Below are 72,089 nucleotides of genomic sequence, written 5' to 3' on the forward strand. Positions count from 1 at the left end.
TCCTGAAGCCAGTTCTTGCAAAAGGAAGCCTTTGAAGACTTTGAACATCTTGAAGCCTTCCAAGTTATTCATGGCTTCAGAAACAGCAGCAAGGAAGGGAGGCAGACAGCGACGTGGTGAAACGTCCAAAGATCTGTCTGATGAATTGGCAGAGATGTACAAAACTGATCCTGAAGAAAGCTATGGTCAGCGCAAGACACGAATCCAATGGATTCGAAGATATTGGGCAGAGCAATGGTTCCACTACCGCTTCGTCACTCAGGAATATGCGGAGAAGTGCGCCATCAAGAGACCGTGGGGAGACGTACTATACAAAAATCTCGTACCCAGGTCCAGAGTCGAAGCCATTGCTCAAGGCTTCTATCCATGCATGGTGAGAGGACCAAAGCCAGTTGAAGCACATCCGTCATCACTTCTCTGGTGCCGCGATGATAATCTCTTCAAGCGCAACTTTCAGTTTGCACAACAGTCAGCGAAGATAAACAAGAAGAAATTTGGGCTTGACTTCAACCCTGGTCCCTCCTCACCAAGGGCAGATGGCACACGCGACGCCGATCCCAATATCATCGGGCCGTATGCAAATCTTGCAGGCCTCATCACTCGCATCCTAGTCCAAGGGACTGCTGTGAATGACCCTCCAGCAGATACTGAGTCAGATGACGCCCCTGCTGCTCTGAAGCCAAAGCAGAAGAAGCCAAAAGCTCCAAAAGCTTCAAAGCTAGCCGCTTCTCCCAAAATCTCACGAGCGAAGCCATTGGCAACTGCACCTCCTGAAGCCAGTGTGCAGTCTGAAGACATATCACGAGTCTCCAAGCCCCAAGAAGCCAAGAAGCCTCAGCCACACACAGGCAAAGAGCTCACAGCTGCTGCCGTTCTGCGCTGCGAAAACATTGATCTATCAAGCGATGAAGATCTTGGAGATGACGCACTTGAGCAGCTCATCAAGAGCAAGGAGGAGGCTGAAATCTTCAACAATCTGCCTCTGTTTGATGTCGCCGTCATCCACAGCTTCATTGATGAATGGTTTGACACACCAGACATAAGCTTCGATGATCTGCAGCTACCCATAGGCCTCAGCGTTGCCTTTCAAGGTGCAATTGCTTCAGAACTTGCAATAGCCCAGCGAATTGTAGAACTGAAGCAGAAAATTGATTATGAAAAGGCTCAGTTCAAGAAGCACGTGGCCAAGCTCAGCGTGCAAGAAGTGAAAAACTTCAAGATCATGTTGCACGAGCTGAAAGAGAACTTTCTGAAGACGCGTGCTGAAGCTCAAGGCTCGCGAGAGCGCATGAAGACTTTGGCTGATCGCTGCGTGCAGGCCTACAATGAGGCATAGAAGCGCAAGGCACTTGGGCGTCCCGGCATTGACCCTAGGATGGCCGCGAAGAAGAAAAAGAAGGCTGCTGTGCCTGAACCTGAAGCGCCAAGGTCAGAAACTGCTCTGATTGTCTTCCCCGCTGCAACGACTGGCTCGAAGCCAAAGAGTCGATAAACCGCCTCACAGCTCAAGAAGACACGGACTGCAGAGGCTGAAGCTAAGAAGAGAAAACACTCTGAAGCCTCTCCTTCTGAACCCATCATCAAGAAGCGCAAGACCAAGAAATCTCGGGCTGCTCCCACAGAGCCCTTGACAGTTGAACCCCTCTCCGTCCGCTATCCTGACGCAGATCGTCAGTTGACCGTGCATGAACCCAAAGCTGAAGACATTCCAGCAGACGAACCCAACGCTGCTGAAGACATTGGTCTCCAAGACAATGTGCAAGGTGATGCAGCCCTTCCTCAGCTTGAGACAAGCGAACTGATCAGTATTGGTCGTCCATTGACGCCAATCACACAAGATACATCGTGGGCAGATCGCCCACAGGAGGAAGATGAGCCCCAACCCACTACAACTCCACCGGCGCCTACATTCCGTAGGCTTCGCAAAGGGCCAAGGGTTCAGGCTGCTGACGACATTCCGGCTGCATCAGCCGAAGAGCATGCAGAGATACCACAAGCTCCAACTCCCCCACACCAACAAGAAGCAGTTCTCCAGGAGAACGTGCCTGAGTCTGCAAATGTTGAGGCTGCCACAAACAACGCCGAAGCAAATGTGGAGCCCAACCCAACAATAGCTTCAGAAGACAATGAAGCTACTGCTCCTGAACATTCTGTGCCTGAGTCTGCTGCCGGACCACAATTCAACTATCATATTGCGTACAGACCCCAGGTCCAGAAGCCGATCCCACGACTGCCAAGGTTCCCAGGTCCTGCATCAGCTCCTGGTTCCTTCAACATCAACAGCTTCAGGGCAGATAACACGTTTTTCGACCGCTCCAAGAACCCTTATTCAAGGGAACGGATTGTATCAGATAGGTTCTGGAGCCATCAACAGTGCAGCTATTATTCATGCATCCTATACAACCAAGGCCGCATCTTTCCTCACAAGCGCCTTGAGGTTGAAGCTGTTGCTGGTCTGCCTGGTCTGGAAGAAGCACTGGATTGCTTCAAGCAAGTGGGTTTGCTGCCATTTATCACTGATGAAGAGCACTGGAACGAAGAGCTTCTGCTCCAGTTCTATGCCACTTTGCATATCAAAGGCTATAACAGAGATCCGAAGACATGGATTCTGGAGTGGATGACAGGCAATATCCATTATGAAGCCAATGCTTTCGACCTAATTGAGCTTACCGGCCTTCCCACTCCTGGCGAATTCTTTGAAGAAGGGTGCCAACTCCATGCTGAAGCAATAGAGAGCATATTTCAGCGTCCTGAGCCAGATATGAGTCAGATGCTCTCAATAATGAAGCCACTGCCTCCTAATGCACCCTATCCAACTAGGTTCTTCGTTGAAGACTTAGAGTACCTGCCCAGAACAATATATCACATCATAAGGCGGACTCTATGGCCTGTAAAGGGACACTCTTGATATGCAACAATTGATGGTGCAATGAAGACTCTCATCTTCTGCATTCTTCATGGCAAATGCTTCAATGCACAGGATCTCTTCATCCGTCACTTTGCAGCGTCTGCCTCAGAACTGTTTGGATTAAAGTTCTATGCTCCTTGGGTTATGAGGCTGATCAAGCTTCACTCTGCAATCTCCTATCAACCCTCAGCCCGCAACCATAGGATATTTTTGCCAGATGTGGACACATCTGCTGAAGCAATATATCCAGAGCCTGGCAAGCAACCATTAAGTCTTCAAAATGCAGAACACCAGAGCTTCACTCAAAATATTGAAGGTGTTGAAGCTCTCTCCCGAGTGTATCCAATGGCTGGCACCACACGTGCCCCTGCATCAACTGAAGCCACTGACAGCACAGCTGCCAAGAGACCCAAGAAGCACGCTCGAGCACTCAATGACCGAGAGCTTCTTGTGGCTCTTCACCAAAAGCAAGATAGGCATCACGACTGGCTCAAACGGCAGATGAGAAGCATCATGCAAGACGTCAATCGCATCAGAAATCTGGCAACCAAGAATGCGTTTGTCGCACACGAGACCTGTCGCCGCACTTGGAAAGGCCTCACCATGATGAGCAATGAAGCTGAACTGCAAGAGGATGGCTTCAGAGAGAGATTCCAATTTGACTCCACGCCTCCAAGAAGAGCTGCGATGCGAAGCACACCATCACTTGAAGAGTCAGAATTCTCTTCTTCTGCTGCCACCGTGTCTGCCCGGATTATTGAAGAAGACGACGACGCGACATCATCTCCACCTGCTTCAACACACGTCGAATCTGCACCAAGCTCATCTGCACCGCCACCAAACAACTCCACCGATCCTGCTGCGCCTGGAAACGCGTAGAAAACTCTATGTCTTCAAACCTTTTTGGTCATCACTGACAAAAGGGGGAGAAGCATGATGTTTATAGTCTTCAAGCGGGTCACTTTGGGAGGGTGCCTTTATATTTTGCTACATTTTGCTTCGTGCTTACAACTCCCGTTTTTGCTACATTTTGCTTCGTGCTTACAACTCCCGTTTTGCTACATTTGCTTCTTTGAGTTGTAACACTTAGCCTTGATGGCCGTCTGCTACCTGTTTGTCACTCCGTTATGCGAAGATAAATTCCGCATGTGCGACGATAAATTCCGCACTCATCTCTTACTGCAGACGTCCATTTTCCATCATGCATGTCATTATCTTCATATACTTTCACATGCATAGTGGATTGTCATCATAAGTTGAAGTGGATCTCCACAAGTACAACCTGCCATGTGCATTTGCATTCAAAAGGCAAATTACTTATATGCACATCTTCAGGGGGAGCCCTTGCAACTTATGAAGACAAATTCCTTTACTATTTCACAAATTATGTTCCCCGTTGAAAACTTCAACTAGCTTGTCATCAATCACCAAAAAGGGGGAGATTGTAAGTGCATCTAGTGCCACCCCTAGTTGGTTTTGGAGTATTGACGACAAACCTAGTTGAGGGACTAACGTGTTTGTGAGAATTGCAGGAAAACACAGGTAGAAGTCCCTCATTGATTCGGTTTTATTACCAGAGATGACCCCTAAAAATGTACGAAGACATTGAAGACAATGGTGGTTTATGAAGATATTCATATTGAAGACAATGACATGAGAAGACTCCCTATGAAGCTTATGGAACTCGAAGACTTAGATCCTTCGTAGTTTTATTTCATTTATGTTGTGTCATAGGAATCACCGTACTATTAAGTGGGGTCCAAGAGAACCAGTCAGAATGACTGAAGTGATGCCTAATTCAAATCCTATGTCTTCGAGCGAAGACTTTGAGAGAAAATCTTGTCCAGAGTCAGACAAGTCAGCTTTACTTGTAGCCCAAGTAAAGTTGCCGTGTGAGTTCAAAATTCGACCATTGGTACACGTGTCAGTTCCTTAGTGACCCAGGGTCATTTCGGACAGATCAGGTCGGGTTGCCAAGTGGCTATAAATAGTCCATCCCCCACAACCATAAACGGTTGGCTGCTCAGATTTCAGTGCACGGCTTTTGTCGTTTGAGAGCAACCCACCTCGAAGCCTTTGAGAGAAAAATTCCTAGTGAGGAGAAAAGCCGTAACCACCCAGAGCCAGAGTAAATTGGGCATCACTTAAGTCTTCGTGTCTGTGTGATTTGAAGACTTATTACACTTGAGGACTGTGCATCCTCCAGACGGTTAGGCGTCACGTTCTGAGCATCCAAGAGAAATTGTGGATTGCCGGTGAACGAAGTTTGTGAAGGTTTGGGAGTCTACCTTGAAGACTTACCAGAGTGATTGCGCGAGGTCTGTGTGACCTTAGCTCAAGGAGAAAACGGTGAGGACTGGGTGTCTTGGACTAAGTGTCCTTGACTGGGTGTCCGGGACTGTGTGTCCTTCGGTTTAAATACCTAGCCGCTCCAACCAGACGTACAGTTGTCACAGCAACTGGAACTGGTCCAACAAATCATTGTCTTCGACGTGTCACTGGTTTCATCTACACTTCCTTTTTACTTACAGTTATTCATTGTGAAGCCATTGCGTGCTTGCTTTATCTTTTGTCTTCACAACATGAATGTATGATCTGTTTGGCTTCATAACTTCTTCCTACCTGATCCTTATTACACTGAAGCTGGTTGTCATTGCGCTTTCACTCTATTGAATACATGACCATGGCTGGCCTAGTGTAATCTAACTTCCGCTGCATAGTAATAGGCATAATCTTCACTGTTTTTCTTCATAACTCTCACGTTTTGAAGACTTTCATAAAAATCGCCTATTCACCCCCCCTCTAGTCGATATAACGCACTTTCAGTATGTACCAGTAGCTACGTGTTTGATCTCTCTCTCTCTCTCGTGTTCTTGATTTGGCACGATCTTGATGTATCGCGAGATTTGCTATTATAGTTGGATCTTATGTTTCTCCTCCCCCTCTTCTCTCTTGTAATGAATTGAGTTTCCCCTTTGAAGTAATCTTATCGGATTGAGTCTTTAAAGATTTGAGAACACTTGATGTATGTCTTGTCGTGCGTATCTGTGGTGACAATGGGATATCACGTGCCACTTGATGTATGTTTTGGTGACCAACTTGCGGGTTCCGCCCATGAACCTATGCATAGGGGTTGGCATACGTTTTCATCGTGATTCTCCGGTAAGAACTTTGGGGCACTCTTTGAGGTCCTTTGTATTGGTTGAATAGATGAATCTGAGATTGTGTGACGCATATCGTATAATCATACCCACGGATACTTGAGGTGACATTGGTGTATCTAGGTGACATTAAGGTTTTGGTTGATTTGTTTCTTAAGGTGTTATTCTAGTACGAACTCTAGGGCTGTTTGTGACACTTGTAGGAATAGCCCAATGGATTGATAGGAAAGAATAACTTTGAGGTGGTTTCGTACCCTACCATAATCTCTTCGTTTGTTCTCCGCTATTAGTGACTTTGGAGTGACTCTTTCTTGCATGTTGAGGGATAGTTATGTGATCCAATTATGTTAGTATTGTTGAGGGAACTTACACTAGCGAAAGTATGAGCTCTAGGCCTTATTTCCACGCATTGCAATAACGTTTACGCTCACTTTTATCATTCGTTACCTTGCTGTTTTTATATTTTCAGATTACAAAAGCTATTATCTACTATCCATATTGCACTTGTATCACCATCTCTTCGCCGAACTAGTGCACCTATACAATTTACCATTGTATTGGGTGTGTTGGGGACACAAGAGACTCTTTGTTATTTGGTTACAGGGTTGCTTGAGAGAGACCATCTTCATCCTACGCCTCCTACGGATTGATAAACCTTAGGTCATCCACTTGAGGAAAATTTGCTACTATCCTACAAACCTCTGCACTTGGAGGCCCAACAACGTCTACAAGAAGAAGGTTGTGTAGTAGACATCAGCCGCCCGCCCGGCGTTCGTCCTGTTTTAGATATGGGTCGGCAGCGCACCCAATGGGCTGATCTATATGTGCCGGTGTGGCCGACCGGCCGCCCTATTTCAACAAATAGCTCATTTTTGCATTGAATTTGCATTTAAACATATAGTCAAATAACATAGTTTGAACTGAATAAAAATAGCATAGTTTTACAAGCTGAATAAAAATAAAAATGCCTCACATAGTTTTGCAAGCTGAATAAAAATAAAAATGCCTCACATAGTTTTGCAAGCCGAATAAAAGAAGATACATCTATTGATTGCCAACATGAGCCCACATATGCTGAACCAAATCATTTTGAAGTTGCACGTGAGTTTCCCAATCACACGTCATGATGACATTGGGTGAACTGTTCAAAAGTTGCCGCTCCTCCATGCTCAGGCACAACATTCTCACCCTGAAACTGAAACCCCTGATCGTACAGACGTTCCAAGCGCTCGTCTTCTACGATCATATTGTGCATGATCACCCAAACAGTCATCACCTCCCACAGTTTCTGCGTGCTTCAGGTATTAGCAGGATACCGAACGATGCCTGGTCGAGATTGCAAAACACCAAAGGCACGCTGAAGGAAATATGCCCTAGAGGCAATAATAAAGTTATCATTTATTTCCTTATATCATGATAAATGTTTATTATTCATGCTAGAATTGTATTAACCGGAAACATAATACATGTGTGAATACATAGACAAACAGATTGTCACTAGTATGCCTCTACTTGACTAGCTCGTTGATCAAAGATGGTTATGTTTCCTAACCATAGACATGAGTCGCCATTTGATTAACGGGATCACATCATTAGGAGAATGATGTGATTGACTTGACACATTCCGTTAGCTTAGCACTTGATCGTTTAGTTTGTTGCTATTGCTTTCTTCATGACTTATACATGTTCCTATGACTATGAGATTATGCAACTCTCGTTTATCGGAGGAACACTTTGTGTGCTACCAAACGTCACAACGTAACTGGGTGATTATAAAGGTGCTCTACAGGTGTCTCCGAAGGTACTTGTTGGGTTGGCGTATTTCGAGATTAGGATTTGTCACTCCGATTGTCAGAGAGGTATCTCTAGGCCCTCTCGGTAATGCACATCACTTAAGCCTTGCAAGAATTGCAACTAATGAGTTAGTTGCGGGATGATGCATTACGGAACGAGTAAAGAGACTTGCCGGTAACAAGATTGAACTAGGTATTGAGATATCGACGATCGAATCTCGGGCAAGTAACATACCGATGACAAAGGGAACAACGTATGTTGTTATGCGGTTTGACTGATAAAGATCTTCGTAGAATATGTGGGAGCCAATATGAACATCCAGGTTCCGCTATTGGTTATTGACCGGAGACGTGTCTCGGTCATGTCTACATAGTTCTCGAACCCGTAGGGTCCGCACGCTTAAAGTTCGATGATGGTTATATTATGAGTTTATGTGTTTTGATGTACCGAAGGTAGTTCGGAGTCCCGGATGAGATCGGGGACATGACAAGGAGTCTCGAAATGGTCGAGACGTAAAGATCGATATATTGGACGACTATATTCAGACATCGGAAAGGTTCCGAGTGATTCGGGTATTTATCGGAGTATCAAGGAGTTACGGGAATTCGCCAGGGAGTGTATGGGCCTTATTGGGTTTTAGGGGAAAGAGAGAGAGGCAGGCCACGCGCGCCCCCAAGGCCTAGTCCGAATTGGACTAGGGGGAAGGGCTGCGCCCCCTCCTTCCTTCTCTTCTCTTTTCCCTTTCCTTCTCTCCTACTCCTACTACTTGGAAGGGCTCCTAGTTCTACTAGGAAAGGGGGAATCCTACTCCCGGTGGGAGTAGGACTCCCCTAGGGCGCGCCATAGAGATGGCCGGCCCCTCCCCTCCTCCACTCCTTTATATACGTGGCCAGGGGGCACCCCATAGACACAACAATTGATCGTTTGATCTTTTTAGCCGTGTGCGGTGCCCCCCTCCACCATAGTCCACCTCGATAATACTGTAGCGGTGCTTAGGCGAAGCCTTGCGTCGGTAGAACATCATCATCGTCACCACGCCGTCGTGCTGACGAAACTCTCCCTCAACACTCGGCTGGATCGGAGTTCGAGGGACGTCATCGGGGCTGAACGTGTGCTGAACTCGGAGGTGTCGTGCGTTCGGTACTTGATCGGTCAGATCATGAAGACGTACAACTACATCAACCGCGTTGTGCTAACGCTTCCGCTTTCGGTCTACGAGGGTACGTGGATAACACTCTCCCCTCTCATTGCTATGCATCACCATGATCTTGCGTGTGCGTAGGATTTTTTTTTGAAACTACTACGTTCCCCAACACACGCTCGACATCCTTCCTAGCACTCTCTTGCTCTTGGGCAAATCTTTTCCTCTTCTCTCCGACAGGGTTGGGGATTGTCTTGACAATAGTGGTCCACTGAGGATAGATTCCGTCACCCAGGTAATATCCTTTGTCTTAGTTGTGGCAGTTGATAGTAAAGTTCACCGGTGGGCTGTTGCCTCGGCAAGCCTAGCAAACACCTGCTAGCGTTGAAGCACGTTGATATCATTGTGTGACCCAGCCATGCCAAAGAATGAGTGCCAGATCCATAGATCTTGAGATGCCACAACCTCTAGTATGACAGTGCAAGCCCTGACATGGCCCTTATACTGCCCTTGCCAAGCAGAAGGGCAGTTCTTCCACTCCCAGTGCATGCAGTCTATGCTGCCAAGCATCCCTGGGTTGCTGGCATTCATTGCCAACAAACGGGCTGTATCTTCAGGAGTCGGCTCTCTCAAGTTCTCAGGGCCAAACACAGCAATAACAGCCTTGCAGAACTTATACATGGAGTCTAGGCATGTAGACTCGCTCATACGGACGTACTCATCAATGAGATCACCAGGCACTCCGTATGCAAGCTTACGAATGGCGGCAATGCTTTTCTGGTAAGAGGAGAAACCAATCTTGCCAACGGCATCCTCTTTGCACTCAAAATAGTCATCATAGTCGACCACCCCCTCTCTAATACGGTTGACAAGATGCCTACTCATACGAAAACAGCGGCGGAATTTTTGATGTTTGAACAACAGATTTGTTGTATCAAATTAGTCCTTCCAATGAACGAAATGCCCGCTCTCTCGGCTGTGATTCAACGCTGAAAGGTGGCCCAGAATGGAGCCACGGAACAACGGTCGCTGGCTGTTGAGGTGGTGATGGACCAACACGACAGCCAATATCTCCTCCTTGTCATCGGACGACGAATCGTCAGAGTCGCAAAGGAAATTGTGAAAAAAGAACTCGTCGGCGGAGTCCATTTTGTACCTTGGCAAACTGTCGAACAACTTGCAGGCGTCGACGAAGGAGATGGCCGGCGAAGGGAGTCGCGGCGTGCACGGACCAACTAGCTGCCATGCCGGCGTCCGACGAGTGTGCCGACGAGGATCTGGTCGGGGCGGCGAGGCGGCTTCTTTGTCGCGGTCGTGGCTGTGTGGTGGGGGAGCGAGGGTGGGAAGCAGTTGGCTCCTCGGCGGCAAGACGGCGGTGGAGGGCAATGTGGGAGTTGGCGGCGTTGCTGGGCGGATGTTGCGGCGCCGACAGCTGGGAGAGTCGCCGGAAAAAATGGACGGCGGCGTCGGCGACGAAGGAGGCGGGCGAGGGTTGCTGTTGGATGGGGAAAGGCCAATGTGTCACCGACCAGCGGGCCCGGGGAGGAGGAGGCGAGCGCGCGCGTCCGTCTCGTGTCCGCGCTGACGCAAATCCAGCTAAAAAAGGGGCCGGCAATGGGTCACCCGCGGACGAAAAGCGGACGCGCGTTCGTTTGGGTCGGCGCGTTGGGCCAACTTTTTTGTCCGCCGATCCAAATAGACGCCAACGGACGAAATGGGTCACACCGTTGGAGTTGCTCTAATATTACCCTCATGTAAAATAAAAAGAGGAAATTTCTTTTTCTTTTTGCGGGAAAAAATAGGAAATTTCTAATAACATCTATCCCACTTTCATATATTTCATATTGATTTTTTTTTGCGGGTGACATGTCACATTGATTTTTTTGACATGTCATATTGATTTGAGTTTACAGAACCAATTTATAACTTTGTGGTTCATTACTTGGCCCTATTTTTTGATAAAAGATTCCTGTTGAAGAACCTTGCATCCAAATAACCCTTTTTGTTTTTGAGCCGGAATAAACCTTCCTTGGTAAGCCACCAAAAAAATTGCAATAAATGAAAAAAAAGAAACAAACATTCCCTTTTTATTTGTAAATAAGTAACTTGTACTACTCCTACTAGAAAGGAAGGGGTTGCGAGCTGATCCGATTTCTGCGGTCCGTCCATTTATCTCTTTCGTTGACAAAAGTTTTGACCGAACGAAGAGCAGGGCGCAGCAAAACTCTCGCATCGCAGCCGTCCATTCACCACCGATCCAACCGTCCATGCCCGCGCGCGCGGATCGACGGCCCCACACTGCTCCCTTCCCGCGCCGTTTAAATAGCCTCCCCAAACCCGTCGTCCAACACAATCCACTCCCGCCTTCTCAAATCCCCCATCGCGCCCAAATCTCTCCGCACCTCCAACCCCTGCCTCTAGCTGCAATGGACGCCTCCGCCACCGGCGCCGTCGCCAAGGCGAAGAAGTACGTGGTGGGGCGCAAGCTCGGCGGCGGCCCCAGGAAGAAGGCGGTGGCGCGCTCCGTCAAGGCCGGGCTGCAGTTCCCCGTCGGCCGCATCGGGCGCTTCCTCAAGAAGGGCCGCTACGCGCAGCGGGTCGGCATGGGCGCCCCCGTCTACCTCGCCTCCGTCCTCGAGTACCTCGCCGCCGAGCTTCTTGAGCTGGCCGGGAACGCCGCCAAGGACAACAAGAAGTCCCGCATCATCCCGCGCCACCTGCTGCTCGCCATCCGGAACGACCAGGAGCTTGGCAAGCTGCTCGCCGGCGTCACCATCGCGCACGGCGGCGTCCTGCCCAACATCAACCCCGTGCTGCTCCCCAAGAAGACGGCGGAGAAGGAGCCCAAGTCTCCCAAGAAGGCCGCCAAGTCCCCCAAGAAGGCTTAGTTGATTACTGTCTAGTGATTCCTGATAGTAGTAGTGTTCTGTTTGGATAATGATGTCGATGTAGCATATGTTCTGTTCTGCTGAGAAAAAAATGTCAGAAATCTGTCTGACTTGCAGTAAATTCATTATCTGTTATCTGTGTGTTCATGATTTTGCAGTGCTATCGAGTTTTACATTTGCGTGGTGGGACAAATTGTTGTATTTACCAGTCGTTTGAATCTGACAAATTCACCTGGTCTAGTTATTAGAAAAACTAGTAGAAGTCAGAGTTGCAAGCTGAAGAAGCTGAGGAGAGCATACTCAACCTGTATTTTACCTGTCACGTATCACGAGTTCAGGTTCAGACATTTGTGTATGTCGAGTACTACCAAATGCCAACGCTTCTGTTGAGTACATAGTTGGTTGTCGCCCAACCCAATATCACTACATTCTAGAACATGATAGTACTACATTATGTTGCCTGATGGCGGAATAAGTTCACTTGCACACTTCTGAAACAAATGCAGAGAAAACCCATCCTTGATAGCCTACAGTTGCTGTGATCATTGCTCTGTTTATATGCATTGCTTGTTTTTCTATCTAAACTGAAGACCTATTCTTGATGTATATGTATTGGCTAAACCGAACCACACTAATTATAAAAATCAGCAACTGATACACACATGATAGTTGCCAAATAGATAGCTCAAACTTCAGTAGTTTATATTCAGGGCTAGATAGAGGAGTTTGGTCCCAGGAAACAATCAGGTTATGCAGTGGATAATTAAGCAAGTTTGGCTGATGTCGCAAATGGTCATTGCATCCCTGTTTTAGTGTCCCGGTTATTCACACTTAAGGCATAAACCAATTTATGCCTGATAAGGGTCAGATGGATCCATTTTGAACAATTAAGATGGCAAATTCGGTGATCTTATTATGCTAGAAACAAGGTCCTATACAAGGACCAATAACCACAACAATTCAATTAAACATTCTAGAACCAAGATAACACCTCATTCTGCCGCATAAAACATAGACCATCTTGAGGGATTGTATGGAGAAGTGCAACTTACAGATTATAGGCAGGCACAATCAGACAATAAATAACAAGAAGAAGCTATATATTTTCTCATATATGTTCATCATTTGTATTTTCAGGGTGCAACTTAACAAATCATTATCTATTTCCAGTTGTGATAATTGATCAATGGATTACAAGCCGTGTGATTGTGATACTCCTATCTCCGTCTTAAAAGTAAATTCTTTGCTCTGTCGTCCATCTGTTCATGATTTTCAATCTCTAGACCTGTATTTTCCACTTGTTTGAATTTGATAAATTCACCTGGGCTGGTAAATAGAAAGACTAGTCAAAGCCAGCTGCAAGATTAACAAGTCAAGGAGAATCCCCTAACGGTAGTCATGTATGAGGTCAGATACACCGGAATTTAGGTTTAGACATTTGAATATATAAAGTACTATACCCAGCTTATGCTGGAATAACGGGTTATGTCACCCAAGATCACTACATTCTAGTATATGTACCATGTTGCTTGATGACTGAATAAGTTCAATTGCACATCTCCGAAAGAAAAGCAGAAAAACCCCATTATTGATAGCCTGAAGTTGTTGTGATCATAGCTCTGTATATATATGCCTTGATAGCCTGCAGTTGCTGTCATCATTGCTCTGTATATCTATGCCTTGTTTGCTCGCCTATCTAAAATTCTAAACTGAAGACCTGTTCCAGAACAAGTATTAGCTAAATTGAACCACACTAATTGTAAAAATCAGCAACTGACATCCACATGGCCATTGCCAAAAAAAAAAATAGTTCAAGCTTCAGGTTCAGGAGTATACAATCAGGTTTAGATGGGGGTGTTTGGTCACAGGAAACCTGTTGGGTAACGTAGTAATTTCAAAATTTTCCTACGCACACGCAAGATCATGGTGATGCATAGCAACGGAAGAGGAGAGTGTGATCTACGTACCCTTGTAGATCGACAGCGGAAGCGTTAGCACAACGCGGTTGATGTAGTCGTACGTCTTCACGGCCCGACCGATCAAGCACCGAAATTACGGCACCTCCGAGTTTTAGCACACGTTCAGCTCGATGACGATCCCCGGACTCCGATCCAGCAAAGTGTCGGGGTAGAGTTCCGTCAGCACGACGGCGTGGTGACGATCTTGATGTACTACCGTCGCAGGGCTTCGCCTAAGCACCGCTACAATATTATCGAGGATTATGGTGAAAGGGGGCACCGCACACGGCTAAGAATATGATCACGTGGATCAACTTGTGTCTAGGGGTGCCCCCTGCCCCCGTATATAAAGGAGCAAGGGGAGGAGGCCGGCCGGCCCCTATTGGCGCGCCAGGAGGAGTCCTCCTCCTAGTAGGAGTAGGACTCCTACTAGGAGGGGGAAGGAAGTGGGGAGGGAGAAGGAAAGGGGGGCGCCGCCCCCCTCTCCTAGTCCAATTCGGACCAGGGGGGGAGGAGGCACGCGGCCCACCCTGGCTGCCCCCCCTCTCTCTACTAAGGCCCATATGGCCCATTACTTCTCCCGGTAGGGTTCCGGTAACCCTCCGGCTCTCCGGTTTTCTCCGAAATCACCCGGAACACTTCCGGTGTCCGAATATAGCCGTCTAATATATCAATCTTTATGTCTCGACCATTTCAAGACTCCTCGTTATGTCCGTGATCACATCCGGGACTCCGAACTAACTTCGGTACATCAAAACTCATAAACTCATAATATAACTGTCATCGAAACCTTAAGCGTGCGGACCCTACGGGTTCGAGAACAATGTAGACATGACCGAGACACGTCTCCGATCAATAACCAATAGCGGAACCTGGATGCTCATATTGGCTCCTACATATTCTACGAAGATCTTTATCGGTCAGACCGCATAACAACATACGTTGTTCCCTTTGTCATCGGTATTTTACTTGCCCGAGATTCGATCGTCGATATCTCAATACCTAGTTCAATCTCGTTACCGGCAAGTCTCTTTACTCGTTTCGTAATACATCATCTCGCAACTAACTCATTAGTTGAAAAGCTTACAAGGCTTATGTGATGTGCATTACCGAGAGGGCCCAGAGATACCTCTCCGACAATCGGAGTGACAAATCCTAATCTCGAAATACGCCAACCCAACATGTACCTTTGAAGACACCTGTAGAGCTCCTTTATAATCACCCAGTTACGTTGTGACGTTTGGTAGCACCACAAAGTGTTCCTCCGGCAAACGGGAGTTGCATAATCTCATAGTCATAGGAACATGTATAAGTCATGAAGAAAGCAATAGCAACATACTAAACGATCGGGTGCTAAGCTAATGGAATGGGTCATGTCAATCACATCATTCTCCTAATAATGTGATCCCATTAATCAAATGACAACACATGTCTATGGTTAGGAAACATAACCATCTTTGATTAATGAGCTAGTCAAGTAGAGGCATACTAGTGACGTTTGGTTTGTCTATGTATTCACACAAGTATTATGTTTCCGGATAATACAATTCTAGCATGAATAATAAACATTTATCATGATATAAGGAAATAAAATAATAACATTATTATTGCCTCTAGGGCATATTTCCTTCAAAACCATCATGTTATGCAGTACAGTAGTAGATAACTAGGCTAATGGTTATCACATCCATGTTTTAGTGTGCCTGTCACTCACGCCAAGTGATAAACTAATTTATGCCTCATAAGACGGCCAATTTAGTGATCTTACTATGCTATAAACAAGGTCATGTACAAGGACCAAATAAGCATAAAAACATCATCAATTTGATTAAACATTTTAGAACCAAGATAAAACTCAATGCTTCAGGTTTAATCTTCGGGCTCTTAGACTAGGCCTTCACTTCACAACATAGGCCCTGGTCGGCAATTCTCGGCTCCATGCTCTGCGGACTCCTCCAGAAATGTTAGTTTTAGGATTCCAACTACTCCCTTCGTTATAAATATAAGATGTTTTGGATATTTTAATATGGACTACATACAAGCTGAAACGAGTAAACAAACATACAAAAAAGTGCATGGGGAGGGCGTTTTGGCTTTTTTTTTTTTCGAAAAGGGGACAGGCCCCGGCCTCTGCATCAGAACGATGCATACAGCCATAAGGGCGTTTTGGCTCTAGGTGCATTTGCTCTCACATAAACAGTAAATTCAATTTTATTCAAAAATATATATTCTTTTTTAATGCTTGAAAATGTCTTGTGTTGGGCGGAAACAATACCCGCCACTGTTGTTCCTAATACCAGTGACGGTCGCATAAAGTCACCCGCCACTACAATGTGCTATCAAATTTGCCCGGTAAGGAAAGACATCTTGTAGCGGGCGATGTAAATCACCCGCCACTTTACCCAATACCCGTGGCGGACGAAACAAAGAGCCCGCCACTGAAACATTTTGCCCACGGCTCAGGCAGGAAGAATTTACGAGTGGTGGATGGAGATTTTTGCCTAGAGCATGTACATGTGGCGGACAGCTTTTCTTACCCGCCACTACACTCTGGAGAGCTGTCCTCACATTGAGTTCAACGAGATTGCTTTTCAAAGTTTTAAACATTCTAGTGGCCTGGTGCTGTTCAATGGTAGTGTGTCATGCGGTGGCCTACGTCATCGCCTTAGGATTGACTGTTCGAATGCATTGTGGTCCAGTGGACACCACAACCACTGCCGGCGATGGTCGCTGACCTATAGGGGGTCTTCAGCCATGCTTAGGGGTTAGGGGCATTTAATATTTTTCTCGTTCCAACGCACATGCCTGTTTGCTAGTATATGATAAAAGAATAAAAAATATATGGGTGGCATTTCCTTGTCGTACTACGTGGCACTAATAACGTGGATATTTGCGGACGTCTGTTGGTTCGCACGCCCGCTAGTACTGTGAGTACAAACCTGCACCCGCGGGGACTTTGAAGAAAAAACTAAACCCTGCGTTCTTCTCTACCTCGATCTCTCTCTGAGATGCTCTCTCTCCCTCCCCCAACCCTCTCACCCCCCTGCATGCAGCCATTTCTGCCGCTGTTCTAGCCGTCCACACCATCCAATGTCTTCCCTGCCATCTCGATGCCCGACGCTGTCCCCGCCGTCCTAGCCGTGTCGCGCAGACAAAAGTTTTACTCTTACCACCAGGATACCATCATTTCTTTTGAACTAAATGCCTCTGCGATGGATCCATGTTCTATGTCCAATCCCAAATCAAGGATTACTCGCTCTTGATCTCCGTCATTATCATCCTCGTCCACCACGTCCCTGTCTCGATGCCGTCATTGCTGAGCTCCCCCCTCCTCCGCAGGTGAGATTCTTCCCCAATTTATTGTCCGATCCATTACAATGTATAGTGTAGGTGTTGGTGTTGTTAGTGTAGGTTTAATTTGTAGTGTAGTTTATACTGTAGTTTTTTTCCTGCGAGGTAGGTTTGTTTGCTACTTAGTTATAAAGAGAGAAAGAGTGAAGAGAGAGAGAGAGAAAGACAACTGAAGAGAGAGAAGAGAGGAGAGAGAGAAGCTAGATAGAAAGAAGAGAAGAGAGAAAGAAGAGAGATATGCATATGTTCATGTATATTTTGATATTATGTCAATATGTATATGTTCATGTGTATTTTGCAGGGAGGGACAAGAGAGAAGAGGGAAGAGTGAAGAAGGAAGAGAGTATAGTAGTTTTTGTTTAAATGAAATATATGTTCTTGATAAATACACAAATGTTTTTGTAAATGTGTGAACGCTTTATAAAATTACATGAATATCTTTTTTAAAATAAGTGAACATGAACGTTTCCAAAAATATATTACTCCCTCCATTCCAAATTAATTGACACAACCTCTATACAACATTGGGTCGGAGGGGGTAACACCTTTTAAAATTACATGATATTTTTAAAAGGCATGAATACCTTTTGAATTACATGAATATTTTCTAAAATACAGGAATAATTTTGGTAAAAAGTTTTCTAAATACATGAACACATTTCAAAACTACATGAACATTTTCTAAAATATCCGGGCACCTTTTGAAATTCGATGACTATTTTCAAAATAAGTGATCAGTTTTTATAAAAATACAAGGTTTATTAATTTTTTGATATGTAGAACTATTTTTTTACAATCTCGGATTTTTTACTTCTTGTAGAGTTAAAATATTACTATTTATTTATATTTGTAACACAGTTCCATTAAGTGAGAGAATTTTTAACACAGTTCCAAATATAGCACTTCTTTTTAACGGGCCGCATTGGTCGGCACTTCGCTCGGGACGGCCATCCGGGCTCGCGCTAAGCGCAATCACTCGTATTTTAGTGGCCATCCCACCGAACAACACATTTGGCCCATTACCAGTTTTCGTTATTTATAAAATCTCCGCCGTCTCCGCATCTTACTCTGACCATCAGCAATGAGTCCGGCATAGCCGCCGCCATCCCAATCCACGTCTCCGGCGACCATCCCACCATGTCCTCACCGTGGAGGCTTTCGTGGGTCGTGCTGAGGAAACACGTCCCGGTGTACAATGAGGACTAGAAAGAGCAGGAGGACGACATCCTCGCACGCGCGACCAAGGATTGGGGGGACATCAAGGATGGGCAAAAAGTTGTAGTAGCTCCCGGGGGTCGGGGCACCCGGTTATCCTATCCGTCTCACCTGGTTGAGATTCGCGCGGTCTTCTGCAAAATTGCAGAGCAGCCGCAGCGTCCGGTTACTTAATCAGTGCGTTTGACCGTTCTAATTGGGGTGCTACTAGGGACTAGTAGACTATAGGTAGTAGCGGTATCCTTGGGCAGCAGGAGCAGCCTACTGCTGAAAAGACTTGTCATAGGAGTATGTTATACTACTTAATACAGTATCAGGTAGCAGGCTACTGTTCCCGACAGCCGCGTCAGGATATGGGCACTAGCGTGCGTGTGAAAAGCCAGGAACAGTAGCGCTAGGTGGAACTCGGTAGAATGATCGAGCTAGCTGGAATTTGACGAATCAATGGTTATACTGCTGTACCTAACTAGAATTTGATGAATGAATGGTTAGCTGGATTAGCAGTCGGGTCTGAGCTCCAGCGGCGATGCATCAAGGCGGGAGTCTTTTGTCCGGCGTGCGGGCGTGAGGAAACTGTTCACCATCGTTTTTGGGGCTGCGCTCATTCAGTCATGTTCTGGAAGAAGCTACGCTTGGAAAAGGGAATTACGGTGGCGACCCCATCGTGTTACAACGGTTCCCAGGGCGTGCTATCAAGGTGGCTGATGGACTGGTTCGCGCAAGCAACAGCGGATGACAGGGCGATGATGGTACAGGCTGTGTATGGCTTGTGGCTGGCTCGCAACGAGACGAGAGATGGGAGTAAGATAAAGGAACCACATGAAATCATGAATTCTGTGGTGACTTTAGCAGAAGAATGGAAATCGGTCCATGCAAAGAGATTGGCAGAGAGCAGGCCAAAGAACATAATGAAGTGGGAACCCCCTGAAGAAGGTTGGATCAAGGCAAACTCGGACGGAGCGCTTATAAAGCAGGGTGGAAAAGGAGGCTCAGGTGTAGTTCTGCGTGACCATGCTGGTGCTTTCCGAGGGGCGGCGTGTCAGTTCTTCGGCGCCTCAGCGGATTCAGAGATGATGGAGATTAGAGCATGCAAGCGGGCCATTCAGATGGCGTTGGAGAGGAATGTACAAAAACTGCATCTGGAGCTGGACCATGCCGGCGTGGTGGCAATGTTGAATAACAAGGAACTGGAGCTCTCAGCGGCGGGGCCGTGTATTGAAGAGATCAAGGGTATGCTCAGAAGCTTTTCAGAAGTTAAAGTAACGTGGGTTAGTAGGAGTGCAAACTCTGCCGCCGATAGGTTAGCGAAATTAGGCTTGAGTGAAGAACTCAACAAAGTTTGGTTTTCTTTTCCTCCTGAAATTATTCTGGAGATTATTTCGGACGAAATTCCCAGCTATGCTTAAGTAATAAAGTGGCGGCTTTGATCCTAAAAAAAAAAAAGAATGGTTAACCTGCTGTACCTAATGACAGTCTACTGTACGTGGTGATGAAACCTAATTGAATGTGTTATGAATCTATCCATGCATGGACCGTCCCTAGTGGGAGCACAGTTATTTTGATCAGGGGAGTTGATGTAGACAAAATAGCAACAGTGACCGATATGATAGGTGAGACAGAATCCATATACTCCATCCGTTCCAAAATATAGCGCGTCCTCGTTTTTCGTGCTTCAACTTTGACCATAAATTTAACCAATGAGACCGGTTGCGGCGGCAACAAAAAAAATATATTTGAAAACTTCTTTTGAATACGAATTCACTTGTATAATTTTTGCTCCCGCCGCAGTCGGTCTCGTTAATTAAATTTATGGTCAAAGTTGAATCCCGAAATGCGTGGGCGCGCTACATTTTGGAACGGAGGGAGTAGTATAGGTTAAACAGTGACCTACACAGACCATTGCCATTTTAAAAGAATTTACCACTCCATCTCTTACTGATTACATAGTCTGCAAATTCATTCTTCATTGCAGGAGGCAAATTTGACAATTTTGACCTCGGGACGAAATCAATTCACGGAATGAACTGCCCGTGAAAGTATTTCACTCCCCTGACCTTTTTGTGTAGCATCCGCCATGCAGGCGCCACACCCTAGGGTGTAACGCCTAGCTCGGGGGTGTTGCATGCCAGTCCACCGTGGCGGCCCTGGGCCCCGCACCCAGCAGTGCAGCGCCTCGGAGCTAGGCGCCACACATGTAATGTGCAGCGCCTAGCGCTCGGGCGCTGCACTGTGACTTAGATCCAGCCGCGGCGGCCCTCTCTTCCCCCACCCACCCCATTGACAGTTACAGAACAGAATAGAAGAAGCCGCGGCGGCGGCCCTCTCCACTCCCCCTCTCAATCCCCTCTTCCAAATCCATCAGATCTGACGATTTGGTCCGTGGATTCCTTCACCAATCCATCCTAGAAGGTACCCTCCTCCGATCCTAATGTATGTTATTTTGAAGATTTTGAGAAACCTTGTTTGATTTGATTAGATTTGAATATTGCATGTATTATAATCTTGCATGTACCTAATTTAGCAACCCTAGTTTAGTACTCCCTCCGTTCCTAAATATAGGGTGTATAGTTTTTGGCACGAAAAATAAAGAACGCATGTGGAGGGAAAATTTCACAAGTTTTGAGCGAGATTACACCTGGCTAATTGGCATGAGAAAATAAAGAAGCTTGCCTAATATAAGGAAATGTGATCGAATCCCAAAAAAAATTATCCATACGAGTGGTGCAACTCAATACACCTTATATTTTGGGTTTTTCCTCAAAAATCTATACACCTTATATCAAGGAACGGAGGGAGTATATTTTATTGAAAAGATATGGTTTGGATACAAAGGTTGACATGTTTTTTTATATGGAAAAGAGATTTGTATTAAATCTTGCATGAAGTAGGCCTAGTTTAGTTTATTTGTGTTGAAATTATATTTGTATATTTGTATTGACAAGAATGCTTTGGATACATATGCTTTGAATTATGTATGTACTAGGCGTACTTTAGTTTATTTGTATTCAAAAGATAATCGTGTTGACAAGAAAGCTTTCTTTCAAAAATTTTAGGATGGTTTGGCTTCTCGATGATCACTGGGACAAACAACACCGGTCGTACGTTATGGCGGTGGAGCAGCGGGTAATAATGAAAGTGGCGGGTTTTATGAATTTCGTGTTTATTTCAAACACAAATGCCCCATATGTAATGTTATGATTTGTTTGTTTGTAGGAGCTTGCACCTCTGAAGCTTCGTTCTCACGGGGTCACCCTTGGGTGGATGCTCTATGATGAGCGATACACACCGTATGTAAGGGAGACATGACTTCTCCCTTTCATTCATATGGTCAGACGGTCGACGCCACCCAACAATACTCCAGCACTCATCGCGCTTATTGATCATTGGCGGCCGGAGACACATAGTTTCCATCTTCGGACCCGGGAGATGACCGTGACGCTCCAGGATATTGCTATGATCACCAATCTTCCTATCGATGAGAATCCTCTATGTATGAGTACCGATTCCGATGGGTGGTGCGCGCAGATGTATGCCCTTATCCGTATGGTTCCTCTGGAGCCTCGGGAACCACCAGCAGAAGACAACAAGAAGGAAAGAGTCGCAGCCGGTGCTACTTTCACGTGGATTACTGAGCACTTTGGTACTTGCCCACCGGAAGCTAATGAGGACACGGTCAAGACATATGCTCGTGTCTACATGTGGTACGTGATATCCAGGACTATGTTTGCTGATGGCACAGGCAAGAATGCTCCATGGATGTGGCTGAAGGCGTTGACCGTCTTCGTTAGCAATTGGAGTTGGGGTTTGACGACACTGGCTTACTTGTATAGACAAGTATGAAGTTGTTTCTTTTTCACTTCATTGCTATATTATGAATGCGATCTTGCTCTTAATTCAACCATGTTCTCTTTTATGTGCAGTTGGACGAAGCCTGTTGTAGGTCATCTGGAGGTATTGGTGGTTGTTTGCTCGCACTTTCCATATGGACCTGGGAGCGTTTGCCGGTTGGACGCCCAAAGACCGCGAAGTACGATGATTGGGACAACAAAGGCGACCCACTACGGCGACCCACTTGGGCTTACAAGTGGGATGTGTTAAATGAGACGACAGATGATCCCTCGGTTATGTACAAGTTGTACCAGAGCGAGCTTGACGTGATCACGCCTAAGCAGGTGAATCGACATTGCATAAGTGATTATAATGCTTCTATTGTAAGTCGATATCAATTTTGCATTCTATCCCATTTTGCAGGTGATATGGGAGCCGTATGGAACAGGAGACAGTTTTGGTAACCCTTTAGAGTTCAGGCTGAATCCGATGTGCACTAGGGATAGGGATCTCTGGCGTATGCGGTGCCCACTCATATGCAACTGGGCGGTTGAGCTTCACCCCCCACATCGAGTGCGCCGTCAGTTTGGTTTGTTCCAGGCACACCCACCGGAGTGGGAGGACAAGGACAAGTTGCTACACGCGTAAGATATAATTAACCTTGAGCACTTAACAGCTTCTCAGCGGTTTCGGTGCTGCTAATATTATGTTTCTAACTTGTAGGTTGGATAGGAAAAGGCAGCGGAAGATCAAGGATTGGGACAAGCATCACAGGAAGTATGTCGTACAGTTTGCGCTTAGTGTGGAGTAAGCTAGGGCGGGAAAAGGAGTCCAGCTTCGTGAGCACTGCCCGTTCGCGTTCAACAACTATATCACATGCTTTCTTGCAAGTACCCATGTGGAGGTATGCAAGCCGGCGTATGCTGAGGAGATTTTGGAAGAACCCACCGTTTTTTATGAGGTAGCCCAGCACCAGTACAACGCATTAGTCAGGAAAGGCAACTCAGTGATCCCTTCAGCTCCAATGATGAACTTTGTGGTATTTTCTCTCTTTGCTTTTCATTCACACTATTCACATCTTCACCTGCCTAACACGTTAATACCATTTCTGTTCATAGCGTGCCTAGATCAAGAAAGCAGCTGATGAGACCGAGACTATTCTTGAAACAACCCCGACTGGCAAAAGCGATGGGGAAGGTACACTTCGAGCATTCATCAAGGTTCACATCTCCTTCAAACTAGCACTTAACATGTGTTGCTACGTTCGATGTCTCATTCACTTGTACATGTTGCAGCGCCAGGGCCAAAAGTTAAGGCGGCTATCAAACCTTTTCGGTTGTCATGACCCCGAGTATGTATCACCAGAACGGTCTAGGTCGGCGACACCATTAGATCCCACTTCGGGGCAGGGCCATGGTGATCATTTGGAGGATAAGGATGTGGGTGTGGTCACCCAAGAGGTATGGCATGAGCATATATATCCAATTGTTGATGCATTGCTAACTATATCCTCACACACAGTTTTTCCATATCTTTTGTTGATGCATAGGTTGCTGATGATATGACCTTGGGGACGTACCAGGTTAGGTACGCATACAGGTTAAAGCCTAGGACGGGAATCAACAAGTACACACCTGAAGACTTCACCCAAAGAGGCAAAAGGACGGTCGGCACCTCGCGGATGGTGGCTTTGGATGACTATTTGGATGACGATGTCGATGACGTGGAGGAACCGGAGCCGGAGCGGGAGCGGGTTCCTCTTCCTAGGAAGGTGAAGAAGTTAGCCAGCAAGAGGGGGGGGGGGAGCAGCCAAAAAGCGCTCAGGGAACTAGTCATCGTCCTCTATTTGTAATGTTGAACTTGAAGTGGTGGTAGCTTGTAGTAATGTGGAACTTGTTATGTCGGTGAACTTGGAGTTGTGGTAGCTCTATGTTGAACTTGATCCTCTTTGTATGTCTTAGTTATGTTGAACTTAGAGTGGTTGTCTTAGCAATGTTGAACTTGATCCTCTATGTTGCACTTGATCCTCTATGTTGTGGTTGCTCTATGTTGAACTTGATCCTCTATGTCGCACTTGTTGTCTTAATAATGTTCAACTGTGACTGAAATGTGAACTTAAAGTTCCTGACTGCTTATTCTAGGAAATGTTGCACTGTGCCTGAAAATGACCAAGTTTGCAAGTTACAGCCGTGCAACACCTAGCACGGAGGCTCCACACTGAGCAGTGCAACGCCTAGCTCCTGGGCGTTGCACTGCTCAGTGTGGCGCCTCAAGGCTAGGCGTTGCAGCGGCTGTACCTTGCAAACGTTTTGTTTGCTCTCTGCTTAGCTCATCCCAGGAGTGCAACGCCTCGGCGCTAGGCGTCACACTGTACAGTGCAGCGCCTAGCTCTGAGGCGTTGCACTCCTGGGATGAGCTAAGCAGAGAGCAAACACTTTGTTTGCAAGTTACAGCCGCTGCAACGCCTAGTCCGGAGACGCCACACTGAGCAGTGCAACAACCTTCAACTCCGGATCCGTCCATAGTTGAACTCCATGGTACTCCGGCCATTGTGATTGGTCAAAGTATGGGTGAAAGCGGGGAGCCCATGTTTTCTTGACCGTCATAATTGAGAACTCCAACTCCCTCATGGTGCGTGGGTGATTGATGTCCACATTTCTAACGCGACCGGCGGTATACAAGTGTGAGCATGGGAGATGAAGTAACAATGGCCTCCCGCAAGAGCAATCACATTGTGTTAACGACACCTTGAAAGCCCGACCTCCATGTTGCTGGCCATCGTTTGTGGTTCCTCCTGACTCTTTCACTTCGTACTTCCACTCTTCGTTGTCATATAATATAGCTTCTTCTGAGTCCGCCTTTCGTGATTGAAATTCTAACCATTCATCAATCTTGGGTGGGAACTTGTACTTGTACTTGCGCGGGTTCTCACCCGCTATCTGTGCATCAATTTCCATCGAGTACTTTAGAAAGTACGCATTCATCTTGTCAAATGTGTATTGAACTATTGCCGTCGTGGGTAATCCACGTGCACCTTTGAGCACCCAATTGAAGCATTCGGCCATATTGCTTGTCATTTGACCGTATCTCCGGCCATCTTCATCAAAAGCACGCGCCCACTTGTTTCGGTGTTGAATGTGCCTATTGATAAAGTATTGACCCTCGGGATCAAGTTTTTTGTGTGCGAGCAATTTGTTCAACAAAGTGGCGAACCGCTTCTCAGAGAAAGCGAGCCAACAATCTTGAAGATCATCGGCCAACTCCTTAAGGCCACATGCCCTATAGAAGTTCAAACAAAAGTGCATCATGCACCATCGATGGTGCAACGGAGCATGCCCTAGAATGTCAATCTCCACCGCGTTGAGAATTCCTTGATGCCGATCCGATATGACACAAATTTCCCTTTGAGCGGGTAACACCTTCGTCCTCAAAAGATGCAAAAACTACTCCCAGTTGTCATTGTTCTCCGCCTCAACCAAAGCAAATGCCAATGGCAACACCCGGTTATTGGCATCACTTGCTATCGCAACCAACAAGGTGCCCTTGTATTGTCCGGTCAAGAACGTGCCATCAATGGTGATGACCGGCCTACAGTGTTCGAAAGCCCTCACTCATTGCTCGAACACCCAAAATGCACGGCCAAATACTCAGACTTTCCTTCCTTCATGAACCGTTGTTTGGTGCCCATGAGGCTCGACCACATGAACCATGCCCGGGTTTGTGGCGGCCATGGCTAACAACAACCTAGGGATTCAGTTGTATGCTTCCTCCCAAGTACCATACAACATCTTAAATGCGGCTTGCTTCGCCTTCCATGCCTTGCCGTACTTCACCTTATAATGAAAGATGGCTTTCACAAGGTCAATGACATGTTGGACGCTCATTGTTGGAAGTGTGGATATTGAGTTGGAGAGCCTGTAAGCGATGAACTCGGACGTGAGTTGTCTGTGGTCTTGGGACACAATCTTGCCATCCACTCTTTTGCCTCGGCACATGTGAGTTGGCACACAACTCACTACGTGCCAAGTGGGACCTCCTTTCCATGGTCTTGCACGCACAATCCACAGACATATTTCATCTTCACATGCACATGCAACCGTGTAGCGCACATTGACGTCCGAGTGCACCACCTTGTGTGGACGATAATGCGTAACCGAGTAGTTGTCGAGCCACATCTTCAATTCCAAGAAGGTTTCGAACTTAGACCCTTTAGCAATCCAGTTCTTGTCATCTCCCAAATCACGGTGAGAGCTTGGACTAACCCCAAGAGATATAGATTTGCCACCATCCACAACGGCTTCATCCGCAAGACTAACATCCTTGAACAATGGTGTCTTGTGATCCCGACCGAATACCTTCTCGAAAGCTTCGGCCTCCTTCACCGTGAACCCCTCCTCATCAACTTGTTCATCAGGACCTTCATCATCCGAATCCGATGCATATGCACAGGAAAAAGGGATGGAATGGTCCATTGTCTCTTGCAAATGATATTTGTCAAGATCACCCACATTGTTGTCATGGAGATCAACTTCATTGTCATTGTCCGCATACTCATCATTGTCCTCTTGCAAAGCTTCATCTTGGTTGTTTGTAAACGGGCTCAATGTTGGCCTCACTTTTTGGGTCAAAAGAGGTTCAAAAATTTCATCTCGCTTCAAGGGTGGGGGGCTGCTAGCAACCAAAGGGGAGGGTTTCCGGTTCAAGTCCAAATGCAAACTTGAATCAACCTTCTTCGTTGCAGATAACTCAAGAGCCTTGTCAAGTCAATCGGCCACCGTTTCCTTGTATGCAACCCAACATTGCTCCGAGTTGACACACATTGTCTTCCAATGGATGTGCATTCCAAAACCTACATTATGCCTTCCCTCCAACTCAACGATATCACTAGGGTCCATCCAATTCAAATCTTTCCTCACTTGTTGCAAGAGCTCCGCATAGCTAGGACTACTATCAAACACCATATCAAGCTCATCCGGGTCCGGTTCAATATTGCCTTTCAAGAAGGCGTCTTTGTCCCCATGATGAACAAACACACATGTTCTTCCCAGCCCTATAAGCATTCAAACAACACAACGTAACATTGCTTCCATGAGTACTTATTTAAGGATTAACACGGAATACAAACCGTAAAATATATATCAAACAACAACCCTAACCCTAACCCTAACCATAACCCTAACCCTAACAATAACCCTAACCCTAACCATAACCCTAACAATAACCCTAACCCTAACCATAACCCTAGCACCAACATAAGAACACCCATAAGAATAACCCTAACATACTAACAAAGCCTAATCATAGGAAATTGGCAAACAAAGATCTCACATCTCCATGCAAATCTCTAGATCCAAACAAAACTAGGGTTTCCCCAAACTAGCATTACTTGGATCAAAACAAGGGGATCGGAGAAGATTACCTTGAGGGAGGGTTTGACTTCGAAATCCACGGACAAATTCTTCAAATTTGCAAGATTTGGGAGAGGATTTGAGAAGGGGAGAGAGTAGGAGAGGGGGCAAAGCTCGGGTTGGGGTGTGTGGGGTGGGGGGAGTGGGGGAGGGGGGGCGCAGCCCCTATCTAAGTCACAGTGTAGCGCCCGAGCGCTAGGCGCTGCACATTACATGTGTGGCGCCTAGCTCGGAGGCGCTGCACTGCTGGGTGCGGGCCCAAGGGCTGCCACGGTGGACTGGCATTCAACACCCCAGAGCTGGGCGTTGCACCGTAGTATGTGGCGCCTGTTGGGTAACGTAGCATAAATTCAAAATTTTCCTACGTGTCACCAAGATCTATCTATGGAGTCATCTAGCAACGAGGGAGGAGTGGATCTACATACCCTTGTAGATCGCGCGCGGAAGCGTTCAAGAGAACGGGGTTGATGGAGTCGTACTCATCGTGATCCAAATCACCGATGATCCTAGCGCCGAACGGACGGCACCTCCGCGTTCAACACACGTACGGAGCAGCGACGTCTCCTCCTTCTTGATCCAGCAAGGGGGGAGGAGAGGTTGATGGAGATCCAGCACGATGGCGTGGTGGTGGAAGTAGCGGGATTCCAACAGGGCTTCGCCAAGCGCTGCGGGAGGAGGGAGATGTGTCATGGGAGGGAGAGGGAGGCGCCAGGGCTTAGGTTTTGCTGCCCTCCCTTCCCCCACTATATATAGGGCCAAGGGAGAGGGGGGGGGGGCGCAGCCTTGGCCCTTCCTCCAAGGAAGGGTGCGGCCAAGGGAGGAGTCCATCCTCCCCAAGGCACCTAGGAGGTGCCTTCCCCCTTTAGGACTCTTCCTTTCCCCTCTTCTCTTGGCGCATGGGCCTCTTGGGGCTGGTGCCCTTGGCCCATATAGGCCAAGGCGCACCCCCTACAGCCCATGTGGCCCCCGGGGCAGGTGGCCCCACTCGGTGGACCCCCGGGACCCTTCCGGTGGTCCCGGTACAATACCGGTGACCCCGAAACTTGTCCTGATGGCCGAAATAGCACTTCCTATATATAATTCTTTACCTCCGAACCATTCCGGAACTCCTCGTGACGTCAGGGATCTCATCCGGGACTCCGAACAACTTTCGGGTTACCGCATACTAATATCTCTATAACCCTAGCGTCACCGAACCTTAAGTGTGTAGACCCTACGGGTTCGGGAGACATGCAGACATGACCGAGATGACTCTCCGGTCAATAACCAACAGCGGGATCTGGATACCCATGTTGGCTCCCACATGTTCCACGATGATCTCATCGGATGAACCACGATGTCAAGGACTTAATCAATCCTGTATACAATTCCCTTTGTCTAGCGGTACGATACTTGCCCGAGATTCGATCGTCGGTATCCCGATACCTTGTTCAATCTCGTTACCGGCAAGTCTCTTTACTCGTTTCGTAACACATCATCCCGTGATCAACTCCTTGATCACATTGTGCACATTATGATGATGTCCTACCGAGTGGGCCCAGAGATACCTCTCCGTTTACACGGAGTGACAAATCCCAGTCTCGATTCGTGCCAACCCAACAGACACTTTCGGAGATACCTGTAGTGTACCTTTATAGCCACCCAGTTACGGTGTGACGTTTGGCACACCCAAAGCACTCCTACGGTATCCGGGAGTTGCACAATCTCATGGTCTAAGGAAATGATACTTGACATTAGAAAAGCTTTAGCATACGAACTACATGATCTTGTGCTAGGCTTAGGATTGGGTCTTTGTCCATCACATCATTCTCCTAATGATGTGATCCCGTTATCAATGACATCCAATGTCCATGGTCAGGAAACCGTAACCATCTATTGATCAACGAGCTAGTCAACTAGAGGCTTACTAGGGACATGGTGTTGTCTATGTATCCACACATGTATCTGAGTTTCCTATCAATACAATTCTAGCATGGATAATAAACGATTATCATGAACAAGGAAATATAATAACAACCAATTTATTATTGCCTCTAGGGCATATTTCCAACAGTCTCCCACTTGCACTAGAGTCAATAATCCAGTTCACATTGCTATGTGACTAACACTCAAGGTCACATCCCCATGTGACTAACACCCAAAGAGTTTACTAGAGTCAATAATCTAGTTCACATTACCATGTGATTAACACTCGATGAGTTCTGGGTTTGATCATGTTATGCTTGTGAGAGATGTTATAGTCAACGGGTCTGAATCTTTCAGATCCGTATGTACTTCGCAAATTTCTATGTCATCTTGTAGATGCAACTACTACGCTACATTTGGAGCTATTCCAAATAACTGTTCTACTATACGAATCCAGTTTACTACTCAGAATAATCTGGATTAGTGTCAAAGTTTGCATCGGCGTAACCCTTTACGACGAACTCTTTTACCACCTCCATAATCGAGAAAATTCCTTAGTCCACTAGTTACTAAGGATAACTTTGACCGCTGTCTTGTGATCCATTCTTGGATCACTCTTGTACCCCTTGACTGACTCATGGCAAGGCACATTTCAGGTGTGGTACACAGCATAGCATACTGTAGGGCCTATGTCTTAAGCATAGGGGACGACCTTCGTCCTTTCTCTCTAGTCTGCCGTGGTCGAGCTTTAAGTCTTAACTTCATACCTTACAACTCAGGCAAGAACTCCTTCTTTGACTGGTCCATCTTGAACACCTTCAAGATCATGTCAAGGTATGTGCTCATTTGAAAGTACCATTAAGAATTTTGATCTATCCTTATAGATCTTGATGCTCAATGTTCAAGTAGCTTAATCCAGGCTTTCCATTGAAAAATACTTTCCAAATAACCCTATATGCTTTCCAGAAATTCTACGTCATTTCCGATCAACAATATGTTAACAACATATACTCATCAGAAATTCTATAGTGCTCCCACTCACTTCTTTGGAAATACAAGTTTCTCATAAACTTTGTATACACCCAAAACTTTGATCATCTTATCAAAGCATACATTCCAACTCCGAGATGCTTACTCCAGTCCTTAGAAGGATAGCTGGAGCTTTGCATACTTATTAGCATCTTTCAGGATTGACAAAACCTTCCGGTTGTATCACATACAACCTTTCCTCAAGAAAATCGTCGAGGAAACACTGTTTTGACATCCTATCTGCAAGATTTCATAAATAATGCAGTAATCGCTAATATAATTCCAACAGACTCTTAGCATCGCTACGAGTGAGAAAGTCTCATCGTAGTCAACTCCTTGAACTTGTCGGAAAACATCTTAACGACAAGTCGAGCTTTCTTAATGGTGATACTTACCATCATTGTCCGTCTTCCTTTCAAAATCCATATGTACCTAACAGCCTTACGACCATCAAGTAGTTCTTCCAAAGTCTACACTTTGTTTTCATATATGGATCCTCTCTCGGATTATATGGCCTCAAGCCATTTTGGAATCCAGGCCCACCATCGCTTCTCCATAGCTCGTAGGTTCATTGTTGTCTAGCAACATGATTTCCAAGACAGGATTACGTACCACTCTGAAGTAGCACGCATCCTTGTCATCCCACGAGGTTTGGTAGTGACTTGATCTGAAGTTTCATGATCACTATCATAAGCTTCCACTTCAATTGGTGTAGGTGCCACAGGAACAACTCTTTGTGCCCTGCTATACACTAGTTGAAGTGACGGTTCAATAACCTCATCAAGTCTCCACCATCCTCCCACTCAATTCTTTCGAGAGAAACTTTTCCTCGAGAAAGGACCCGATTCCAGAAACAATCCCTTATTGCTTTTGGATCTGAGACAGGAGGTATACCCAACTGTTTTGGGTGCCCTATGAAGATGCATTTATCCGCTTTGGGTTCGAGCTTATCAGCCTGAAACTTTTTCACATAAGCGTCGCAGCCCCAAACTTTTTAAGAAATGACAGCTTAGGTTTCCCTAAACCATAGTTCATACGGTGTCATCTCATCGGAATTACGTGGTGCCCCTTTTCAAAGTGAATGTGGTTGTCTCTAATGCCTAACCCATAAACTATTATGGTAATTCGATAAGAGACATCATGGTATGCATCATATCCAATAGGGTGCGGTTATGATGTTCGGACACACCATCACACTATGGTGTTCCAGGCTGTATTAGTTGTGAAACAATTTCCACAATGTCTTAATTCTGTGCCAAACTCGTAATTCAGATATTCATCTCTATGATCATATCATAGATCTTTTATCCTCTTGTCACGACGATCTTTCAACTTCACCCTGAAATTACTTGAACCTTTCAATAATTCAGACTCGTGATTCATCAAGTAAATATACTCAACAACTACTCAAATCATCTGTGAAGTAAGAACATAACGATATCCACTACACGCCTCAGCACTCATTGGACTGCACACACATCAAAATGTATTACTTCCAACAAGTTGCTTTCTAGTTCCATTTTATTGAAAACGAGGCTTTCAGTCATCTTGCCCATGTGGTATGATTTGCATGTCTCAAGTGATTCAAAATCAAGTGAGTCCAAACGATCCATCTGTATAGAGTTTCTTCATGCATATCTACCAACAAACATGGTTCACATGTCTCAATCCTTTCAAAAATGAGTGAGTCCAAAGATCCATCAACATGGAGCTTCTTCATGCGTTTTATACCGATATGACTTAAGTGGCAGTGCCACAAGTAGGTGGTACTATCATTACTATCTTATATCTTTTGGCATGAACATGTGTATCACTATGATCGAGATTCAATGAACCATTCATTTTAGGTGCAAGACCAGAAGGTATTATTCAAATAAACAGAGTAACCGTTATTCTCCTTAAATGAATAACCGTATTGCGATAGACATAATCCAATCATGTCTATGCTCAACGCAAACACCAATCTCGATGGTAGAGGGAGCGTGCGATGCTTGATCATATCAACATTGGAAACACTTCCAACACATATCGTCAGCTCACCTTTAGCTAGGTTCCGTTTATTTCGTAGCTTTTATTTCGAGTTACTAACACTTAGCAACCGAACCGGTATCTAATACCCTGGTGCTACTAGGAGTACTAGTAAAGTACATATCAACACAATGTATATCCAATATACTTCTATCGACCTTGCCAGCCTTCTCATCTACCAAGTATCTAGGGTAATTCTGCTCCAGTGGCTGTTCCCCTTATTACAGAAGCACTTAGTCTCGGGTTTGGGTTTAACCTTGGGTTTCTTCACTAGAGCAGCAGCTGAATTGCCGTTTCATGAAGTATCCCTTTTTGCCCTTGCCCTTCTTGAAACTAGTGGTTTCACCAACCATCAACAATTGATGCTCCTTCTTGATTTCTACTTTTGTGGTGTCAAACATCACGAATATCTCAAGGATCATCATATATGTCCCTGATATATCATAGTTCATCACGAAGCTCTAGCAGCTTGGTGGTAATGACTTTGGAGAAACATCACTATCTCATCTGGAAGATCAACTCCCACTCGATTCAAATGATTGTTGTACTCAGACAATCTGAGCACAAGCTCAACAATTGAGCTTTTCTCCCTTAGTTTGCAGGCTAAGAAAATCGTCGGAGGTCTTATACCTCTTGACGTGGGCACGAGCCTGAAATCCCAATTTCAGCCCTCGAAACACCTCATATGTTTCGCGAAGTTTCAAAACGTCTTCGGTGCCTCAACTCTAAGCCGTTTAACTGAACTATCACGTAGTTATCAAAATGTGTATGTCAGATGTTCGCAAAATCCATAGACAATGTTCGAGGTTCAGCACACTGAGCGGTGCATTAAGGACATAAGCCTTCTATGAAGCAATGAGGACAAACCTCAGTTTACGGACCTAGTCCGCATAATTACTACTATCAACTTTCAACTAAATTTTCTCTAGGAACATAACTAAACAGTAGAACTGAAGCGCGAGCTACGACATAATTTGCGAAGACCTTTTGACTATGTTCGGGATAATTAAGTTCATCTTATGAACTCCCACTCAGATAGACATCCCTCTAGTCATCTAAGTGATTTCATGATCCGAGTTAACTAGGCCGTGTCCGATCATCACATGAGACGGACTAGTCAACATCGGTGAACATCTTTATGTTGATCGTATCTACCATACGACTCATGCTCGATCTTTCGGTCTCTTGTGTTCCGAGGCCATGTCTGTGCTTGCTAGGCTCGTCAAGTCAACCTAAGTGTTTTGCATGTGTTCCGAGGCCATGTCTGTACATGCTAGGCTCGTCAACACCCGTTGTATTCGAACGTAAGAATCTATCACACCCGATCATCACGTGGTGCTTCGAAACGACGAACTTTCGCAACGGTGCACAGTTAGGGGGAACACCTTCTTGAAATTTTAGTGAGGGATCATCTTATTTACTACCGTCGTTCTAAGCAAATAAGATGTATAAACATGATAAACATCACATGCAATCAAATAGTGACATGATATGGCCAATATCATATTGCTCCTTTTGATCTTCATCTTCGGGGCTCCATGATCATCATCGTCACCGGCATGACACCATGATCTCCATTATCATGATCTCCATCATCGTGTCTCCATGAAGTTGCCTCGCCAACTGTTACTTCTACTACTATAGCTAACGGTTAGCAATAAAGTAAAGTAATTACATGACGTTTATGTTGACACGCAGGTCATAAATAAATTAAGACAACTCCTATGGCTCCTGCCGGTTGTCATACTCATCGACATGCAAGTCGTGATTCCTATTACAAGAACATGATCATCTCATACATCACATATATCATTCATCACATCCTTTGGCCATATCACATCACATAGCATACCCTGCAAAAACAAGTTAGACGTCCTCTAATTGTTGTTTGCATGTCTTACGTGACTGCTATGGGTTTCTAGCAAGAACGTTTCTTACCTACGCAAAAACCACAACGTGATATGCCAATTGCTATTTACCCTTCATAAGGACCCTTTTCATCGAATCCGATCCGACTAAAGTGGGAGAGACAGACACCCGCTAGCCACCTTATGCAACTAGTGCATGTCAGTCGGTGGAACCAGTCTCACGTAAGAGTACGTGTAAGGTCGGTCCGGGCCGCTTCATCCCACAATGCCACCGAATCAAGATTGGACTAGTAACGGTAAGCATATTGAACAAAATCAACGCCCACAACTACTTTGTGTTCTACTCGTGCATAGAAACTACGCATAGACCTAGCTCATGATGCCACTGTTGGGTAACGTAGCATAAATTCAAAATTTTCCTACGTGTCACCAAGATCTATCTATGGAGTCATCTAGCAACGAGGGAGGAGTGGATCTACATACCCTTGTAGATCGCGCGGGGAAGCGTTCAAGAGAACGGGGTTGATGGAGTCGTACTCGTCGTGATCCAAATCACCGATGATCCTAGCGCCGAACGGACGGCACCTCCGCGTTCAACACACGTACGGAGTAGCGACGTCTCCTCCTTCTTGATCCAGCAAGGGGGGAGGAGAGGTTGATGGAGATCCAGCACGACGGCGTGGTCCAACAGGGCTTCGCCAAGCGCCGCGGGAGGAGGGAGATGTGTCATGGGAGGGAGAGGGAGGCGCCAGGGCTTAGGTTTTGCTGCCCTCCCTTCCCCCACTATATATAGGGCCAAGGGAGAGGGGGGGGGGGCGCAGCCTTGGCCCTTCCTCCAAGGAAGGGTGCGGCCAAGAGAGGAGTCCATCCTCCCCAAGGCACCTAGGAGGTGCCTTCCCCCTTTAGGACTCTTCCTTTCCCCTCTTCTCTTGGCGCATGGGCCTCTTGGGGCTGGTGCCCTTGGCCCATATAGGCCAAGGCGCACCCCCTACAGCCCATGTGGCCCCCGGGGCAGGTGGCCCCACCCGGTGGACCCCCGGGACCCTTCCGGTGGTCCCGGTACAATACCGCTGACCCCGAAACTTGTCCCGATGGCCGAAATAGCACTTCCTATATATAATTCTTTACCTCCGGACCATTCCGGAACTCCTCGTGACGTCCAGGATCTCATCCGGGACTCCGAACAACTTTCGGGTTACCGCATACTAATATCTCTATAACCCTATCATCACCGAACCTTAAGTGTGTAGACCCTACGGGTTCGGGAGACATGCAGACATGACCGAGATGACTCTCCGGTCAATAACCAACAGCGGGATCTGGATACCCATGTTGGCTCCCACATGTTCCACGATGATCTCATCGGATGAACCACGATGTCAAGGACTTAATCAATCCCGTATACAGTTCCCTTCGTCTAGCGGTACGATACTTGCCCGAGATTCGATCGTCGGTATCCCGATACCTTGTTCAATCTCGTTACCAGCAAGTCTCTTTACTCGTTTCGTAACACATCATCTCGTGATCAACTCCTTGATCACATTGTGCATATTATGATGATGTCCTACCGAGTGGGCCCAGAGATACCTCTCCATTTACACGGAGTGACAAATCCCAGTCTCGATTCGTGCCAACCCAACAGACACTTTCGGAGATACCTGTAGTGTACCTTTATAGCCACCCAGTTACGTTGTGACGTTTGGCACACCCAAAGCACTCCTACGGTATCCGGGAGTTGCACAATCTCATGGTCTAAGGAAATGATACTTGACATTAGAAAAGCTTTAGCATACGAACTACATGATCTTGTGCTAGGCTTAGGATTGGGTCTTTGTCCATCACATCATTCTCCTAATGATGTGATCCCGTTATCAATGACAACCAATGTCCATGGTCAGGAAACCGTAACCATCTATTGATCAACGAGCTAGTCAACTAGAGGCTTACTAGGGACATGGTGTTGTCTATGTATCCACACATGTATCTGAGTTTCCTATCAATACAATTCTAGCATGGATAATAAACGATTATCATGAACAAGGAAATATAATAACAACCAATTTATTATTGCCTCTAGGGCATATTTCCAACAGCGCCTGTGTGGCGGGCGCTACACAAAAGGGCCAGGGCCGTGAAATAGTTTCACGAGCAGTTCATTCTGTGAATTGATTTTGTCCCGAGGTCAAAATTGTCAAATTTGCCGTTGCAGGACAGGGCACAGATCGCCAAGTCAGACACTATAGTTGGATGGCGAGGATAGAAGGGTGTCCCGACACCCGTGACCTGAAAATCCTGCCTCCAAGGATGGGTCCTGGATACCGGACCAGTTCTCCCTCGACCTCCACCTCGTCGAGCCGCCGGAGCTCTCCACCTTGTCCGTGCGTGCCAAGACCGAGGCGCAGGAGCTCGGCGTCGCGTGCCTCCTCGAGTCCGTCATGGAGAACTTCCTCGTCATGATTCTGGTGTTCGGCGACAGGTACTGGCTCGTCTATGACGCCGCCAAGAACTCGCTCTCGCTGCTCCCTGCCACCATGGACTCCTTCGCCGGCTGCGACTTCGCGTCCAGAATTGGCAAGTCCTTCTTCTTCCTGAGGTGTTGCCGTGGAGGGGCATTCTCTTTCGGTGGTCAAGCCATGACCCTGGCAAGAAGTGGACGAAGCAGGAGGCGCGCTTCAACCAGCATATCCTGCTGCCGTGCAAACACACCAAGCGGCTGGCGTATGAAGCAGACGTGGCCTTCACTTTCAAAGGGAAGGTTTTCTGGGCCGACCTCCTGCTTGGCGCCATCGTCTGTGACATGCTATCCGCCGGCGCCGGCAAAGACGGCGACCACGTGCAATTGGACTTCATCCATCTTCCCGAGCAGTGCCAAGGCCGTGACTTCTCGCACGCTTACCCCAAGGACCGCCGGACCATGGGCCCAGTGGGGGACTCCATAAAGCTCATCTCCATGGTCACCACCAACGGTGAAACCCCCCGCGACAACACGCCCCCCGCCGACGTGGTGCTGCGGAGCTGGACCTTGTCACCGGATCTCCGCTCGTGGACCAGGGACGGCGACATGGAGCTGCCCTTGCCGCTGCTCTGGGAGTCCGAGGCCTACAAGCGGGAGAGGTTGCCGGAAGCGTGTTGGAAACGGTCTTATACCGGTCGTATTATAATCTAACTTTGTATTGTTGGTCTTATATATATACGAGATATGTGGAGGCTATGCCCCACGTAACCCTAAAACCAAACTTGGTAACAGCGCCTCTTTTCTCATCGCGCCGTTGCCCCTCCTCGCAGCCGTGCTGATCGCCCGATCTCTTCTCGAGTCGCCACCTGATCTCGCGAAACTCCTGATCGATGGCGTCTGGGTCATCTTCCGCAGCGATGTAACTAGCCATTATCGGCCCCGTGGTGACGCCCCGGCCACGATGGCGCCAGTCCCGTCCATCGCGCCCTCCCTTGGCGTACGACTGGATCGCGACAACTTCCCGCTATGGCGCACCCTCACCGTGACGCATCTCTCTGGTGCCTCTCTCCATGGCAACCTCGACGGCTCTGTCGCTGCCCCACCCACAACCATCTCCTAGGGGGCGGGTGATGCCGCCACCACTGTGGCAAATCCTGAGTATGCAACATGGTGGATGCGGGACCAGAAGGTCCTCGGGATGCTCCTCTCCTCCATGACGGAGGACATTGCATCTCAGCTGATTAGCTGCAAGTCCGCTGCTGCTGCGTGGACCTCCATCCATGCCATGTTCAGCGCGCAGAACTGTAAGTGCATCTAGTGCCACCCCTAGTTGGTTTTGGAGTATTGACGACAAACCTAGTTGAGGGACTAATGTGTTTGTGAGAATTGCAGGATAACACAAGTAGAAGTCCCTCATTGATTCGGTTTTCCTACCAGAGATGACCCCTAAAAATATATGAAGACATTGAAGTCAAAGGTGGTATGTGAAGATATTCACATTGAAGACTATGACAAGAGAAGACATCGCATGAAGCCTATGGAGCTCGAAGACTCAGATCTTTCGTAGTTCTTTTTCTTCTTTATTGAGTCATAGGAACCACCGTACTGTTAAGTGGGGTCCAAGAGAACCAGTCAGAATGACTGAAGTGATGCTTAACCAAAACCTATGTCTTCAAGTGAAGACTATGAGAGCGAATCTTGTCCAGAGTCGGACAAGTCAGCTTTGCTTGTAGCCCAAGTAAAGTTGCCGTGTGTGCTTGAAATCCGACCGTTGGAACACGTGTCAGTTCCTTAGTGACCCAGGGTCATTTCGGACAAATCAGGTCGGGTTGCCTAGTGGCTATAAATAGCCCACCCCCTACAACCATAAACGGTTGGCTGCTCAGAGTTAAAGTACGGCTTTTGTCGTGTGAGAGCAACCCACCTCGAAGCCTTTGAGAGAGAATTCCTTGCGAGGATAAAGCCCTAACCACCCAGAGCCAAAGAGTGTTAGGCATCACTTAAGTCTTCCTGTCTGTGTGATCTGAAGACTTATTACACTTGAGGACTATGAATCCTCCAGCCGGTTAGGTGTCACGTTCTGAGCATCCAAGAGTCATTGTGGATCGCCGGTGAACGAAGTCTGTGAAGGTTTGGGAGTCTACCTTGAAGACTTACCAGAGTGATTGGGCGAGGTCTGTGTGACCTTAGCTCAAGGGGAATACGGTGAGGACTGGGTGTCCTGAGCTGCGTGTTCAGGACTGGGTGTCCAGGACTGTGTGTCCTCAGGTTTAAATACCTAGCCGCCCTAACCAGACGTACAGTTGTCACAACAACTGGAACTGGTCCAACAAATCATTGTCTTCAACGAGTCACTGGTTTCATCCTTCCCTTCCCTTTACTTACTGTTGGTCCTTGTGAAGTCATCGTATGATTGCACTATCTTTTGTCTTCACTGAGTGACTGCATGTTCTGATTGGCTTCTTAATATCTTCCTACCTGATCCTTACTACCTAGCTGCTATTAGTCATTGTGCTTTCACTTCATTGAATACTTGACTATGGTTTGCCTAGTGTAGTCTACCTTCCGCTGCATGGTAATAGGTTTATTTCTATTGTTTGTCTTCGAAACTTCCACGTTTTGAAGACTTTCATAAAAATCACCTATTCACCTCCCCCCCTCTAGTCGATATAACACACTTTCAATTGTTATCAGAGCAAGGTACTCCCTTGTTCTGTGTGATTCGGTTTAACCACCTGGAGTTTTAGCTATGTCGACTGCAGGGATAATTAAAGTCTCCGCTGCGTGCCCTGTCTTTGATGGAACTGAATATCCCTACTGGAAGAATAAGATGCGCATGCATCTTGAAGCCATTGACGTCGACCTATGGTATGTCGTCAAGAACGGCGTTCCCAAGGCTGGAGAAGGTGTCACTGCTGCTGACGTCAAGAAGTTTGTTCAACTGGACTCTACTGCCAAGAATATCATCTGTGGTCATCTGACCAAAGGACAGTATGGCCGCGTGAGTGCTTTGGAAACATCTAAGCTAGTCTGGGACTGGCTCTCCAAGGTCAACGAAGGCGTCTCAACCCAGAGAGATCAGAGAATCAGTGTCCTTCGCAACCTCTTCAACCGCTTCAAGAGAAATGACAACGAGAATGTCCAGCTCACGTTTGATCGACTCACTGACATCACAAATGAGCTTCAAGCTCTCGGTGCCACTGAGATCACCAAGCATGAAGTCGTCAAGACACTCCTGAGATCACTTGACAGCTCGTTTAACACCCTAGCCCTGATGATTCAAGAACGTCCGGACTTCAAGACAGTCGATCCGTCTGACATACTTGAGAGGCTCAACACACACGAGTTTCAGCTTTCTGAGAAAAGAGACATCTACGGTCCCAATTATGGGCGAACTCGTGCCTTGAAGGCAAAAGCTGTCTCCACATCTGAAGAAGAATCTGACAGCAGTTCTGATGATCCTGAAGACATTGGAAAGGAGCTTGCTATGCTTGTGACGAAGTTCCAAAAATTCACCAAGAAGAAAGGCTTCAGAAAGTCTTCACGATCAAGCTCAAGGAATGATGAAGCTTCTGCTCATGACTACAAGAAAAGATCATGCCACAAGTGCAAGAAACCTGGCCACTACATCTTTGAGTGTCCGCAGTGGGACAATGAGAACAACAAGAAGAAGAAGAGCAAGGAGTATGACTCCGACGACAAGAAGAAGAAGAAATACTCAAAGTCTTCTTCCAAGTCTTCCTCCAAGTCTTCATCACACAAGAAGAGCTCATCTGGCAAGGCACGTGCGTTTGTTGGCAAGGAAATGGATTCATAGGAGGAGTCCGCTTCTGAGGAGGCGGAGGTGGAGTCTGAGGAGGAGTTCGATTCTGGCATTGCGAGTCTGGCTACAGCATACGTTGCCAAGTCCATCTTCAACACTGAAGACAATGACTCCATCACCGACACCGATGCAAATGACAAGGACTACTCTGCTCCTACCTACTGCTTCATGGCACGCGGTGCCAAGGTAAACACACGCACTACTCACTATCAAACATCTAGTGACGATGACTCTGATTGTGGTTCCAAACCCAGCTACAAAACACTCGCTAAAATTGCAACTGAACAACAGAAAACCATGGAACACATTCAAAAACTGTTAGACAAAAGCGATGATCTGTTAGACGCTGAAATGACTCGATCTCAGTCCTTAATTGAAGACATAAAAAATCTTCACGTTAAGTATGAGGAACTTGAAAGTCGTCATGAAACACTCTCAACAGCTCATGAAAGGCTTTCCTATGATTATCTTCAAAGGAAGCAAGATCTTGAGAAATTGAGAGCGGCTCATGAAGATCTTCAAAAAGAAAATGAGTCGCTTCGCGCCGAACAGATCAGTTCAGCTCAGGAAGGATTTGAACCACCATGTCTTAAATGCATTGAGCGTGATAATGCTACTTCTGTTGCTGAATGTTCTACTGCTGTTACTGTTGCAATATCTTCAACTGTTGATGTGGGAACTAACCCCTCTGCTGAGGATACCACTGCTATTGCTGATGAGAATGCTAGGTTGAAGACATTGCTTGAAACAGGGATGTACAAAAGTCTCAAAGGGCATCAGACACTATGTGATGTCCTCAAAAGGCAGATCCTGAACCGAAACCCTAGGAAAGAGGGTGTTGGGTTCGAAAGGAAAATGAATGCTGATGGCTCTTACTGGAAACCTGAGCAGTACCCCAAAACCACATGGGTTGCTGCAAAGGAACCTTTAGCAGATCCATCCACTCTATCTGGCTTCACTTGTGCTAACCCCATTGTTATTGATGAATCCTTTAATGCAAACTACAAACTGTTTAAGAATCAGAATGGTGAAGTGTTTGCCAGGTATATTGGTACTAACTGCAGGAATGGACTGTCTATGAAGAAGATCTGGGTGCCGAAAAGGTGTTTGGAGAATCTTCCTGTGAATGTCATCATGACACCACAGGTGAAGAAGACAAACCCCAGACCACAGTCTTCATACGGTCCAAAGGCTTCATACAGACAGATGATTCACCTGAGTCGCACTAACGCAAATGTTTTGCAGGGAAGCCATACTCAGGCCTATGAATATGAGCGCGGTTCATCAAACCGCCATGTTCATAAGACCAAGAACTATTCTGCTTATTCTTATGAGTACTATTGTTCACCTGCAAGACTTTTTGCTAGGGCTCCAAAGCCAAAGTTCTCAGATGCTGCACTTAGACTTATGCTTCTAAGCCACCCTTGAAGATGTGGGTGGCTATGAAAGCTTAACTCTCTTTTGCAGGGACGGGTCTCCAGCAGAAAACCAAAATCGTCTGACACTATTGCTGGGGACCTTAAACATCTTGTAGGGCGCAAGATCAAATGCCCAAATGGTCTTATTATGTACTTCATTCCTGAATCACTTGCTACTCGCCCTATCAGTCCAAATCTTGATCTAAGCTTTCATAACCCACTGGTTCATCAAATGTTTTTGCTTCACAATTCTCTTCGTGAAGCCTATCCCCCTAACTGCACTGTAGGGTATGACACCAGCTGCTTCAGAATGGATTATTGATAGTGGGTGTACCAATCACATGACTGGCAAGAGAAGCCTTCTTATGGACTCAACCTTACGTCCATCCGACAAGAGTCACATCACATTTGCTGACACTGGTAAAAGTAAGGTATTGGGTCTAGGTAGAGTTGCAATCTCAAAGGATCAACACATGGATAAAGTGATGCTTGTTGAATCCCTTGGTTTCAACTTAATGTCTGTCTCAATGCTTTGTGATTTAAACATGATCGTGATGTTTGGAAAATATCGTTGCCTTGTTCTAATGGAATCTGACAAGTCTCTAGTGTTTGAAGGGTATCGGAAAGATGATTTGTACGTGGTAGATTTCTCAGCAGGACCACAGCTTGCCGTATGTCTTCTAGCAAAAGCTTCAGAATGCTGGCTCTGGCATCGGAGGCTAGGGCATGCTGGCATGAGCAACCTCCACACCCTTGCAAAGAAGAAGCATGTCATAGGCATCGAGGGCGTCAAGTTCAATAAAGATCACTTATGCGGTGCCTGTGAAGCAGGAAAGATGACGAGGGCCAAGCACCCCTCGAAGACAATCATGACAACAACTCGCCCCTTCGAACTGCTCCACATGGATCTCTTCGGTCCCACTCATTACTTAACTCTTACTACTGCTGCTTATCTCTATGGCTTTGTCATTGTTGATGATTATTCTAGATATACTTCGGTGCACATAATCCTCTACAAGACTGAAGTGCAGGATGTCTTCAGACGCTTCACCAATCGAGCAATGAACAACTATGGCGGCAAGATAAAGCACATGAGAAGTGACAATGGCACTGAATTCAAGAACACTGGCCTTGGTACATATCTTGATACTTTGGGCATCACACATGAATTCTCAGCTCCGTACATGCCACAGCAGAATGGCGTCATCGAACGCAAGAACAGAACACTCATTGAGATGGCCCGAACGATGCTAGATGAATACAAGACTCAAGAAAATTCTGGCCTGAAGCCATTGATACTGCATGCCATACAATCAACCGTGTTTATCTTCACAAGCTTCTGAACAAGACATCTTATGAGCTCCTTACTGGCAAGAAGCCAAATGTCAGTTACTTCAGAGTATTTGGCGCCAGGTGCTGGATCAAGGATCCACATCACACTTCAAAATTTGCACCAAAAGCACATGAGGGTTTTATGCTTGGATATGGAAAGGATCCGCACTCCTACAGAGTCTTCAATCTCTTTCATTATAAAGTGGTTGAAATAGTGGATGTGCGGTTCGATGAGACTAACGGTTCACAAAGAGAGCACCTGCCAAATGTGCTAGATGAAGTTCCATCCAGTGAATCAATCAAACTTATGGGAACTGGAGAAATCATACCCTCGGAAGCTCAACCTGAAGAGGAACTTATCATCTCCGCACCCGATCAACCTGAAGACAATGCTCAGCCTGAAGATAATCCTTCTAACAATGACAATGATCAGCAAGAGCAAAATCTTCGCCCTGTACATCCTCGTGTTGCCAATGAAGTGCAGATTAAGAGAATAATTGATAGCATCAATGCACCGGTCCGCTCACTCGTTCAAGGGCAACACAGCTAGCAAATTTCTGTGGGCACTTCGCATTCGTCTCAATAACAGAACCCAAGAAAGTTGAAGAAGCCTTCATGGAACCTGAATGGATTCAAGTTATGCAAGAAGAGCTTTCAACAGTTTGAGCTGAATAATGTATGGGAACTGGTTAAGCGTCCTGATCCTCGGAAGCACAATATAATAGGCACCAAATGGATATACCGCAACAAGCAAGATGAGCATGGTCAAGTTGTCAGAAACAAAGCTCGTCTCGTTGCTCAAGGATATACTCAAGTTGAAGGGATTGACTTCGATGAAACATTTGCTCATGTGGCTCGACTTGAAGCCATACGCATACTGCTGGCCTATGCAAATCATCATAACATACTTCTATATCAAATGGATGTGAAGAGCGCTTTTCTCAATGGCAAGATTGAAGAAGAAGTGTATGTCGCACAACCGCCTGGCTTTGAAGATCCAAAGCATCCTGACATGGTATACAAACTCAACAAGGCACTGTATGGCCTCAAATAAGCCCCTCGGGCTTGGTATGACACACTCAAATACTTCCTGAAGAGCAAAGGCTTCACACCTGGTTCCCTCGACCCCACTCTCTTCACGAAGACATATGATGGGGAACTATTTGGGTGCCAAATATATGTGGATGACATTATCTTCGGCTGCACCAATCAGAAATACAGTGAAGAGTTTGGATATATGATGCAAGAGCAATATCAGATGTCCATGATGGGAGAGCTGAAGTTCTTACTCGGTCTTCAAATACGATAGCAACGCAACGACATCTTCATATCTCAAGAGAAGTATCTCAAAGATTGCCTGAAGAAGTTCGGTATGCAAGACTGCAAAGGCTTCACGACGCCAATGCCAGCCAAACATCATCTGGGTCCTGACGACAATGGTAAAGAGTTCGATCAAAAGGTATACCGCTCCATGATTGGTTCTTTACTTTATCTATGTGCATCTAGGCCAGATATTATGCTTAGTGTTTGCATGTGTGCTCGATTCCAAGCGGCACCAAAGGAATCGCATCACTTAGCTGTGAAGCGAATTCTTCGATATTTGGCTTACACCCCAACTCTAGGATTATGGTATCCAAAGGGCTCCAAGTTTGATCTAGTTGGATTCTCGGGTGCTGATTATGCTGGTGACAAGGTTGATCGCAAGTCTACATTAGGCACATGTCATTTTCTGGGACGATCACTTGTATGTTGGTCTTCAAAGAAGCAGAACTGTGTATCTCTCTCCACTGCTGAATCTGAATACATTGCTGCTGGATCTTGCTGCGCTCAGCTTCTGTGGATGAAGCAAACACTCAAAGACTATGGCATTCATCTGAAGCAAGTGCCACTCTACTGCGACAACGAAAGCGCCATCAAGATTGCCAACAACCCAGTTCAGCACTCGAAGACAAAGCACATTGAGATTCGTCATCACTTTCTCAGAGATCATGTTGTGAAGGAAGATATTGATATCATACACGTCAACACTAAAGAGCAATTGGCAGATATCTTCACCAAGCACTTGGATGAGAAGAGATTTTGCAAGTTACGGTGTGAGCTAAATATTTTGGAATCCTCAAATGTCCTGTGATCAGGCACACATCCTAACACTTATGCATATTGATGACTTAGATGTGCAACACACGAAGTAAAGTATATCTTCAATCAATGAAGACATGCATTCTAAGTGTGAATACATTAATGAGGAATTTGACTTCGGAGCGCCACGATAATTGTGCGCCGTGTCTGGGTCTAATACTTCCTATACGGTGGGTAACGCCACCACTAAATGTTCTGTTTAAAGTGTTTCACTCATGGCGTTATATTTGCTATGTCTTCACATTTGGTTTGGCTTCAATCTCAACATGTCTTCATGATTATCTTCACTATGTTAATTATATATATATACTAGTGTTCTGTCCTCTACAGCATTCACTTATAGCTATGTCTTCTTGTTGAATCTTTTGAACTAAGTGAATGTGATCGGACCCTAACCTCTCTATGCTTTCTATCTCAAACTCTATCTCTCCAAATCATATGCATTCTTTTGAACCTGTCAAATGTCTTCTCTGCGTCCTTGTCAGTAGAAGATACAGAGACAAACATTAAGTCCACTTTCAATGCAAATTCCTTCACCTGAAACCCGGAGAAGTGGGAACGACCACCCGACAATCCAGGCGTGCGTGGGACATCGAACAACCTCTGATATGCTGCATGATGACCACGTGTTCCTCAGATGTGAATCGCCAGGGGCACCTGTGTAATAACACTGAGCCGCCCCTGTCCCTATAAATACGCGCCACACCACAATCATTATCTGTTCTTTCACTCTCGCACGAACCCTAGCGCCACCGCTAGCCCTCGACGACGCCGGCGACGAAGCGCCTAGCTGCCGCAACCTCTCTGACGCCGTCTTCACGCCGACCGCGGACATCGTCTTCTCCGCCGTCGCCGTAGGTGTCCTCCGTCGCCAAGTTAGGGCACGAACGATCGGACTGCTCGGCCTCCTCTTCCACTCCGTCTAGCAGTTCTTCATGTGGTAAATAAAACTTCCTTTTTACGGCCCCTTTGATCCTATAGATTTGTCACTTTCTACCACAAGTGGTTTTTGTTCACACATTTTGGATCCACTTCATACTGCATCTCATAATATGCCTAGTATATTCACTTATGCTTCACAAAGTAGTTAGATTCCTCACTTGTACTGATCCGTGGATTCGTACAAATCTGGAACCAACTCCTTATCTATGAGTGAATGTCTTCGCACGATGAGGTCAATGTCTTCTAAACTGATTTATCTTCAAAATCTTCTAAGAATGCATATGACCTCTTCCCCTTCCCTCGCACCTTAATGCTGTCACAGGTACATGTCTGTGGGAGAATCCCTTAGTTCTCATAGTCTGCATTCATTTGCAGAATTCTTATAGTATCACATAAATTCTCTCGAAGCCAGTTCCTGTTTGTCCAGCAAGCGAAAGCCTTTGAAGCCTTTGAACGTATTGAAGCCATTCAGCTTAAAGTTCATGGCTGCAGAGAAATCAGCAAGGAAGGGTGGCAGGAAGTGTCAAGGAGAAACATCAAGAGATCTGCCCGATGACCTCTCAGAGCTATACAAGACAGATCCTGAAGAGGATTACAATCAGCGCAAGACTCGAATCCAATGGATTCGACGATATTGGGCAGAACAGTGGTTCAAGTACAAATTTGTGACAAAGGAATATGCTGAAAAGAATGCCATCAAGCGACCATGGGAAGATATCCTCTACAAAAATCTTCAACCCAGGTCCAGAAGCCATTGTACAAGGCTTCTATCCCTGCATGGTCCGTGGACCACAGCCTGCGGATGCTGACCCGTCGTCACTGCTATGGTGTCGTGACGACAATCTGTTCAAGCGCAACTTCCAGTTTGCCCAGAACTCAGCGAAGCAGAACAAGAAGTCTTTGAGATTAGACTTCAACCCTGGTCCCTCTGCTCCCCGTGCCGATGGAACTCGCGAAGCTGAACCCAATCTTCTTGGGCCCTTCTACAACTTGGAAGGTCTCATCACTCATATCGTGGTTCAAGGGACAGCCGTGAATGAGCCTGCAGACGACGCTGAATCAGATGAAGCGCCTGCAGCACCGAAGCCAAAGAAACTGAAGCAGCCTAAAGCTTCAAAGCCTGCCTCTGCACCAAAGATCTCACAGGCGAAGCCACTGGCTACTGCACCTCCTGAAGACAGTGTGCAGTCTGAAGATTTGTCATGCATCTCCAAGCCCCAGAAAGTCAAGATGCCTCTTCCACACACACCGGCCAAGAACTGACAGCTGCTGCTATTCTGCGCAACGATGCCATCGATCTATCCAGTGATGAAGATCTTGCAGATGACGCTCTTGAGAAACCGATCAAGAGCAAAGAAGAAGCAGAAATCTTCAATGATCTGCCTCTCTTTGACGTGACAATCATCCACAACTTCATTGATGAGTGGTTTGACACGCCCAACCTCAGCTTCGAAGATCTGCAACTTCCAATTGGCCTCAGTGTTGCCTTCCATGGCGCCATTGCTTCAGAGCTAACTCTAGCTCAGCGCATCGTTGAACTGAAGCAAAAGATTGACTTTGAGAAAGCTCAGTTCAAGAAGCATATGGCCAAGCTCAGCGTGCAAGAGGTGAAAAACTTCAAGATTATGCTGCACGAGCTCAAAGAAGCCTTTCTCAAGAAACGTGCAGAAGCTCAGGGTTCTCGTGAGCGCATGAAGAGCCTGGCTGACAAATGTGTGCAAGGCTACAACGAGGCTGAGAAGCGCAAGGCCCTTGGGCGTCCGGGCATTGATCCCAGGATGGCTGCTAAGCAGCAGAAGAAGCCCACTATGGCCGAACCCAACGCACCAAGGCAGGAAGTAGATCCCATTGTCTTCCCAACTAGCATGACTGGATCGAAGCCAAAGGCCAGGTCAACCGCTTCAGAACTGAAGAAGACGAGGACTGCTGAGGCTGAAGCCAGAAAGAGGAAACATTCTGAAGCCTCTGATGTTGCTCCCTCCAAGAAGAAGCGGAAGACCAAGAAGGAACAGGCTGCTCCCACAGAGCCCTTAATTGTTGAACCCATCTCCATGGTTTGCCCTGACGCTGAACATCAAGAGCGCCAACTGACTGTCCATGAGCCTCCTTCCACAGAGGCTCATGAAGCTGAAGACTTTCCAGCAGCTGATCCCACCGCTGCTGAAGACATTGGTCACCATGACCATGTTGAAGATGATGCACTTCTTCCTCAGATCGAGCACCAACAGGTATCATCGCCTGTGCTTATGCACATCGAACTCATCAGCATTGGTCGTCCTCTGACGCCAATTGCTTAGGATGCATCATGGGCTGATCACCCACAAGCACAAGAGGAAGATGACTTTGAGGCCCAGCCAACTCCAACTCCACAGGCATCGCCAGCATTACGCAGGCTTCGCAAAGGACCAAGGCCTCCAGTCTCCGCGTCTGAAGCTAAAGCTGCTGAAGACATTCCGGCTGCATCAGCCGATGAAGAAGAAACCCCAAGAGTTTCTACACCCCCGTCTCACCAAGAAGCTGTTCTCGAGGAGAATGTGACTGTGACCGACCCTCCAGCTCATCAAGTGGAGGTTGAGAATCTTGAGGCTGCCACCACCAAAACAAATGAAGCCACTGACGCTGTCATGGTTGACGAATGTGTGGAGCCTACACCAACCCAAGAACCAGAAGTCAGTGAAGCCAATGATGCTACTGCTTCTGTTCCTGCGCCTGCTGCTGGTCCTCAGTTTGACTATCATATTGAGCATAAGCCTCAGGTACAGAAGCCAATTCCAAGGTTGCCCAGGTTTCCAGGTCCTACATCAGCACCTGGATCCTTCAATGTCAACGGCTTCAAAGCAGACAACACTTTCTTCAATAGCTCCAAGAACCCCTACTCAAGGGAAAGAATATCTTCTGATCGGTTCTGGAGCTATCCGCAGCGAAGCTATTACTCCTGCATTCTGTACAATCAAGGTCGCATCTTCCCACATAAGCGTCTTGACACCGAAGCAATAGCTGGTCTGCCCTGTCTAGAAGAAGCTCTGGATTGCTTCAAAGAGGTTGGATTGTTGCCATTTGTCACCGACCAAGAGCACTGGAATGAAGAGTTGCTGCTCCAATTCTATGCCACACTTCACATCCGTGGGTACAACAGAGATCCGAAGACTTGGCTCCTGGAGTGGATGACAGGAAATGTTCATCATGAAGCCAAAGCCTTTGATATCATTGAGCTCACTGGTCTGCCCACTCCTGGCGATCTCTACGAACCTGGCTGTCAGCTTCACAGTGAAGCTATGGAGAGCATCTTTCAGAAGCCTGAACCAAACATGAGTCAGATGCTCAGTATGATGAAGCCCTTGCCACAAGATGCTGCATATCCTAAGGAGTTCTTTGTTGAAGACCTTGAGTATCTGCCAAGGACTATTTATCACATCATAAGGCGAACTCTCTGGCCCATCAAAGGACATTCTCCACATGCCAAGCTGGAAGGTGCAATGAAGACTTTGGTCTTCTATATTCTTCATGGCAAATGCTTCAATGCACAGGACTTCTTCATCCGCTAACTTGCTGCATCAGGCTCTGATCTTTTTGGCTTGAAGTTCTACGCTCCATGGATAATGCGGCTGATTAAACTCCACTCCGCTATCTCATATCAGCCATCTGCTCGCAATCATCGGATCTTTCTACCTGATGTGGATATGTCCGTTGAAGCCATTTATCCTGAGCCTGCCAAGGAGCCTCTTAGTCTTCAGAATGCGGAGCATCAAAGTTTCTCTCAGAACATTGAAGGAGTTGAAGCAGTCACTCGTGTTTATCCTCTGGCTGGAACTACACGTGCACCTCATCGTGCCCTTACTGAAGCCACCGAAAGCACTATTGCCCAACGACCCAAGAAGCGATCTCGTGTTCTTAATGACCGAGAGCTTCTGGTGGCTCTTCATCAGAAACAGGATAGGCATCATGACTGGCTGAAGCGTCAAATGCAAAGCCTCTTGGTGGATGTTAACCGCATTCGCAATCTTGCCACCAAGAATGCCTTTGTTGCCCATGAAACCTCTCGATGCACATGGAAAGGGCTGACGCTTATGTGCTCTGAAGATGATCTTCACGAGGATGGCTTCTCTGAATGCTTCAAGTTTGACTCCACACCTCCTCGAAGGGCAGTGCTGCGACGAACTCCATCTCTTGAAGACTCTGAGTTCTCTTCCTCTACGGCAACTGTGAATGCCAGAGTGATCGAGGACGAAGACGATGCTACTTCACCGCCCCCTCCTTCAGCACGCTTCGACACTGCTCCAAGTTCTTCTGCACCGCCGAACACCACCGACGACCCTGCTGCTTCACCTACTCTTCATGGGAACGAGTAGATGCTCTATGTCTTCAAACCTTTTTGGTCCTTACTGACAAAAGAGGGAGAAGCATATGAGTTTGATAGTCTTCAAGCGGGTCCATATGGGCGGTTGCTTTATATTTTGCCTAGTGTTTACAACTCTCATTTTGATACATTTGGTTCTTTGAGTTGTAACACCTAAACTCGATGGTCGCCTGCTACTTATTTGCTACTTTATGATGTGATGATAAATTCCGCATGTGCGACGATAAATTCTGCACTTAGATCATTTTGCAGACGTCCATTTTCCATTATGCATGTCATTATCTTCACATACCTTCACATGCATAATGAATTGTCATCATAAGTTGAAGAGGATCTCCACGAGTACAACCTGTCATGTGCATTTGCATTCCAAAAGCAAATTACTTATATGCACATCTTCAGGGGGAGCCCTTGCAACTTATAAAGACAATTCCTTATCCTTTACAATTTCACATATTATATTCCCGTTGAAAACTTCAACTAGTTTGTCACCAATCACCAAAAAGGGGGAGATTGTAAGTGCATCTAGTGCCACCCCTAGTTGGTTTTGGAGTATTGACGACAAACCTAGTTGAGGGACTAATGTGTTTGTGAGAATTGCAGGATAACACAGGTAGAAGTCCCTCATCGATTCGGTTTTCCTACCAGAGATGACCCCTAAAAATATATGAAGACATTGAAGTCAAAGGTGGTATGTGAAGATATTCACATTGAAGACTATGACAAGAGAAGACATCGCATGAAGCCTATGGAGCTCGAAGACTCAGATCTTTCGTAGTTCTTTTTCTTCTTTATTGAGTCATAGGAACCACCGTACTGTTAAGTGGGGTCCAAGAGAACCAGTCAGAATGACTGAAGTGATGCTTAACCAAAACCTATGTCTTCAAGTGAAGACTATGAGAGCGAATCTTGTCCAGAGTCGGACAAGTCAGCTTTGCTTGTAGCCCAAGTAAAGTTGCCGTGTGTGCTTGAAATCTGACCGTTGGAACACGTGTCAGTTCCTTAGTGACCCAGGGTCATTTCGGACAAATCAGGTCGGGTTGCCTAGTGGCTATAAATAGCCCACCCCCTACAACCATAAACGGTTGGCTGCTCAGAGTTAAAGTACGGCTTTTGTCGTGTGAGAGCAACCCACCTCGAAGCCTTTGAGAGAGAATTCCTTGCGAGGATAAATCCCTAACCACCCAGAGCCAAAGAGTGTTAGGCATCACTTAAGTCTTCCTGTCTGTGTGATCTGAAGACTTATTACACTTGAGGACTGTGAATCCTCCAGATGGTTAGGCGTCACGTTCTGAGCATCCAAGAGTCATTGTGGATCGCCGGTGAACGAAGTCTGTGAAGGTTTGGGAGTCTACCTTGAAGACTTACCAGAGTGATTGGGCGAGGTCTGTGTGACCTTAGCTCAAGGGGAATACGGTGAGGACTGGGTGTCCTGAGCTGCGTGTTCAGGACTGGGTGTCCGGGACTGTGTGTCCTCAGGTTTAAATACCTAGCCGCCCTAACCAGACGTACAGTTGTCACAGCAACTGGAACTGGTCCAACAAATCATTGTCTTCAACGAGTCACTGGTTTCATCCTTCCCTTCCCTTTACTTACTGTTGGTCCTTGTGAAGTCATCGTATGATTGCACTATCTTTTGTCTTCACTGAGTGACTGCTTGTTCTGATTGGCTTCTTAATATCTTCCTACCTGATCCTTACTACCTAGCTGCTATTAGTCATTGTGCTTTCACTTCATTGAATACTTGACTATGGTTTGCCTAGTGTAGTCTACCTTCCGCTGCATGGTAATAGGTTTATTTCTATCATTTGTCTTCGAAACTTCCACGTTTTGAAGACTTTCATAAAAATCGCCTATTCACCCCCCTCTAGTCGATATAACGCACTTTCAAGAACCGTGCCGGGGTTCAGCACATCCGGCGACAGATTCAGTCGCTGAAGAAGAACGCCATGACCGCCAGCGAGTACATGCACAAGGTGAAGGCTCTTGCCGACGCCATGGCCTCCGCTGGATCCCCCCTCCCTGATGACGAGATCATTGACTACATGCTCACCGGATTGGGCAAGGCCTTCAACCTGATTGCGGCTTCACTCAGCGTCGTGGTCACCCCAGTCACACTGGCTGAGTTCTACTCCATGGTTCTCAACTATGAAGCGCTGCAGTTGTCGCAGCAGGCCGACGATGAGGAGTGGACCTCGTCGGCCAACGCCGTGGCACGGTCTGGTGCTCCTGCCCCCGTCGACCGTCCTCGCGCACCTGACGCTGGTCACGCCGCCGACGTTCGCCCCACTGGAGGCTACCTGTAGCAACAGGGGCAGGGCTACCAGCACGGCGGCCAAGACAACCGTCGTAACAACGGCTGTGGAGGAGGTGGCAACGACCGCAACGACAATCGTCGCTGGCGCCCGAGGTGCCAGATTTGCAAGAATTGGGGTCACGAAGCCGATACCTGCAAGAAGCGCTTCGATTCAGACTATTCCAGCGGCAATGGCCGCTCAGCATATAATGCATCGACCTCCTCCAACAACTCCACGCATTGGGTTCTGGACCCCGGCACCATGGATCACCTGACTAGTGACCTGGAGTGTCTCCAGTTCCGGGAACGCTACAGCGGCCATGATCAGGTTCAGGTGGCCAACGGCTCAGGTTTGTCTATTTCGCATATTGGGCACTCGACTTTAGCCGGTTCTTCTCTTCGCCTGAACAATATTTTACATGTTCCAAATATTAGCCAACATCTTCTATCAGTCTATCGTCTTGTGTCGGATAATCGTATCTTCATTGAATTTCATAAATATTTTTTCCTTGTTAAGGACAAAGCCACCAAGAGAATTCTTCTTCGAGGTAGAAGCAAAGGAGGGCTCTACCCTCTTCCACTCGGACGAGCCTCGCATCTGTCCAAGCGTCAAGCGTCATCCAGCGTCCGTGTCTCCTCATCTCAGTGGCATCAGCGTCTCGGTCATCCGTCCAAAAATGTCGTTAGCTCCATTGTTAGGAATAATGATCTCGAGTGTTCAACCTCAGATACTTCTGCTTTAGTTTGTGATGCTTGTCAATGTGGTAAAAGTCGTCAACTATCTTATACTGCTTCTGCTCGTGTGTCTACTATGCCTCTCGAATTAGTTTATACTGATGTTTGGGGCCCTGCTCGTGCTTCCTCTAGGGGGGGTGGGTACAAGTATTATGTGAGTTTTATTGACGACTACTCCCGTTTTTGCTGTATCTATCTACTAAAACATAAGTCTGATGTTGAACAGGTGTTCTATGCTTTTCAAGCACATGTTGAGCGCCTTTTGGATGCTAAGCTTAAAGCTGTCCAATCTGATTGGGGTGGTGAATACCATAAGTTGCACCGTTATTTTCTTCGTATGGGCATCTCTCACCGAGTCTCTTGCCCTCACACCTCCCAACAGAACGGCATTGCCGAGCGCAAACACCATCACTTGGTTGAAACTGGTCTTGCTTTGTTGACTCACTCGTCTCTCCCTTTACGTTATTGGGATGAAGCTTTTCTGACCGCGTGTTACCTCATTAACCGCATGCCCACCCCCGTGCTTGGTCAATATACTCCTATTCATCGTCTTCTGAAAATTTCACCCAACTATTCCTTTCTTCGTACTTTCGGGTGCTCTTGTTGGCCTAGTTTGCGGAAGTATAACTCACACAAACGAGAATTTTGGTCCAAGATGTGTGTTTTTCTTGGATATAGTCCTATGCATAAGGGGTACAAGTGTCTTGATCGATCTACGGGTCGTATATACATCTCGCGTGATGTTATCTTTGACGAGTCTGTCTTTTCGTTTGCTACTCCCGGTGTCAATGTCGATGTGTCTACACTTGACGAGGCTATTTCTTTTCCATCCACAGAACCGGCTACGAGTGCTCATGTGCGTAATTATGACTTAACCTACTTGGCTACTAATCTCTCTGGCCTAGCCAGCGTTTCTCCTGTGCAGGTTTCACCCTCCAGTGATGCTCCGCGCCCGGCCACGATCGACGTACCAGCCATGTAGATCGACGTGCATGGTGGCCCTACTTCCCAGGCGGGGCCCCGCCCACGCGTGTTGTGCCTGTGCCGCCTGGTGCCGCGGCTGGCTCCATCTGCGTCTCGCCAGCCCACGAACCGCCAACGCCTGGTGCCGCGGCCGGTTCCCCGTGTGCCTCGTCGGCCCATGAGCCAGTTTCGCCGGCTCCTGTGCCATCGTCGCCAAGTACAGCACCGTCACCATCCTCGTCTACGCCTCCGCCCGTCGAGCACCCTCATCCCATGGTGACTTGTACTCGTGATGCTACTCATCGTGAGAAGGAATTTACTGATGGGACGGTGCGGTATAATCCTCTTCGTCGTGCCTTCTTTGCGACACCGGTGTCACATCGTGATGCCCTCAGTGAGCCGGCGTGGCATGATGCTATGGCTGCTGAGTTTGCAGCGCTTCGTCAAAATGGCACATGGGTCTTGGTTCCTCGACCTCCTGGCGTTAACATTGTTGGCAGTAAATGGGTTTTCAAGACGAAGCAACACGCTGATGGGTCTGTTGACAAGCACAAGGCTCGCCTCGTTGCTCGTGGTTTTACTCAACAACAAGGTCTTGACTATGGTGATACTTTTAGTCCCGTGGTAAAGCCAACTACTATTCGTCTGGTTCTTTCGCTTGCTGTTTCCCGAGGATGGAGTTTGAGGCAAACTGATGTTAGCAATGCGTTTCTTCATGGCTTTCTTTCCGAGAATGTTTATATGCAGCAACCACCAGGTTTTGAAGATGCTCGGTTTCCTTCGCATGTGTGCAAGTTGCAATGGGCTATTTATGGTCTCAAACAGTCACCACGTGCTTGGTATGCTCGCCTCAGTGCTTGACTTTTTCAGCTTGGTTTTTTTTTCTTCCAAGGCGGACGCATCTCTATTCATCTTTGCTGCGCATGGCGTCCAGATATACATGCTTGTGTATGTTGATGATATTGTCATTGCTGGCTCTACTCCAGCTGCAGTTGATCGTCTGGTGAGATCCCTCTTCGACAGTTTTCCCATCAAGGATCTTGGTCCTCCCCAGTATTTCTTGGGTCTTGAAGCGTCCTACAATTCAGGGGGCATGACGCTGACTCAACGCAAGTATGCACTTGATCTTCTTCATCATGTGAGTATGGAGAATTGTAGGCCTACCTCTACACCATTATCTGACACTGAGCATCTGGCTCATGAGGTCAGCACTCCCTTGGGTGTTGAGGATGCCACTCGATATCGCAACATTGTTGGAGGACTTCAGTATTTAACACTCACTCGTCCTGACCTGTCCTTTGCAGTCAATAAGGTTTGCCAGTATTTATCACAACCGACTAATGATCATTGGGAAGCTGTCAAGCGTATATTACGTTATGTCAAAGGGACTTTGAGTACGGGATTGAGGATTCGTAAATCTCCTTCCACTGGTGTCAGTATTTTCACGGATGCTAATTGGACTGGATGCATTGATGACCGCTGTTCCACTAGTGGTTTTGCTGTGTTCGTTGGATCAACTCTTGTCTCATGGAGTTCCAAGAAATAGCCAACTGTCTCTAGATCGAGTACGGAGGCAGAGTATAAAGCTTTAGCTAATGGAGCAGCTGAAGCAATCTGGGTGGAGACCTTACTCAAGGAGTTTGGGGTCTTCAAGCAGTGTACCGCCAGTGTGATAATCTTGGGGCTACATACCTGACGATAAATCCAGTCTTTCACGCAAGAACCAAGCACATAGAGATAGATTTTCACTTTGTGCGTGAGCGTGTTGCTTCTGGTGTTTTAGATGTCAGGTTTATCTCGACTAATGACCAACTGACTGATGTATTTACTAAACCGGCCACACGACAGATGTTAGCATGTTTCCGGTCTAATCTAAACCTTGTATGTAGTAGTAGTTCAAATTGAGGGGGTGTGTTGAAAACGGTCTTATACCTGTCGTATTGTAATCTAATTCTGTATTGTTGGTCTTATATATATATACGAGATATGTGGAGGCTATGCCCCACGTAACCCTAAAACCAAACTAAGCGGTGCCGCAGAACCCAGTCCTGAAGTCCGACGAGGCCGGCGTCCTCTACCTATTGCTGGGAGATTACTACCGCGATTGGAAGAGAAGGGCCCAACTGTGCAGGGAGATTGAGTGTGTGATCAGCATCGATATGCACACCAAGTCTCTTCTGTCCTGCAGTCATCGTCCGATCACAGATGGCTTGCCACCGCCATGGGAAGTCGAGCCCTCCAAAGATTTCCATCCTGACATTCCTACCCTGTTTGCTGCCAAGTTCTGTGCCAACCACACTGGATGGTCTGATGGTGTTCTGCAACGGGAAAATGGATCATCTAAGGCCTTCTTTGATTTAGAGGAATTTTATAGGAATTCTAGAGGATAGGATTCTTATAGGATTTTTTCCTTTAGAGCTATTTGGTTCATAGGAATGGATTTCTATTCCTACATAGGATTGGTTCCTATCCTATATTTCATAGGAAAATAAAAAAAAGCCTAGACTCAATGGAAAAATTCCTTTGGTGTCAACTAAATGACATCTTGTTTTCTATTCCTACTCATAGGATTTGAGATACATGTCATCTCATTTCCTACAAGATTCCTATTCCTATGATAATCCTATCCTATAAACCAAAAGAGGCCTGATATATAAATGGTAATTTAAATTTGAATCATTTACTACTACTCTTACCTTATATTATATGTGCACATTCTGCTAGATCAAGGATTTGTTTGGTGTTATATGTCCACATTCTGCTAAACTCAGATTTTTTTTTCCGGTTTGCCTTGCATGTCCTGTTTCGCTATCTGAAACTGAATATAAATTGACAATGAAAGAACTGACAAAAAAATCAAACACGGATGATTTCGATAAAAATCACCTGGATCACCTCATATACTCTAGAATTTTCCTTATATTTGCACCTAATTAAGGTAGACAATGTATAATCTAGAAACCTGTGTGAAGGCATATACATTAGAAACACATGATCTACAATATTTAATTAAGGATATTGAGTGGAGTGATACGCATAAAAGTATGGAAGGAAATGCTATTTTGTCTTCTCGTACTTTTTTTAGACCTATGAGATTCAGTCTAATTCTAAATGAATATAAATTATAGTGTTTGAAACTAAACTTCTGGAGAACTAGCATTCAGTTTGTTATACAATATGATTTTAATTTATCACACATGTCTAATGAACACAAATCTTACATCTTACATTCTTAAGAAGTTGATCCCCACTACTAACAATTCTCTCAACATGCAGCCCGTCCACATCATCATCTAACCACCTCAGCAATTTTCACCAACGTCACTTCATCTCTACGTTATTTTTTCTTTTCCACGCTCAAGTAGCATCCCTTGCTGGCATATTTCCCCCGATGTTTTCTCACCAGCGCGTCGCTACCTCATGCCACCATCCACTATGTACTTATAGTTAATTCCCACTATCGTACACGATCCTATAAGATTAATTGAGGAGGCATTTGAGCGGCCGGCCGGAGTAGTGATGTCACCCATATTCAGAAGCCCATCACGATGGTTCCTTCATCTTCCTTGAATCTATATATCTCCACAAAATTTACCTTCGAAATCTTCAAATAAAAACAGTTCCCCTTCACACCCTCGCTCCGATGTACTTAACGAGCCCGACTTCTCCCTGGCGGCGTCCGTATATGAAGATGTGGTGGCGGCTTGAGGGAACCGGGCGGCGGAGGCCTAGGGACAACGGGGCGGTTCCCTCACCTGACAGAAAACCGAGCGTGCTCTTCCTCCCTTCCCTCTCGAGACTTGCGGCGGCTACGGAGCGTGGGCACACATCAGCAACGAATGGAGGCCCGCAGCACCGGATCGAGGCGAATCCATCTCCCTCTCTCTCTCTCTCTCTCTCTCTCTCTCTCTCTCTCTGGATGGTGTGTGTGCTCCGTGCCGGCCATGTGTGCGACCGGGAAGGAACAAATTAGGCCTAGGTGGATGTGACTGGATGGCTGGAGGGCTTCGCCGCCCACCCACACATCGGCACCACCTCCCGCGCGTCGTCTCCAAGTCCGTTTCCTGCTGATTAGTTCTTCTTTCGTCTGTTGGTCTCAGTTAGTTCATCACTTCATCATCAGGCCATCACTCATTACTACAGATGGAGCAAGGAGGAGCATTCAGTTGTACTCCCTCCGTAAAGAAATATAAGAGCGTTTAGATCACTAAAATAGTGTTCCAAACACTCTTATATTTGTTTACAGAGGGAGTACTTTCCACAGCCACTGATTCCACCGTGCAGGTCATACCACCGTGCAGGTCATACGGTGCCTTGCATCTGTGGTATGATTGATCTGATCTGATTTCTGTACTCAATTCCGCTGGTTTCTTCAAACTGTTTGTTGCAGGAATTGTCAGAATGAAATGCGAAATACTAGGACAAGTTTGGATTTGTCTTCATGATATGCGTGTCCAGGAGGACTGACCCTGAGGTCTTAGCCGAGCTTAAGTTCTGCATATGTCCATTCCAGTAGTTGATTTCTGTAATTGACGACATGTAGTATGCCTGTTTAGGTTAAAGATGAAAACTAGTCTTAATTGCTAAATGGCCCTGCGTTGCAAAGGGGACATGCATATTCTAGTGGTTCAACATCAATATTGTCCGACATAGATCTTGCACCCATTATATTCTAGATTTTGTTAAGATTTTATTTGAGTATGAGTAGGGGCCGGGAAGGGAAGTTTTTGACTTAGGTGAGGTGTTGGTAAGATTTGATTTGATTTGGGTGTGGGTAAGGGAATACAAGAGAAATTTTGATTTAGTAGTTGAGATTTCGGTAATATTTGATTTGATTTGATTGAGTTAATGCAGGATGTGGGGAGGGGGCATGGGAAGTGGTGGAGGCGGGATCCGGCTTGCCTGCTCCCTCTCCGTGCTCCCATACGTGCTCCCACTTAATCCTATGGTTGTCTTTTTTCTTTTTTCTTTCTAATCTAATCATCTCCCCCCTTGATTTTAAGGGGGTGGGGCCGGGGCTTATTTTGTTCCAATCAAATCAAGCCATGTAGACGGGAGCACGGATGGGCACACGACGGGGGAGCAGGCAAGTCTCGTCCGTGGAGGTGGAGTCGAAAGTACAACGACCAACTCCCCTTTACTAGTAGTAGAGATGAACAAAAGGTGGTCGATTGAAGCGGAGTGTAAACTATGCGGTAAAGCAGATTTTTTTTTTTCTTTTCGAAAGGAGGCAAACGATTTATCTCATCAATTAATTAAGAGGAAAATAGATTTTGATTGTTTACAACCCACAATAACACGCCACCTAGCAACTACTCACGTACTAGAATGTCCCCTAGTTTCTTAGCTCCCGTCGTCACCCAAAGTCTAGCCTTGGTAAGAATGTTCTTGAGTAGGATCGGCGGCGGCATGCTCTAGTGATGAAAGATGTGTGCGTTCCTCTCGTTTCAGACGGTCCATGAAACAAGCATTGTGAGGGAGGTGAAGTTTCAAATTTTCATCTTGATGTGCTTTAGTGGCAGGTTTTAGGTAACAATCGATCTAATGAGCCAAGGGTGTACGCACGAAGTTAGTTTTTCGAAATGGTTTCTTTTTTTTAAAAGGGCGGGACGTGCTGGGGCATGAGGGTGTAGGCCTATTAGGTTCGTTGTATTCAACCACGGGTACTAGTTGTAGCATGTGTTGCATCGATTTGTTCATCTCGGTTACTTTGGTTGTAAAGCTAGTGGTATCCCCAGTGGAACACCATATTAAAGATTTCTATAAAAAGCTGGGCTCCAACCTTTTTCTCAAAGAAACAAACATAATACTCCATTCACTTTCATGGAAGTACATAGGAGGAGGAGGAGGAGGGTGCCGCTGGCTCATTTACACCCAAAGGCGAAGCTACACAGTGAGCTTGGCACTCATCCATTGTGCCATAGCGGGTTTTGCACTGATCCATTGTACAACAGTAGCATCGACTTGTCTTTGGATTGCAGGATGGGAAAACATTAAGCTTGTAGCACGCAAAAGCCTCGGCGTCACCGGACTCCGTGCCACTGCCTGTGGAATTGTTAAGACAAATAATGATGCACATTAGGGATATGGAGTACTCGTTTTCCTTAGTACATTAAGAAGGGACATGAGAAAAAAAGATGTAAAGCATGCACTGCTTACCTTGTGCATGAGTAGCGAAGCATACGAGAAGAAGGAGCGCTAATGCATGGAGGCGTTTCGTGCACTTCTCCATGTAGATGTTGCAATAGTTTTTGTTGCTCTTTGGTTGTGTTTTCGCCGAGACTAATGGTACTTGGTGTGGTCTATATAGAGAGAGGTTTAGATAGACATGTGTGGCAAAACTTAAAGCAGGGTTATATAGGAGTACATTGAATGGTAGGAAATTATAACGCCAGGTATTTGGTCATGCACGTCTTTTGGCAGGTTATTAATTCCTTCTTTTTTTTGGCAAGGAATAGTTCATCCCCCCCTGCCTTTTTATAAGGTGCATTAATTGTGTATTTTCAAAAGTTAAAAATTTCTATCTTTGGCCATGTTTCTAGAAGCTATCTGGATGTTCAATAATAAATAAATAAAATACGGGAATATATTGCATGATGGATCTAATGATACTGCTTGGTATTGCAGATCTTAATATTTTTTCTATAAGTTTGTTTTTTTTTTGAAAGTTTTTTCTATAAGTTTGTTCAAAATTAGAAAAGTTTGAATTTTACAAAAACGATACAACTTATAAAGAATGGATTGTTTATTTCTCAGATTTCATTTACTGATTTCCTATTTTAAAATAAAAAAAACATATTGATTCATTTTAGTGGAGCCTTGGCTGAAGCCAGACACGACTGGGCAGACCCATTATGTCGGCGAGCGGTTTTTTTTTTCTGGTTTTTCACCAAAGATATCTGCTATCGTTTTAGGAGCTAGACATTTAAAACCCTATTTTAAAATAAAATATATTTTATAAAAAAATTCACTATGTGTTTTATAAAAAAGTTAGTGTATATTAAAAAAAGGTTCACCTAATATAAAAAAGAAAGTTCAGTGTGTATTAAATAATATTGATCATATATTTATAAAAAATTCAATATTAAAAAATGTTCAATGTATATTACAAAAATGCTCAATGTATATGACAAAATGTTCATCATATAAAAAAATCATTGTGTATTAAAAACAATTCACCATATAATAAAAGAAACTATAGTATCTATATTGAAACCGTTCAACATATATTAGGAAAAATATACAATAGAAATAATGTTCACTGTATATTGCAAAAGCTAAAAAACAAAAGTCCGCAAAATGTGAAAACCATAAAAACAGAAGAAAAACCAAACCTGAAGGATAAAAAGGAAAAAAATGAAAATTGCAAGCCGAAACAAAAAACCACACACAGGAAAAAATAGAACTGCTAGTGAAGAAGAAAAAAGAACAGAAGAAAAAATGAAAGAAAAAGCAATAACAGAGAAGAAAATCAGAACCGGGCCGACCCAAATCGCCCAACATGCGGGCGTCGCATCCACTATTTGCTGCCTGCAGGTGGCAAATAGGATTGGCCATTTTCACGGGCACTCGTTTAACACACATTGAGGTGATGAGAGCATCTACAACCGGACCCGCCCCCCCCTCCCCCCCCCCCCCCCCCCCACCCCGTATCCGCGCCAAATGCCTGGGTGGTCTGCGTGGACGTGCAATCGTCACCCAACCGGATTTGGCAAATCCGGCCCAAACGCCCAGACTGACCGACACTTCCACGTAGGACCGACCATAAGGGCTCACTCGGTCACACGCGGAAACCGTCGATCCGATGGGCGCCTCCTCCGGTTCTCGGTGCAGACGCATTTGGCACCGCGTGGCGCCGCTTGGTCGTACCGCCCTAGGGACCAGGTCCGGCTATTTAAGGATAGTCGGACGGCGGCAGGCCTACCCTAGCCCATTGCCATTCCTTCCCTCTGCCTCCCCTCCGTGCCGCCACCTTCCATTCGCTCTTAATAGCCGCTAACCATGGCCCGACAGAGGATCACCACCTACACCATGCTAACTCCAGAGCATCGGTTGCAGCTTCTGAAGGAGATCCTGGCCAGGCGCGATGCTCTGATTGCTGCTGACCTGCCTCCGGATTCACCGCAACCAGAGAAGGAGGAGGTGGTGGAGCCGGATCAATAGGACATTGCCATGATGGAGGAGGAGCCAGAGCTGGCGGAGGAGGACGCGGAGGAGGAGGAGGCTGCGGAGGTAGATCCGATGCCTGCAAGCTTCGACATGGCCAACACCATCGCGGAATTTGAGCTAGCCCAGACGGAGGAGGCGGCGGAGCAGTATGCCATCTTCGAGTCCTTCTAGTCGGAGGCCGAGGCTAGAGGCCAACCGCTGCTTCCTCCGCCGGCGAATGGCGGAGATTGACAAGATCTTCGCCAACTTGGAGGAGGTCGAGGAACCGGACGTGTGCCTAGACACCAATGACCACGAGGCCGGCGGTTCCGGCACCAACTTCGTGAACATCTTCAACGAGGACGACGAGTAGTTTAGTTGGCAGTAGTGGTTTACGTAGATCATGGCACTGCATGGTTTTGTATGAAAATGCTAATCGGAAATGGCTACTATACTACGGTTGTTGGAGATGAAATTTGCAGTATGCCTGGTTACTGTCCGCGAGCGTTTGGCAACTTATATTAGGTGTATTGTAGATGCTCTGATGATGGCTTTTGAAGGCATCAAGTAGCGTGTACCAATGCTTTTGACGGTTACACCACGTTGTGGGCATTGTCTGAACGGTTGAGCTCCTACACGGGTTTTTTCGCATTACCTTAATAAGGTGTCTTCTGTCATATACTCTCTCTGTTCAAAATTACTTGTCACAAAAATAGATGTATTTAGATGAGTTTTAGTTGTAGATACATCAATTTTTATTTTTTTTGTGATAAGTATTTCTGGACGAAGGAAGTATATATTTCGTCTAAATGAAAAGATGGTGCCCCTACCGATTTATCGGAAATAGAAGAAAAACCTAGTGTGTACGGAACTCGCTACTGTAGTGTATATCCGTTTCCATCCTACGTGTGTGTTTGTTGTTGGACTTGCTTATTAGCTCAGGACGAAACGAATGGTGCATGGGTTAACAAAGTGTACCTAGGCTGATAATCTATCTACTCTAGCTAGTAAGTGATCATCTGGAAGACTGGAACGAGGAGGAACGTGTGAGGTTAGGTATTTATTCGTATAGATCTGAATAAACTGCAGAATGATCTCGCTCCTTTCTGCCAACTCATGAACGCAGTCCAGTCCCCATTACCAATCCAAACGGTGACTTGGCAATTGCTCAGAGCTTGATAGTACTAATAGATTGGTTAGTTAATTTGTTGTGTAGTAGATTGGTGTTACTACCCCTCAAAAAAGAAAAGATTGGTGTTACTACGAGTACTATCCACGAGGTTAGTTAGCTCAATCACAAAAAAAGGGGTTAGTTTGCTCAATGGTGTGAATACCTACCGAGGTCTTGTGCACCTTTTGAAAATTCTGCGTAGCGACGCAGTCATGCATGTAGATAGATCCAAGCATGCAGCCAACAACTAACGGAATCCTACTACGAAAAACATGGCACTTGCTTGATGCGTTTTCTCGACTGACTGTCGATTTCAAGATTGGACAAGATGTTGCCCGGGAATCCTTTTGTCCTTGCAGCATCTCATTTAAGCCAGCTGTTTGTAGGCATTGGCGTCTCATTTAAGCTGTTTGTAGGATTTGAAATATATGTGTACACGTCGGATTGAACAATTCAACTCCTGTACAGTTGATAGTGTGCAAGAACGCCATAGATTTGACAAGTTCAGAGCGCTGACCGTATCGATTGCTCTGTTCGTTTTTGTTTCAGCTCACGGCCGGTTGCTCTGCCCAACTCGGCCTTTGCGTGCGTGCATGCATGCACGCCGTACGTGTTGATCGCAACCTGTAGGTGCACCTTTGTGCGCGTCACCAGTTACGTGCCACTGAGCTGAGCATATGCATGCATGCATGCACGGTTCTTTCGATTAGATCTGTTGACATATAATATGTTGTCTAATCTCTTGCATCAGATCGATTTTTGGGTTGCATTAATTAGAGCATGCACTTCTACATGGTATCAAAGCTAAGAGGTTTTGAATTCAAGACCCGACTGACGAGGAAGTATTGACATATAATGTGTTGCCTAGTCTTTTTTATCAGATCGATCTTTTAGTTGCATTAGCTAGAACATGCACTTCTACAAGATCGATAGACGGTATCATCGACCAAGTCAACAGCTCCCACCTTTTGTCATCTGCTTGAGTTCTGTTTGCTTGCTCGAGTGTCCATCTGATCACTTGCTTGTCAACACTAATCACCATGGATTAACTAAACAAATGGCAATGGGTCACACGACCTGGTCGAGGCTCGAGGAGTGGCCAGTCAAAAAGCACCACGGAGAACCGCGGCTGCACCGCCTCTAATCATTCAAATCACTCGCCTAACCATCCACACGAATCAATCACTCAAGGCGGGAATGCGCGCGTGCGGTGGGCCATGTCCAGCCGCTATAAATACATAGCCACACCCACACCATGTCTCCGTGCAGCCAACCAAGCAAACTACCATTGCACATTTCGCAACGGAGCTAAGCTTAGCTAGAGGCTAGAGCAAGAGAGATTTGCGCGATGGGGTGTGGGAAGAAGAGGGCGGCGCTTGCGTCCCTGTTCGGGTTCAAGAACAAGAGACAGGAGGAGGAAGAGGCCACGGCGGCGACGCGGCAACAGCAGCATGCGGCGGCACCACCGCAGCAGAGGTACCATCATCACAGGGTGCGGCCGAGCGACGACGACGACTACGCCCGGCACTGGTACGCCGAGCGCGACATCGACCGGAAGGCCTCCGAGTTCATCGACAAGGTCCACCGCCGGATGCTCGCCAACGAGCAAGACGGATAGTACAACATGCCGATGGATCCAGCCGTGTGGGTGGTCTATCTGGTCGAGCTTTGCTGCTAGCTACGTCGTGCATGCAGGCTATGTGTGCATGGTGCCTTTTGTGTGTGTGTGTGCGCGCGCGCGCGCGCGCGTGATCAATTGCTTTGTTTTGACTGGGTACATGCTTTGTTGTTTCCATCTTGTCGGATGTGTATGTAACTATCTGATGGGTATTTTCCTAAATTTACAGATGCCTGGAATGTATATAAACTAATAAAAAAGTTGAGCAGTACTTTTACCCTTAGTGAGCCAATCTAACTATTGTTCTTACCACCGGTGGTGCAAATAACAAAAAGTCGAGCAATATTTTAGTCCCCAGCGAGGAAAATTTAACTAAGTATTACCACTTTTACAATCACCAAATGTACTTCAATATGGGACGTAGTGTTCCTCAGTCCGAGCTCAAATAAGTTCGGGTAAACAGTAAAATCCAAAAAAGAAAAACATTCTGATTTTTCTTGGGTGCAAATATTGACAATTTTTCTGCGCGCTCGCAAAATTTCATCATGAAATGACATTCACTGAAGTCATGGCAGAAAAAAATGATGCTCCCAAAGTGTTATTTTCAAAGCATTTTGGAGTGTTGATTTTGTTTGTTTTGTCACGACTATCACGAATGTCATTTCGTGATGAAATTTTGCAAGCACTGAAAACGTTTGTCAAAGTTTGCCATAAAAAAAATCAGAATTCTTTGAAAAACAACCATTTTTTGGATTTTACTGTTCATCACGAGCTCAAATGAGCTTGCGAGCAGAAGATGACTTTCAGTAAATATGGGTCTACTCTATGTAACGCACACCGGTCAAACTAATGCTCTTTCATCTAAATTAGCAATTTGTTGATAATTTAGATAGAGCAACACACATATTGGTGAAGACCCTACAAGAATCTTAGAACTTTTGAAGGGCATTTAGGGTACCTTGAACAAGAGTAGATGTGTCTGTCTTTTAAACATGAGGCTTTGAATTCTCTTCAATTTCAAGTTCAAACAAACGATGTTATGAATAATGGTCATGATTCACATGACAAATTCTTATTACTATTTACTAAACTGGGGATGTGACAACTCACCCCACATCACAATAATCTAGTCCAAAGACTCCAACAGGTCAGATAAAATCCAAAAATGTGGATCCGATGTGAGCTACATGTTGCACCGTGTTGTGAGCTACATGCATGCGTCAACATACTTTAGTACTTTACTGATTTGCACGCATGCGTCAGTTACCACATGCGCTTGGTGCAGCGTCCGATGATTATTGTTGACTAATCTAGTATGTCCAACAGCTGAATTAATTTGAATGATGTGGCTCAATAAGAAGGCAGATAATTCCTAGTAATGGGGGCTAGCTATTTTTATATAGTAGATGAGGATTCCCAGTCCAATTTGCTCCATAAGAAAATCATCAAAATATCAATCCCATTACATTCACATTTATTTTTAGTTAGTAATAATTAACCCCAAAATAAAAAAAATACTTTATATAACCTGTGGTAGCTATCATGATCAATGTGTTTGAAAAGCACACTAGAATTGTTGGTGCACAAGTAGGTTGCTTTTATTTGATTCACTGATACCTGAAGGGAGAAGATACCCCGCCATTTTCTCCTAAGGATTTGATAAACCTCGGGCAGTCAGGCCACATACTTAAGGGAAACTCGCTGATGTCCTAGAAACCACTACACTTGGGCCAACAAAGGAAGGTCATTATATGATCCTAATACCACCAACTGGCATCATGAGGATTGCATTTTCAATCAATATGGCATGTAGGAGTGCACGATGATTTCGTTCGCACTAACCAACACAATAGTGTACTTTGTGAACCTTATGAACAAAGTATACATGGAGTACATGTATAGTTCATCATGGTATTCATACATAACATCCTCATCTAATCAAAGTCAACCGACCAATATGCTCATATCTTGAATCGGGTAGTGGAGAAAACTCAAGAAACTCCAGCTATATGGTATGTTTAGTAATTGTGAGTTCTGACTTGAGGAATTAGGATCTTTGGGACATGTCATCTCTAGTTACCGTTAATCCCGCAAAAATCACTATAGTGTTTAACTGGCAACAACACAACACAATGACTAAAGTTTAAAGTATTTTGGGATTGATCTATCGATTCATAAAAGATTCTCAAGCATTTTCAGGTCGATGGAAATAGCTGGGCCAAAAAAGAAAAATAAAGTTGAATGGACCCGAAGTACGAAAAGAGCTTCCAAGAGCTAGAAAAGACTCACAAGTGCACTAGTAGTTCCTAAGGTATACATAAGACCTTTGATTTATATTGTGATGATTCTCATTTGGAACTAGACTTGATGATGCTGCTGTAGGGGAACGTAGCAATAATTCAAAATTTTCCTACGTGTCACCAAGATCAATCTATGGAGTCATCTAGCAACGAGGGAGGAGTGGATCTACATACCCTTGTAGATCGCGCGCGGAAGCGTTCAAGAGAACGGGGTTGATGGAGTCGTACTCGTCGTGATCCAAATCACCGATGATCCTAGCGCCGAATGGACGGCACCTCCGCATTCAACACACGTACGGAGCAGCGACGTCTCCTCCTTCTTGATCCAGCAAGGGGGGAGGAGAGGTTGATGGAGATCCAGCAGCACGACGGCGTGGTGGTGGAAGTAGCGGGATTCCAACAGGGCTTCGCCAAGCGCTGCGGGAGGAGGGAGATGTGTCATGGGAGGGAGAGGGAGGCGCCAGGGCTTAGGTTTTGTTGCCCTCCCTTCCCCCCACTATATATAGGGCCAAGGGAGAGGGGGGAGGCGCAGCCTTGGCCCTTCCTCCAAGGAAGGGTGTGGCCAGGGGAGGAGTCCCTCCTCCCCAAGGCACCTCGGAGGTGCCTTCCCCCTTTAGGACTCTTCCTTTCCCTCTTCTCTTGGCGCATGGGCCTCTTGGGGCTGGTGCCCTTGGCCCATATAGGCCAAGGCGCACCCCCTACAGCCCATGTGGCCCCCCGAGGCAGGTGGCCCCACCCGGTGGACCCCCGGGACCCTTCCGGTGGTCCCGGTACAATACCGGTGACCTCGAAACTTGTCCCGATGGCCGAAATAGCACTTCCTATATATAATTCTTTACCTCCGGACCATTCCGGAACTCCTCGTGATGTCCGGGATCTCATCCGGGACTCCGAACAACTTTCTGGTTACCTCATACTAATATCTCTATAACCCTAGCGTCACCGAACCTTAAGTGTGTAGACCCTATGGGTTCGGGAGACATGTAGACATGACCGAGATGACTCTCCGGTCAATAACCAACAGCGGGATCTGGATACCCATGTTGGCTCCCACATGTTCCACGATGATCTCATCGGATGAACCACGATGTCAAGGACTTAATCAATCCCGTATACAATTCCCTTTGTCTAGCGGTACGATACTTGCCCGAGATTCGATCGTCGGTATCCCGATACCTTGTTCAATCTCGTTACCGGCAAGTCTCTTTACTCGTTCGTAACACATCATCCCGTGATCAACTCCTTGATCACATTGTGCACATTATGATGATGTCCTACCGAGTGGGCCCAGAGATACCTCTCCGTTTACACGGAGTGACAAATCCCAGTCTCGATTCGTGCCAACCCAACAGACACTTTCGGAGATACCCGTAGTGCACCTTTATAGTCACCCAGTTACGTTGTGACGTTTGGCACACCCAAAGTATTCCTACGGTATCCGGGAGTTGCACAATCTTATGGTCTAAGGAAATGATACTTGACATTAGAAAAGCTTTAGCATACGAACTACATGATCTTGTGCTAGGCTTAGGATTGGGTCTTATCCATCACATCATTCTTCTAATGATGTGATCCCGTTATCAATGACATCCAATGTCCGTGGTCAGGAAACCATAACCATCTATTGATCAACGAGCTAGTCAACTAGAGACTTACTAGGGACATGGTGTTGTCTATGTATCCACACATGTATCTGAGTTTCCTATCAATACAATTCTAGCATGGATAATAAACGATTATCATGAACAAGGAAATATAATAATAATCAATTTATTATTGCCTCTAGGGCATATTTCCAACAGTCTCCCACTTGCACTAGAGTCAATAATCCAGTTCACATTGCTATGTGACAAACACTCAAGGTCACATCCCCATGTGACTAACACCCAAAGAGTTTACTAGAGTCAATAATCTAGTTCACGTTACCATGTGATTAACACTCGATGAGTTCTGGGTTTGATCATGTTATGCTTGTGAGAGATGTTATAGTCAAAGGGTCTGAATCTTTCAGATCCGTATGTACTTCGCAAATCTCTATGTCATCTTGTAGATGCAGCTACTACGCTATATTTGGAGCCATTTCAAATAACTGTTCTACTTGGAGCTATTCTAAATTGTTGCTCCATTATACGTATCCGGTATCTCTACTCAGAGCTATCCGGATAGGTGTTAAGCTTGCATCGACGTAACCCTTTACGCCGAACTCTTTATCACCTCCATAATCGAGAAACATATCCTTATTCCTCCAAGGATAATTTAGACCGCTATCTGGTGATCTACTCCTAGATTACCTTTGTACCCTCTTGCCAGATATGTGGCAAGGCACACATCAGGTGCGGTACTCAGCATGGCATACCGTATAGAGCCTATGACAAAAGCATAGGGGACGACATTCGTCCTTTCTCTTTCTTCTGCCGTGGTCGAGCTTTAAGTCTTAACTTCATACCTTACAACTCAGGCAAGTACTCCTTCTTTGACTGATCCATCTTGAACCCCTTCAAGATCATGTCAAGGTATGTGCTCATTTGAAAGTACCATTAAGCGTTTTGATCTATCCTTATAGATCTTGATGCTCAATGTTCAAGTAGCTTAATCCAGGCTTTCCATTGAAAAATACTTTCCAAATAACCCTATATGCTTTCCAGAAATTCTACGTCATTTCTGATCCATAATATGTCAACAACATATACTCATCAGAAATTCTATAGTGCTCCCACTCACTTCTTTGGAAATACAAGTTTCTCATAAACTTTGTATACACCCAAAATCTTTGATCATCTCATCAAAGCATACATTCCAACTCCGAGATGCTTACTCCAGTCCTTAGAAGGATTGCTAGAGCTTTGCATACTTATTAGCATCTTTCAGGATTGACAAAACCTTCCGGTTGTATCACATACAACCTTTCCTCAAAAATTGTCGAGGAAACAATGGTTTTTTTTTGCATCCTATCTGCAAGATTTCATAAATAATGCAGTAATCGCTAATATAATTCCAACAGACTCTTAGCATCGCTACGAGTGAGAAAGTCTCATCGTAGTCAACTCCTTGAACTTGTCGGAAAACATCTTAACGACAAGTCGAACTTTCTTAATGGTGATACCTACCATCATTGTCCGTCTTCCTTTTAAAATCCATCTGCACTCAACAGCCTTACGACCATCGAGCTGTTCTGCCAAAGTCTACACTTTGTTTTCATACATGGATCCTCTCTCGGATTTTATGGCCTCGAGCCATTTATCGGAATCCGGGCCCACCATCGCTTCTCCATAGCTCGTAGGTTCATTGTTGTCTAGCAACATGACTTCCAAGACAGGATTACGTACCACTCTGAAGTAGTACACATCCTTGTCATCCCACGAGGTTTGGTAGTGACTTGATCTGAAGTTTCATGATCACTATCATAAGCTTCCACTTCAATTGGTGTAAGTGCCACAGGAACAACTTCCTGTGCCCTGCCACACACTAGTTGAAGAGACGGTTTAATAACCTCATCAAGTCTCCGCCATCCTCCCACTCAATTCTTTCGAGAGAAACTTTTCCTCGAGAAAGGACCCGATTCTAGAAACAATCCCTTATTGCTTTCGAATCTGAGACAGGAGGTATACCCAACTGTTTTGGGTGTCCTATGAAGATGCATTTATCCGCTTTGGCTTCGAGCTTATCAGCCTGAAACCTTTTCACATAAGCGTCGCAGCCCCAAACTTTTAAGAAATGACAGCTTAGGTTTCCCTAAACCATAGTTCACACGGTGTCATCTCATCGGAATTATGTGGTGCCCCTTTTAAAGTGAATGTGGTTGTCTCTAATGCCTAACCCATACACTATCGTGGTAGTTCGATAAGAGACATCATGGTATGCATCATATCCAATGGGGTGCAGTTATGATGTTCGGACACACCATCACACT

At 46.0% G+C, this 72,089-nt stretch overlaps 1 protein-coding gene, 1 long non-coding RNA gene and 2 pseudogenes across 2 annotated transcripts; 3 read left to right on the forward strand and 1 right to left on the reverse strand.

The window, feature by feature from the left end:
* Window positions 1-11,361: 11,361 nt before the first annotated feature.
* LOC147973431 (histone H2A pseudogene) lies at window positions 11,362-12,027 on the forward strand (annotated as a pseudogene).
* A 6,311-nt stretch (window positions 12,028-18,338) lies between these two features.
* LOC125554703 (uncharacterized) lies at window positions 18,339-57,332 on the forward strand (annotated as a pseudogene).
* A 3,393-nt stretch (window positions 57,333-60,725) lies between these two features.
* On the reverse strand, window positions 60,726-61,248 carry LOC147973432 (uncharacterized). Its single transcript, XR_015603656.1, has 2 exons — window positions 61,102-61,248; window positions 60,726-60,987 (listed from the first exon to the last, which is right to left on the reverse strand). It is a non-coding gene; the product is annotated as an uncharacterized LOC147973432 (long non-coding RNA).
* A 4,294-nt stretch (window positions 61,249-65,542) lies between these two features.
* On the forward strand, window positions 65,543-66,139 carry LOC125529264 (uncharacterized). The gene has a single exon (XM_048693669.2). It carries the CDS (start codon window positions 65,610-65,612, stop codon window positions 65,877-65,879), a length of 270 nt encoding a protein of 89 aa, XP_048549626.2. The 5' UTR covers window positions 65,543-65,609; the 3' UTR covers window positions 65,880-66,139.
* Window positions 66,140-72,089: the final 5,950 nt, after the last annotated feature.

This window comes from Triticum urartu, chromosome 5A (assembly GCF_056163025.1).
Source record: "Triticum urartu cultivar PI428250 chromosome 5A, HENAU_Tu73, whole genome shotgun sequence".
Taxonomy (NCBI): Eukaryota; Viridiplantae; Streptophyta; class Magnoliopsida; order Poales; family Poaceae; genus Triticum; species Triticum urartu.

Excerpts from the sequence above, each read along its gene's own strand:
- LOC125529264 (XM_048693669.2), top strand. The coding sequence starts at position 65,610 with ATGGGGTGTGGGAAGAAGAGGGCGGCGCTTGCGTCCCTGTTCGGGTTC.